General features: G+C 34.3%; 1 protein-coding gene across 1 annotated transcript; it reads left to right on the top strand.

Annotated features, from left to right (window-relative positions):
* Window positions 1-27,400: 27,400 nt before the first annotated feature.
* Window positions 27,401-53,945, top strand: LOC117793997 (cholecystokinin receptor-like). The gene is given in 5 exon segments (XM_034634461.1): window positions 27,401-27,433; window positions 29,688-30,164; window positions 30,167-30,227; window positions 52,881-53,081; window positions 53,569-53,945. Coding segments are annotated over 5 exon segments (1,149 nt in total).
* The last annotated feature ends 18,144 nt before the right edge of the window (window positions 53,946-72,089 follow it).

Here is a 72,089-nt window from a genome sequence, read left to right as displayed (position 1 = left end):
AGGGGAGGTGTAGTGTATATAGAGAGAGTTCTTTGTTTGAGCGAATTAGACGTGTTTTATTTTGCTCGTAAAGTTTTATCTGTTTCTGTGAATTATAACACATCGTTTTTAAATTTTTTGATCTATAATTGTGCATAAGTGAACAAGCTATCGACTTGCTGTGTAAGTTGTAATCATTTGTGCATTGTGGTCCTAATATATAGCATTTTATTTTGCTAAACTTAGTTTGCAGTTCTTTAAATAATTACATTCTTGTGCGTGTGTTTGTTTGTGTATTTCGGCTTTTGCTTTACACCTCGCTCACACAAGTTTGTTGTTATTGTAAGCACAGCGATTGATTTTGTTTGTGTTTACATCTCCTTATCTCAGTTTCGGCTCTTCGCACATCTTAATACATTTGTTTGTGCGTTTGTTCGCTGTTGCATTTTCGTTTTTGTTTAACAGCGTGCTCTCACAAGCAAATTGTTTTTGTGTTTTGCTCTCTTGTTTAGAGCTTCATTTGAGTGCCTCCCGCTCTATTTTATTTCTACCTATTCTGCCTATTGAGTATTTGTTTAACCCTGTTGAAATATGTCGTGCTGCAAGAAAACTGCATATCAAGTGTGCTGATGATTCTGAGCAACCGAGATTTATTTATTGTTGGTTGTGTGAGAATATCATGCATGCAAAGTGTGCTGGTCTTACAGGTCGAGAATGTGATAAGATCATTGCCTTCTAAAAAAGGAATGTGGTGCAGTGAAATGGTCTTGTCCAGTATGCATCGACATGCAAATTGATTTCTCAAGAATGTATAGTTCTGTGAGAAACCACCTCAAAGCTTAATAAAATGGCTAAGTCTTTCCAGTGATTTTGACTCTAGTCTGGAGTTGCTTAGCCAATATAAATTTAGCTCACTACCTGATTCTCAATTTTTTATCAGTTCCCCTAATATACCGGTTACTCAGCCTCCCGTGACTCCATTGGCATCTCGTCAATATCAAGACGCTTCGCCAACTTTGTCTTTAACGGCCTCTCCGGGTATTAATAACCTATTCAATTCTCCTACACCTTCTACAGGTGATTCTATCACTCAGTCAACTGAATCAGCCCAAGTCATCGTGTCTTCGGTGCGGGCTGGATCTGGTCGGAAGGGTAGACCTCCTCGTACTGCAGCGCCTAGCATTAGAACTGATAACGCAGTTGCCCCTTCATCTGAGGCCCCTATTTTAAATGTTGTTGCTCCTCGTAAGCAAGTATTTGTGTCTAGGTTATCCTCGGACACTACTTGTGAAAATGTGGATGCATACATTTCTAGCAAAAGTCTGCTAAGGTTTCCATCACCAAATTTAATTTTGCTACGGCCCGAAATAGCATCTTTTAAAATAAGTGTCCCCACGACTCATTTGCTGTCATTTGTGATCCAAAATTTTGGCCACCTCATATGATTGTTCATGAGTTTAAGCCCAAAAGGCGTAGTGAATCCTTGCCTGTATCGCTTAGCCGGCAGTTCCAACGTACTGGAGCCCGCTAGTGCGGCTTCAAAAAAACTAGACCCGGCCCGATTTTGCCTGTATTCATTATCAAAATGTTAGAGGCCTCCTTACTGCTTAAAAAATCTATATTTGAGTAGTATGTCCTTTGATTCTGATATAATTGCTTTGTCAGAAACTTGGTTAAATCCTACAGTATCTGATTCTGAAGTTATGTCAAATAATTATCTTTATATAGAAATGATCGACCGACTGAAGTGGTGGCGTACTTATTGCCACTAAATCGGCACTTCAGTCAGAACGCATTACTTTTAATGTGACTACTGATATTGAAATTGTTGCTGTCAAAGTAACTTTTTCAACTCGATCAATTTTCATCACCTGCTCTTATATCCCTCCAAAAGCTTCTCCTGCAGTTTACTTACAACATTTCACCTGTATTGAAGAAATTAACCATCAAGTCAAAGACAACGACTTATTTATTGTGCTGGGTGATTTTAATTTGCCTAAAATTTCTTGGTCATTTTTCAGTAGCACAAATTATCTTGTTCCCTTAAATCAAGATAATTTTTTAGACAACTTGCTTGATCTCTCATTGTTTCAAATGAATTCAATAAGAAATCACAATGATCGAATTCTTGATCTGGTTTTTATTAATGATTTCGCAAATACTGCCGTCTCTAGGGTATCCCCATTAAGTGTCCCTGAAGATTTACATCACCCTACTATAGAAATTTCTGTCTCAATCTCAAAACCTTTTAGTCCACCTCTATTATGTCAGCAATTACCTCGTCGTTGTTTTCGCAAGGGAAATTATTCATTGCTTAATGAACTTATCCTTGCTACCGACTGGTGCTTTTTAGAGAAAGCTACTGACATTGATATTGCCCTTAGTTCTTTTATGAGACCCTAAATGCACTCTTAGATGTGCATTCCAAATTATGTTCCACCGTCTGGTTCTATAAAGCCTCCTTGGTTTACACCTAGACTTTCTTATTTAAAAAATATTAAATCTAAATATTTTAAAAAAATATAAGAAGTCTGGTTCGAGTCTTGACTGGTCTAAGTACACAGTAGCCAAGTCGGACTTCGCCAATTTAAACTCGCTATGCTACGAGAATTATCTAATTCTGCAAAAGACAGTTTTCCGTGACCCTAAACAATTTTACAAATTTGTTAACTTGAAGCGTAAATCCCTCAGTTTACCTTCCTCTTTTTTTTATGGGATAGATAATGCCAGCAACGACTCTGCAGCCGCTGAACTATTTGCTAACTTTTTTCAATCCACCTATTCTCCAATCTCCACTTCCAACTCATCTTATCCTTATTCTATTTTTCAATCAAACACTATGTTTGTTCCCTCTATTTCTTTTAACACTATAATCTCTTCTATTAGCTCTTAAAATCTTCTTTCATTCCTGGGCCAGACAACATTCCTAGTTGTCTCCTTAAGGAATGTTGTTATTCTTTAGCTGCTCCGTTGCATGCTTTTAATCTATCCCTTGAATCTTCAATCTTTCCACATCTTTGAAAGAATCTTAAATCATCCCTCCACAAAAAGGTGGTAAGTCTGATATTTCGAACTACAGAGGCATTGCAAAGATATCAGCCATTCCTAAATTATTTGAAAATCCTTGTTTCTTCTTTGCAGCATCTCTGTAAATCGATCATTTCCCCTGCACAACACGGTTTTATTAAGGGTCGGTCCACTACGACCAACTTGCTCGAATTTGCCTCCTTGGTAAATGATGCATTTTTAGAGAAAAGCAAACTGATGTCATATACACTGACTTCAGTAAAGCCTTTGACTCTGTGAACCATGATCTCTTACTTTACAAACTTAATTGCATAGGCTTCCCTCCCGCCTTTGTACGTTGGGTTTCCACCTACTAAAAGGTAGGACCCAAAAGTGCTTCTTAGGTCAACCATTTGAGTTCGGTTCACGTTACTTCTGGTGTACCTCAAGGTAGTCACTTGGGGTCATTATTTTTCACTCTGTTCATTAATGATCTACCCACTATTCTGTCCCATTCATATATTTTAATGTATGCAGATGATGTAAAGCTTATCTTTTCATACACTGATCCCCTTCTTCATAATCGTCTGCAAGACGATTTGAACGCTATGCAACTTTGGTGCTCGGCCAATAAGTTGTATCTCAATTGTTCAAAGTGTATGTTCATGACATTTAGTCGAACTAGGCCCTATTTAGGTTCTTATACGATTGACAACCCCTTTTCAACGTAAAAACTGTAAAGGATCTTGAGTTTTATTTGATTGCAAATTATGCTTCAATTTGCACATCTCCACTATAGTTAATGACGCCAAAGGAGTACTTGGTTTTATTAAACGTTGGTCGAAAGAATTTAATGATCCTTTCACCACTAAACTCCTTTACGTTTCTTTAGTTCGTCCCATCCTGGAATACTGTTCATGCATATGGAGCCCACAGTATCAAATAAACCAGAATCGAATTGAATCAGTTCAAAAGCATTTTGCTTTTCGCCTTACGTGGTTTAAACTGGGATCCCAACCTTCGTTTACCACTGTACTCCCATAGGCTTCGCCTCTCAATCTTCCGTCTTTAATTAATCGTAGGAAAACTCTTGGTGTTGTTTTTCTTCACAAATTGATTATTGGCGAATAGATTCTAGTTCCCTTCTGGCCCACCTCACCTTTTCGGTCCCCCGCAGGTCTACTAGGAATTACAAGCCTTTATTTTTATCTACATGCACAACTGATTACGCTTCACACGATTCGTTTCGTGTTTTATGCACTACCTATAATAGCCTCTTTCACGTTTTCTCCTCAGAACTCTCTCTCCCTTCCCTAAAATCCGCAATTTTCCAATACCTATCGTTAAATCCCTGACCTTACTAATACTAATAACTTGTTATGCTACTTTTTACTAATCTAACATTCATACTATCTATTAACATATCTATCTATACTATTAACAATACTAATTGATCTGATTGGGTTTTTTCTGGTTTTCCCAATCCTAGCAACAAATGTTGGATCATTTACAATTTTGCTTACCCCAGATCTAACTATAATTTTTTTCTCGTTACAGTTCATAATTTATTTTTAATTATATTTGTATTTTTAATCTTTAACTTAATTTCTTATACTTGGTAATTTGTTTGGCAACTTAGCGTCATAAATAAATAACAATGTTATTTCATCATTTCAAAAAAGAAATGTGCCATATTCTACAGTATGCACGAAGTTAAGTATCAATTATCAATCACTAACCCAAATAGGTGGCATTAAGGCCTTTGTACACTATAGAGTTTTTTCAGTAGAGTGTATAGAGAAGAGACCTAGGTTTGACAGTTTAGTCAAGGCCAATGTGCAATTTAGCTATTATAAATTACACATTAAATAGCTAAACTACTGGTAAACTTGCACATTGGCAAGTTTAAGTTTAAAATTCTAGAAGAACTCCAAATAAATTTCCAAAAAAATTTTTTTTCTTTTTTTTTATTAACATAAACCTACTTATATAAATTACGCTTCGTGTAATGTTATAATCGCTAAAAATCTATGGAGATTCATCTAAGGTGTAAGCATATGAGCGAAAATGCCTAGCAAACCCGACTTCAAGTAAGGTTGATTTTCGACCGTTTGTTCCTTTGTGAATTTATTATTCTATGCACGACTTAAAGCAGTCATCAAAGAAAAAATTATGTTAAGAATTAAAATATAAAATTAATATTAAATATAAATTACGAACTGAAAAAAAGAAAAAAAAAATTAAAATTAGATCTGGGGTATGCAAAAATTATAAGTGCTCGCTACCCACATCTTCACGGCAGTTATATTTAATGACTATTAATTAAATAAATAAATACTTAAAAAACTTCAATTCGTATAGAGGCTGAATCCAATTGACTCTTTTAACTTTCAAAATGTTAAAATCAAGGCTGCAAACCGGCTCTGAACCGAGCCTCGCTAAACCGGTTCGGTTCGGGCTTTTGAGCAATCCGAACCGGATTATGAACCGATCTTTTAAAATTATCTACTCCGTGAACCCGAACCTGAACCGAACCAATTTCTTAAATAAAAGGTTCGGGTCGAAATAAAATAGTTACATACATACATACTTTTTGTTAGTGAAGTAAATATCCATCGTAATATCGACAACTTTACTTTCGCGAAAACGATTATCGAGTACTTCAACTCGTAATGTATCGCGTTGATTATATTGATTTCCGTGAAAACATCTAAAGCAAACTGGAGTTTGTGTTCATCGTAGTTTATTTGCAGAACTAAATGATCTACAAGCGAAACTTTTCTTGGAATTTAGTGCTTATCGAGAAGTGAAGCGAACTCAATCGCGCGGAAACAAAACAAGTTCACTTACATAAATCATTTAAACATAATAATAATAAAATAATGAGTCGTCTTAAAACACATTTAGACTTTTATTAAATAAGATTTTGATTTAAATTTACTTCGTTATTAAAATCAAGAAAAATTATATCAAAAACAATTTTTTTTTGCATTAAATTAAACAAAAGCTCGAACCCAAACCTTGGGTTTAGGAGGTATATAAGCCCAAGGTTTGTGAACCGAACCACAATCTTGCTCTATGGTTCGAACCATTGAACCGAACCCTTACAACATTTTTTGTGGTTTCCAGCCTTGGTTAAAATAAAAGAAAATTTAGCATACTAACAATCAAACATACAAAAATAGATGTAAATTTAACATTTGAAGCAAACATAACTTAATGAACAACTAAATTAACAGAAGAAATGTAGATTAACATAACATTCATATAACATGTCTACCATAAATTATTCTATGATTGATGCATCATTTATAACTTAAATTATAATATGTTATAATAAAATTGACATAACATGTGTACCTGCTGTTCTGCGTGCGCAACATAGCAGTATTGTCACCAAATTTGGTAGCTCTAGCTTTTATAGTCTCTAAAATCCAGGTGATTATATGTTCTCCATATATCATATTTTCTCAAATATTTTCTCTGTTTATTAACAGATCTCGATGATATTTTCAGCAGGCCTCGTCCCCCCATCCTGTGTGTCAAGCCTCAAGGTTGTAGCTTTAAAATTGCTCTTGTTATTAGATTTTATACAATTTACTTGGGCGGAATTGGACGTGGCCAGATTTTAAAAAAACTTGATATAGGTCAACATCGTCGGAATATTGTCCCTAAAATTTGGTTGCTCTAACTTTTATAGTCTCGAAGATAAAGGTGTTTAAAGTAGTGTACCACAATTGCCACGAATCTAATAGTACTCTAGTACCCATTTTTTTTGGTACTGAGCTAATAAACCGTACTTTATACTAACATATACATACATACGTCCACCAACACAATAAACATCGGGAAATTCCCAGTTTTCACATATCATTTGTTCTTTTCTTGAAATTTCGCTTGTTGTTCGTTGCTTTGTTTATTCTGCTTAAAGTAATGCCTGAAATCAATTAAACTTAATTGACCTTTGCCCTTTGGTTCAGTGAGCCTGACTGGAGCCGCCTGGGTGTGGTTTTTCTTGCGCTTGTTGGCAACTGGCGATGAATAATGCCAGCATAATTAATTGAACATTCAACCCTCGACCATCTGATGTAAGCTTCGCATTAAATTTTAAACCAAGGTCCTCAGTCCCATAAGTCGACAATGCCTGACCGTCAGCCTGATTTTTCACTTGCCAGTGCACTATGGGAAAAAAATCCGATATTCTTTTGACTTCAATTCAAATTTTTCGTAGTTAAGTATCTTGAAAATTGTTTGATATTATAAATCGAAATACTCAGGATAGAACAAAAATAATATTTCTCGGGACTACTCTTAATGTGTGAGGCTCGATCAAAGACAGCTGATTTACAGTTGAAATGGGAACTAAAAAAGGGAATCAAATTTCGTTTCTGCATACAGCGCGAATTGTGTTTGTTTTGTTGACATAGTAAACTAGGGAGCTCCGCCCCCAGCTTTCTTCGCTCGATAACACTTTTCATACTAAAACTTGATTTTCGACCGAATGTTTCTATGGGCGCTATATGACATAGTGGTCCGATCCAAAAAATGAAACAAACTTGATCTGTCTGCAATATAGAGGAATTTGCCTACTAAGTTTGGTATTACTAGCTTTTAAATTATTCTTATAATTTTGATATGAAATTTTGTTTTCGATTTGTGGGCGATAAAGAGGGCCTGGCCGAGTTTTGAAACAAACTTGATCTGCTTGCAATATAGACACCGTACTTAAAAAAAGTACAGGGGTCTTTTAAGTTTGTTATAAAAAAATTTGCGTAACAGGCTAAAGGAGGCGTGGCAGACCCTATAAAGTATGTATATTCTTGATCAGCATCAATAGCCGAGTCAATATAGCAATGTCCGTCTGGTCTTTCTGTTATGACGTCCTGCTGTCCTGACGACAGTATGAACACCTAGATCTCAGAGACTATAAGAGCTAGAGACACCAAACTTGGTATGTAGGTTCCTTTATACTGCAAGCAGATCAAGTTTGTTTCAGAATTCGGTCATGGCCCCTTTACCGCATAATTTTAAGAAAAATTTACAAGCTAGAGACACCAAACTTGGTATGTAGGTTCCTCTGTATTGCAGACAGATCAAGTTTGTTTCGTTTTTGGAGCTATATCATTTAGCTTCCATAGGACCGATCTGTCGAAAATCTAGCTTTAGTTTGCAAATTGTGTTTGTTTTTTGAGATATCTTACCCAAACTCATGGAATATGCATATTAATTAGTGCTATTAATACTGACAGTGGAAATTGTGAATTTCGGAAGCCATCCCTAGTGCTCTCATTAAGCACGTATTTGCTCGTGAGGACTTGAAGGAATTTCAATGGAAATTGTGGATTCCGAAAGCCATCCTGGCAGATTTTTTACTGGGAGTTTGTGTTAGGTTGTAACATGTGCAAAGAGACGCGGCACACCACCCAAATAACCACACCCTCAATGGAAAGAATGTGCTCACGGACCGGCCCATGCAGAAGCTCTATCTGGATATCAAAGCCCAGATCAACGACAGTAAAGTTTTTAAAGAATTAGAGATTCCCGCACTTTGGAGTACCGGACATGATACCTACAGACAACTGGAAACAATTCACGTCGCTGGAGTTCGGAGCATTAATCACGCGAATGCATCGAAACGTGTTAGTCAGTCCGTTTTGGCAGAAAAATGTACTGACAAAATTGGATATCAGAAACTTTGGGGCTTGTCACTAGACTTTTACCTCGAGTAGGGGTTTCTTTGTAGGTATTAATTTACACGTTAGATATAACTTATATTAATATAAAATTATATATTTCTTAATAATTTTGGTATTATTAGTTAATATTTTTGTCGCCTTTAATAATGTCTATTGATCCTGTACTTTAAATTCTTATAGAGCTCGACAATGTGTTTCAAATGCACTGTAAGCAGTGGTGACACAGAAAGCAAAACAGTCCGAAAATCTCCTAAAACTCCATTCATCTCCATCTGAACAAGCAAGCAGAAAAATCAAATGAACGAACTAAATTACTCATAATCACGGACTTACCTCTCTCGATCACTTCTGTCATTCGACAAATCGAACTTATTTCAAACCATTCAATACATCTCCATTATGGTGCACCATAATATTATAATAATGAACAATAAAGTTGGGTAGTTACCCAACTTTAATTGAATATAATTAATTTATTCATTTATATAACTTTTTTCCCTTGAGGGCGCCAGCGCACTTTTCTCACATTGTCGGCATTTCTCTACATTGTTGACATTGCTTACATTGTTGACACGTTTTTAATTTATAGTTGACACTCAATTGCTTACACGTAGACAACCGTGTAATCTACATGGTGTAGTCTACGTGGCACATCACTGGTTGAGAACTAAGAGCTAGAACCTTCTACGCCAAGCATGTAAGACAGTAATGTTATTCTTGGCCAGCTCAGTCGTTGCAGAAGACTCTTGATTTCAGAGTGTAGGCTGTGGCCTAAATTGGCGCCTGGGCCTCAGGACTTCGTCCTCCTCTATTACTAGTATTGTATGCGGGCCACATTTTTTGATTAAAACTCGTAAAAAAGTAAGCGAATAAAGGGTTTAATGTGTTTGGAATATGCTTTCGTCACAAGACTTTTTTCACGTGTAGAGATTTTTTGTGTGTTTACATTTGTACTTGTTACCAAGTATTACACTGCAAACGCGTTATATGCACATGCTGCAATTGAACTCTAAGTTTATAAGATTAAGTGGATTGGATTTCCTTTGAATAATTTACAATTGCTTTGTAATGAAAATATGTTTATGTTACGTTAATAGAGTTCAGTTACTCTTTTATCTTGTCATTTAGAGTCCCCCCATTCTCCTTACTCGTAGCCTGTGACGTAACTTTCGGGCGACGTCAACGGATACCGCTGATCGTTTAACTACCAAAATCTGCTGACTGTTTCAAGTCCTACACCAAAGCATTATTTAACATTTTGGGAAAGTGACCGCGCGCTCGTGCTGACATTCATCAAGTTGAATGCAATCAGACATTTTGCGTTGTAGGTGTATAATCCCCCAGCTTTGCTGAGTTAACTTACATAAATCATATTGAATGCAAAGATACTAAGCTGGTCAGTCGACCACGCCTCAAGGAGTAGGTACTTCAATAGTCCGATAGTGTCCTTCAACTCCTATAGGATGTTGTCCGAGGGATCATTTCGGAAGACATGCCTTGTTTATTAACAGCAAAAATATATGTCTCGCTTTTATGATTAGGCATGGGTCTTCTTCACTAGCAGCTGTCATGATCTGCTTCTCGTGATCTGATTATCCCTTATTATGTCTAGTAGAACTTATCACCTAAGATTGATTTCGAGCAGAGCACCAGACTGAATGCAAAATACTCAAGAAAGACATTTGAAAACAGTAATAGCTCTCCACACTTGCCTATTGACTATTTACTGCAATAGTCAAACAGATCCTTCTCAATGGAACTTTAGTATGGTGGCCTTCCATAATCAACGTCTATTGGTTTTAAGCTGGACAGTCAGCTAAAAAAATTAAAACATTTTATTTGTCTCGTATCGATGAAGACAGTCCAGTTAAAAAATGATTTAATAGGATGAAGATGATTGAACTGATTAAGTCGTTAGAGAAGCTCATGTAATCGAAGCACCTGGAGTACAATTCGAGTAATTTTTATGACCCGTGCCCATCAAAAGCGGGTAAAAAGATATATTGGTTTTGTTGAATGTATATAAAAAGCAGAAGGAGGCGTATATATTATTGATCAGTATCAACAGCCGAGTCGATTTAGCCGCGTCCGACTGTCGGTATAAACACAGTGCAGCAGGGTTTTAAAACTAGTAAGGTATAATTAACTGTGGACTAAGTAAATGCAACCTTAATCTTTTCTTTGAGTTAAATACTATTACTATTCTTCTTCTCAGACGAACATTTTCCTCCCCTTATTCCCGCGTCCGGCGAGAGTTACAAATTTCTTCTATGTGCCAGACAACGACAGACTAAGATCTTTACAGGAAACTTTCGTACATTTGATTATTTCTTATTCTGCAAGAAAGGCTTCGAAATTAAAAATTAATTTATTAAAATATTAATTTGGTTTTTCTCAAAGTCATTTTAGTATTTCGCCTGGGATCCGAAAAATGTTATATTCTTTACGTAATTATTTCAATCGCGGTGAGATCATCATTCGAAATATCGGTGTCATCCGCATATTCATTTATTATTGTCATTGGGGTTGATTTCGGCTGAACTAAATTGAAGCATATATCTGCGAGAATATTGGTTAATGGGGTTCGCATAAGGGCTCTTATGTATTTAGTTATTTGGGCTGGAATTATGGTAAGAGCAAAAGCATCGTCAATGTAACGCAAATTGGGCATGATACCAGGTACCAACTCGATAAGTTCCTCCAACTGGTCACGTAGAATGGTAAAGGAAGCAAAAAAGTCCTTCCGATCATCAAATATGTAACTTTCGATTCGATATCGTGGCATGGTCGTAGGTGAAAATCCGGGTAAGTGATATTCAGGCCGAACAAAAAGTTTGATGTCCAGAAGCTCGAATAGACGAAAGAGAATTATCAGATCCTTCATATGGGGAATGGGGTACGAATTGATTCTCCTGATAAGAGTACCAACACTGTAGTACGCCTGCTTCGCACTTATATTTCGCAATTTCCTTAGAAGTAGCAAGCGTGCTTGTCTCGAGAAAATCACTGGTACCAACAATGGGCCTATCAGTTGCTGAAACTCCAAGGAACGCGCTTCCAAGATAGTTCGTGAGTTATCAAAAAGTGACATTGATATATCAGATGACACATGGATTAATCCTTCCGAATTACGTAATGGGTGCGGCTCTATTAATACTTTAAAGCCATCGTTCAACTGCTGCGGACCATTAGATTTTTGGGTGTCCTTCATAGATCTTAAATGACGCATCGAATTGACGTCTGCACAACCAATCAACTCACATCCGCGTTGCTTCTGCTTTGGTTTTTCGGCGAATGCTTTGCTTAACAATTTTGATGTCCAGGTACGTTCTCTATTAATAACCCTATTTTGATTATGGTCCAAACGGGTATATGCGTTTTGATTATTGCGTCTCCTTTGGACATCTGTTATGGGCACTTTGGGTGACGGATTTGTTCCTTTGGCAGTTATATTGTCATTACGCATAGACTTTTTTTGTTCCCAGCTATTTTTAGGTGACTGTGAAATATTTCGATTTGTCGGTGTCTTCCGCTGTCGTTGCTTAACCTCAGTGAGATTTCCATTACGAAAAAAAAAATCCGTTACGGAACAATTGGAATAATACATTGTACTGGATAAAACCTTTTTCAGATTCAACTTTGGAACAGAGCCTAGTTTTAGTTGCTGCGGTTCATTGACACGACCACGTATTTTTGGCTGATTGCTGACTTTTAATTTATGGGCAGCACTTGTAACCTTCCTAGTTTGCTCGATATTCAGGGGTAAATATTGGAGGGTTAACATATTACCCCTATATTGGATGGACATGGATGTGCTGGAATTTTTCTTCAACACTTTGAAAATCACCTTCTTTATTGGAGCATTCATAAAAGCATCGTCAAGATCAAGGCAGCCCGAACAGAAGATCAACGAATAATTTGTTGGGTTTTGATGTCGCACGATAAGATCCCGCTCATTTTCGGTTAGGCTTGTTACTCCAAGATGTCGTTGATCATTTATTGCAAAAGCGTGTATATTAAATTTGTCGTTTATATTGGAAGGATGTGCGATTGGAGTAATTAAAAGTAGAATATTTGTCAAATCACTGATACCGAACAGTTTTTGTATAATGCGATCCGTGTTGAATTGAATTTTGTAGTTACTAGTTATTTGGGGTTTTACAAAGCGTTTCGAAACCACGAGAGGACTAACATACTTCACTCTGGTAATGTAACGGCCAGAAAATACATGGTCGTTTCCAATTTTTGAATTCGTATCCTTTGATTTGTCCGACTTCAACAATTCTGGAAGACGAGTGTGCATCTCCGCAGGCTGCTCATTGTCAATAGCTTCTATTATATTCCCACGAGGAAGATCGTCATTTGGAATACCGCCATTTAGTGGCTCTGCTTGATCACCTGCGTCACACATTTTTTCCGATTTGTTTAGAATAATTTTAAAATATAATATGTGAACTTATACTTTTTAAAACCAGAATGTTTTCCGAATGGTAAAAACTAATGTTCGATGTTAGTAACCGGCTAAGACTGAACTATTAAATTTTATAAAGATTGTACAGCTACCTTAAAATTGATGTCGCATACCCTGGCTACTATTTTTTTGAAAAGTCGGAATCCTCTCAAAAACAATTCGGGCGAAAAAGGCAACAGAAAGTTCAAAGTCAAACCACAAAGTCTTCAAAACCGTATTAAGTTTTTTTTTTTTTTGCGTTGCTGTAATAAATTTTATTTTGTGTCTCTGTAAAAGAATGGCATCAGGGATAGTGACAAGTCCCGCGAATAAAGACCGCATTAACGTCATGACGCTTGCACAACACCACCACCCCGCAACAGTTTATCTTTTTTTAATGGAGATTTCATTTTTATTTCTCGTAGATGAAATACATTCTTATCGAATGTTGGCATTAGTGCGAGTGATAATTTAATGCGTTTAATAAGGTGTAGATTGCGGTTTACGTCTTCTGGAAAACTTGGCCTGTGTGCACCCACTGCCTCGCCTTAAACTTGGCTATTAAGATCGGTTTTACTCTCCACCAGGCGCCCATACTGCACTATGGAAACACAGCCCGATATTTTGGCATAAACTCTAAATGTAATTCTAGAGACTTGAAATTTGGCATGGATGTACAACAACAAGAAGACTCTTTTGATGCATTGTGATGTAAAAAGGAATACTTAACAGAACATAAACAAATTTATTAGTTTTGAACTAAAACTACACTTGAACAACACAGTGCAGATTTGCACAACTAAACACAAATACTACAATTTTTTCTAACAACTTATTAATGATACCTTGATTAACATTTTAAAAATTTTTCTAACAACTTATTAAGTATATCTTGATCAAACGTTTTTTTATTCACACATTTTTTGACCACGTACTTAAAAAAAGTACAGGGTTCTTTTAAGTTTGTTTTAAAGAATATGTGCGTAACAGGCAGAAGGAGCCGTGGCAGACCCCATAAAGTATATATATTCTTGATCAGCATATAGCCGAGTCGATATAGAAATGTCCGTCTATCTGTATGAACACATAGATCTTAGAGACAATAAGAGCTAGAGACACCAAACTTGGTAAGTAGGCTCCTCTGTAAGCAGATCAAGCTTGGCTCAAAAAAAAAAAAAGTATCCAAATTATAAGAACAATTGAAATTCTTGTGACACAAATTTTAGAATGTAGATTCCTCTATATTGCAGACAGATAAAGTTTGTTTCTTTTTTCAATCGGACCACTATATCATAAAGCGCCCATAGGAACAATCAGTCCAAAATCAAGTTTAAGTATGAAAACCTTTTTTGTTTTATAAGATATCTTGACCAGACTGATACAAAATGCATATAGCTCGGTTTTATATATACTGTCCAAAGTTGGTTCAAATCGGACCAATATATCATATAGCTGTGAGAGGACCGATCGGGCGAAAACCAAGTCTTAGTATGAAAAACTTTTTAGTTTTATGAGATATAACCAAACTGATAGAATATATATTTAAGTTAGTCTTATACATCCTTACCGAAGTTGGCATAAATTGGTCAACTATATCATATAGCGTCCATAGAAACAATCGGACGAAAATCAAGTTTTAGTATGAAAAACTTTTTTGTTTTATAAGACATCTCCACCAAACTGATACAAAATGCATATAACTCGGTCTTATATATCCTGACCGAAGTTGGTTCAAATCGGACCACTATATTATACAGCTGTCATAGGACTAATCGGGCGAAAATCAAGTCTTAGTATGAACAATTTTTTTGTTATAAGAGATATCATTGATACCTCGATCACCCGAATCCGATAACTGGCTCAAAAGATATATAAATATTAAATTTTTAGTGGACTTCTCAAAACGAAATGAAAAGTCAGTTTGTTTGAGTGTTTGTTTGTATCAAAGCGCTAAAAAAGCTTAGTTTTTATGATGCGGATTTATTCCTCTTCAAAAATTTAGAAATGTTTGTTCTACGACTTTTTGAAAAAAAAAACGCACGGAGAGTCATATTTGACAGCCACAGTGGCACGGTGCAATGGGAACACAAATGCTGTGACATAAAATTCAAGTGGCACAAAAAGTAAGTAACTTTCAATGTGAACACTGGTGCCATTCCGTGCCTCACTTTTTTTTTTGACGGGCATTTGACAGAAAATAGTTTGACGGCTGTTTCAGCGGAACCAGCTCAAATGAACGCTTTTTTCCCGTGCCAAGCATATCGAACAAGTTGGTTTTTTTGGACACTGTGGCACGACTAATTATGCTTTTTTGCAATTCTTGTGTTTTGAAATGGATTTGATGTACATTTTATAGTTTTTAAACTAACGTATCTTGAAACTTATTCCCAAAAGAAGCAAAAGTTATGTTGGTATTTAGGTGCAAACAGATAAAGTTTGTTTTAGAATTTGGCCACGCCCCCTTTACCGCCTTAAAATCGACTTAGAAAATTCACATCCAAATTATAAGAACAATCTAAAAACTGGAGATTCCAGATGTTGGTTAGACGAAGCGGGAAGTGTCATAGATGTTTGCTGAAAATTTCCGATCGGACAGTAAATAGGGAAGGTATTCAAATAATAAATTTTACTGTTTGATTTGATAAGGGAGCGTTGGCAAGTAATTAAATCTTGAATATCTTGATAACATGAAAATTGAGTTAACATATTATGTAACAAAATGGCGTCCGATCAGTGATGGGCTTCTGTGGCGTAGTGTGCTAAGAAGCGGAAAATCAGACAATGTTCGTCGGTTCGAGTCCCGCCGTGGGTGAAAGACATACAATTTTAATCTTTTTCATTTAAAATTCAGTGTTTATTTTTAAATGTATTATTAAGATGATTAAAGGCTAAAATACAATGTTTTAGTTTTGAAATTAAGTAATAAAAGAAGTAATATGGCAATTTGGGAGGCTAAACCGATATGTGCAAGTGTGGCTCAATGTGTTAAGCCTCTGTCATTTAATATTTTTTGGAGTTTTGTTGCGGGTTCGATTTTTTATTTATTATTTAATTTCAAAATTTTTTTTAATTTATTATTTATGAATGTTATATTGACATATTATGTTGAATATATGTTTAATAATTTTATTTAAATTATTTTATGTTGACATTCATATAAATGTTATGTTTAAATTCTATGTAAATTGATAGAACTGATAGAATATATATTTAAGTTAGTCTTATACATCCTTACCGAAGTTGGCATAAATTGGTCAACTATATCATATAGCGTCCATAGGAACAATCGGGTTTAATTTAACCTTTAGTATGAAAAACTTTTATGTTTCTTAAAATATCTCATCCAAACTCACAGTTAGTGTTTTTCGGACTGCCTGTTACACATTGACCAATTTTGGGCATGACTATATCCAGTGTTTGAAAAGCTGACAGTCACAGTCACAGCAGCAGCAGTCGTAAAATTTTGTCTGTGCTGGGCTTCTGCAGCCAACAGTTTTTGCAGGTCTGTTATTGCTAGAACTGTTGCTGCGAGCATTTTCGACAGTCGCAGTCGCAGCGAAAGCAAAAACATTTTTTTTATCAGCAGCGCAGCGCTTCGAACTGCGTGAACTGGCGACAGTTGCAGTCGCAGCAAAATCAAAAACTGTCGACTTAATAAACAATGTGATGTTTGGAAGTATTTTGATACCAATGAGGAAGGGGACTTTGCTACATGTAAAACATGCAAAAGCAAACTAAAAACCAATCGAATTTCAAATTTAAAAGCTCATATTGTCAAAGTACATCATTTGAGAACGACACCTCCATCCGAACTGTCGGAAAACTCTTCTAGTTGTTCGTCGTCTAAAATTATACGAAAAAAAAAAATTAAAATTGAAATGAACAAAAAGCAACTAATACGGTCATACATTGGGCTCGTTATAGAGGACTCCATACCGTTCAATGTGTTAAATTCGAATAATATGCGAAATATTTTAAAACCAATTTGTGACGGCTTCAAGGCAACCGACGGAAAATCATTTTGTTTAAATGCATCAAATTGCAAGAAAACTTTAGAGATTGTTGCTAATAATTTACGCAAAGACATGAAAGATGAATTGAAAAACAAATTACTTTCACTTAAAATTGACAGTGCTTCGCGGCTATGCCGAAACATTTTTGGAATCAGTGCGCAATTTATTAGCGAACTGGAAATAAAATCCCGTATTTTAGGGATGGTCGAACTAAAAGGTGTCGGATGTAGCACAAGCAAAAGCCTCGCTATGGAAATTATTAAAATATTAACAAAATATGAAGTAAATCTAAAGCAGATAGTATCAGTTACGTCCGATAATGGCGCGAATATGCTTAAAGCAACGAAAATATTGTCTGTTGTGTCCGAAGAAGAAATCGGAGAAAATGAAGTTGACAGTAATAATGAATACTTAAAAAAAATCGATCTCATAGAAGAAATGCCAGAGATGACATTGGGCAATATTCAAGTTTGTCGCTGTCGCTGCGCTCATACTGCGCAGCTTTGCGCTCTAGATGTGACTAAATTTTCAGCCATCACAAAATATCTATTCACTTGTCGTAATTTGACGAAATATATTCGCAAACCATCTAACGGATTTCGTGAAAATTTTGAATTTAAAAAACTGAAGATGCCCCAACTGGACTGTTCAACTAAATGGGGTTTAACGTACACAATGATTGAAAATTTAAAAGCAGCAAAGGACGTGCTAATAAAAATTGAATCAATTAAAAATAAGTCCGTGGACGAGAATTTCGAAATTGACGACTCCTTTTGGGAGTTTATTGATAGTTACACTCTCATCTTTAATCCGCTACAAAAAACTATTAAAATATTTCAAGAGGAGCAATTACATTATGGTAATTTTTATGCGCAGTGGCTAAAGTGCAAAATATGCACTCAAAAAATTATAAAAGATGCGACCCAGCCACTTACGAAACAAATTGGTGAAAAAATATTGGAATTTTTTTAGTAAACGTACAAATACTTTATTCTTGGATCCTCGGTTCCATCATACCATTTCAGCAATAGAAAGAAATGAAGCTGTAAAATATTTGAAATCTTTATGGGATCGGATAACTGAGGTCAATCAAGGCGTCGTTGCGGGCTTTACAACTAATTCAACTTCCTATCAGTCCAACGTTGAGTTTTATGACATTGAAGATGAATTGTTAAATGAATATTTAACAAAGGATATTGAAGTCAAGGCTAGTAGCACAACCGATGTACACGCGAAAATTGAAAATTTGCAGCTTTCCTTTGTCAGAAGTGATGCAGACATTTTACAATTTTGGAAGGAGAAGCAGCTTACTGATCCCGAGCTATATGCATTCAGCAAAGTTTGTTTTGCAATACCACCCACTCAGGTGTGTACTTGTCTAACAATTTTACTTTTTAATGTTTACTTATTAGTAATTTATTATTCATAGGTGACTATTGAACGTGTATTTTCCACACTTAAACTGGTTTTAACCGATTATCGCAATCGTTTAAGTGCAGAGTCGCTGGAAAATATATTGCTTGTGAAGCTTAATCCTAGCTTCTTGGAAACAGCAATTGATAACCTGCCGCTCTTCCAAGAAGATGACGAATAAATAAATAAAGAATCACTTTTATAAATGAATAAATAAAATGTTATTAATTTTCATTCATTTCGTTCATGATGCACAAAGCAAAGCAAAAAGTGTCCAAGCTGTCTGCTGTGCTGTGCTGTGCTATGCTGTTCGGCAGTCGACAGTTTTTGATTTTGCTGCGACTGCAACTGTCGCCAGTTCACGCAGTTCGAAGCGCTGCGCTGCTGATCAAGAACAGTTTTTGCTTTTGCTGCGACTGCGACTGTCGAAAATTCTCGCAGCAACAGCTCTAGCAATAACAGAACTGCAAAAACTGTTGGCAGTTTTTTAAACACTGACTTTATCATATAGCTGGCATAAAAACATAATATAATATTTTTTTAACTTTGTTTAGATGTGTGTATAAGAAATAAAAGATTGTTTCGTGCACTTAATTCCTATTTAAAATACTTCAATGGTTCCATTTGTTTCATTAATACTTTCCGAAAATAGCTTGCCAAACGTTTGAATAATACAATTGCGCGGTTCTTGTATTCTGAGAACTATGGCTTCGTTCTTGGCTTCGTTCATTTCATTCGCTCCGAATTCACTGACCGTTTGTTTGTTTTTGTTCAATCACGAGTATTGATCGAACCGGCAGGCTGACTTGATTTGATGCTTACTCATTTTGTTCACACGAACAGGTATGGGTATGGGTATGAGCATGGGTATCGGTTTTGGGTATCTAAATGGGTATGGGTATGAGTATTGCTGGTTGCCTGCGTTTGGTTATGCAGGCTTGCAAGCGTATACATACGCTTATGCTTTTTTTGTACTCTTGTTAGTAAGTTTGTATTAGAATTATTATTGAATGGCAAAATAAATTGTATGACAATGGAATAATAATTTAAAACATATGAATTATTTTATTTTGAAAATATTAAAAAATAAAACGTGTTATTAATAATATACATTATTTTTGCGTTTTAAAAATGAACTTATGCTTTAAACAATTTACTGACTGCGTTTTCTAAGTTAATTAAACGAAAGAAACTAATTATTGTTAACTTATTTCTAAAAGTTTATTTAAAGGTTTATTTAAAATTATTGACGAAATTATAGTTATAGTTGCGTTCGAGCCGAGCGCACAGTTCGAACGGTCCGCTCCTGTCGCTCAACCAAAGCGAAAAAATCATAACGAGTTCGAGTCAATGTTCGAGTATGATCGAACGTTTCATACCCGTTGCAGTTCTCTGTTATTTTCCAAATAAATTTGCACAATTTGCAAGCGTTGTTCTTTTGTCAACCTGTTCATGATAAAATGGGGCAAACCAAACCGAATACAAGTAACATTAGAGTTGCCAGATTTAACAAAAAAATGTCAGCTTTATCTCTACTCGAAGAACCAACCTCTAAGAAAAACACCCTTTATGTATATACATATGTATGTTCTTAAGTATACGCAGCTCGTAATAAATTTTACAATAAACGTTTTAAGCATAAATACTATTGCATTTATATACATAGTTACACACATCAATACATATCATTGTAAGCGCAAACGCTGCCACTTACGCGCTCTGCCTCGCACATTTTGTGAACGAGTCAACTCGAGTATGACTCGGTGATCGATCCGATCGTTTGAACAAAACGGGTATGCAAACTCAAATCAGCTAGCTAGTTCGATCAAGACTCATGACTCAATCTAAATCATTTCGATCATTGCTATTCGAACCAGTGTTACCAACTCTACGGGTCCTAAAAAAGCTAAACTAGCCTATGAAAAAAGCAACAAATAGCCACAAAAGTTTATTGGTAGCTAAAAAAACCGCTAGAGTAGTGAAACGATGTTTAGACCCCGTACTTAAAAAAAAGTACAGGGGTTTATGGGTTTGTTTTAACGAATATGTGCGTAACAGGCAGAAGGAGGCTTGGCAGACCCTATAAAGTATATATATTCTTGATCAGCATCAATAGCCAAGTCGATATAGCAATGTCCGTCTGTCTGTCTGTCCGTCCGTCTGTATGAACACCTAGATTTCAGAGACTATAAGAGCTGGAGACACCAAACTTGATAAGTAGGTTCCTCTATTTTGCAAGCAGATCAAGTTTATTTCAAAATTTGGCCACGCCCCTTTATTGCCCACAAATCGAAAAAAAAAATTTCATATCCAAATTATAAGAACAATTTAAAAACTAGTGACACCAAATTTGGTATGTAGATTCCTCAATGTTGCAGGCAGATCAAGTTTGTTTCTTTTTTTAATCGGACCACTATATAATATAGCGCCCATAGCAACAGTCGGTCGAAAATCAAGTTTTAGTATGAAAAACTTTTTTGTTTAATGAGATATTGCCAATTTTTGTGACTTATTTTTTTAATATATATTTTTATTTAAAAGTTTAATTGGATATCAGAAATTTTGGGGTTGGAATATGCTTTCGTCACCAGACTTTTACCTCGTGTAGAGGTTTTTTTTTGTGTGATATCAGAAATTTTTGAAATTGCTTTTGCTATACACATTGTAACTATTTTATTAATGCAGGCAGATAGAAAAATATGTAAAAAATGTAAATTTATTTGTTGAATTTATTTCATACATAAGCTAAATGGTCTGGTACCACTGGATATTTCAGCAACGCAAAACAAAACGAAACTGTCTGGCAACACTGGTAATATGTGCAACGCAAAGCTGTCAGCTACAGTCTCAAGCTCTGGCCACGACGCGTCGCGACGCCTGCCTTGGTGCTGCTGTCCTCTCTTAAAACTTTTTAAAATATATATAATCAGTAAATAGGCTATATCTTCTGAGCCCCTTAGCCAAAAGTTATGTTCCAAATATCAAAAAACGCAAAATTTTACGTTTTACAATATGATGCAATTTAACAAAAACGCCATTAGAGCCGTTTGTCATAAATCGCCAAAAATGTAAGCTAAAATGCTACCTGAGTACTTTAGATAAAAAGTTTAAAGGTACGCCTAAAAGCCCTCAAAACTACCTATCCAACGATATATAGGACATATCGGTAGCTTCTATGATTTGGAATCTGATTCAATTTTTGCATGAAATAGTGTTTTCCCTCTAAACTAGCGGTTTTTTCAATTAGTGGTAGAACAAACATTTCTAGGTTTGTAGAAAAGGAATAAATCTTCATCATAACATCTAAAGAATTTTGGCGCTTTGATACAAACAAACAAGCTGACTTTTCATTTCATTTTAAGAAGTCCATAAAACTTACAAAATGGCATACCAAAACTTTTTCTAACTCACCTGGGTCTAGAGGTACGGGGGTGTAAGTGGGAGGGGCAAAATTTTAATGATTGCAGCTAATGGGGTCTTTGCGGCCTACTGGTAAAATTTTTTATTTTTTAAAAATTCTAATTAAAAATACGCTTCGATTGATATCTCGATCATCCCAATCCGTCAACTAGTTCAAAAGTTAAATAAATTTACAATTTTCAGTGGACTTCTCAAAATGAAATGAAAAGTCAGTTTGTTTGTCTGTTTGCATCAAAGCGCTTAAATACCTTAGATGTAAGGATGGGGATTTATTCCTTTTCGAAAATCCAGAAATTTTTGTTCTACCACTTCAAAAAAAACCGCTAGTTAAGCGGGAAAACGCTGTTTTCTGGACAGTTTCCAAGCCATAGAAGCTACAGATATGTCCTATATATCGCTGCAAAGGTAATTTTAAGGACTTTTAGGCGTTCCTTTTAGCTTACATTTTGGCGATTTCTAACTTAACGGCTCTAACGATTTTTATTTATTTTCAATATGTTTTAATACGTAGAGTTTCGTGTTTTTTGGTATATGATACATATAATTTGGCTGAGGGGTTTGGAAGATATTACCTGTTAACTGAATATTTTTCGTTCGGTAAAAAATCACGTTTTAGTACGAATAACTATTTTTTTTTTTTGAGATATCTAAACTAATCAAACAGATAATGCATTTAAGTCAGACTTCTACGCCCTGACCAAAATTTTTTCAAATCGGTCCACTATATCATATAGCTGCCATAAGAACGATCGGTCAAAAATAACGTTTTAGTACGAAAAACTTTTTTTTTTGGGATATCTCAATCGGACAGAATATTCATTGAAGTAGGTCTTTCACACTCCTATCAAATTTTATTTAAGTCGGCTGACTATATTATATAGCTTGAAACATCCAGTCAAGAATTTAACGCCTCAAATCTTCGGCGAGCCGAACGGCTTCAAACTGCCTGAGCACAGGGTATCCTGCTTTGATTTAAATGTGAATTGATATTTTGGTAAATATCTATAATACGGTTCTTATCTCAAAAAAAAAAACAAAAAAAAAAACACAAATAGGGGGTGATTTATGATGAATTTATCATTAACTAGTCGGCCGGTGCTACAGTCGAGCATACTCGACTGTCGGAGACCCCGTACTTACTATCCAAAATCAGTCAAAGATCTGTTAAGTGCACACATACATACATATTTTTTTTGGCACGCGCCAAAACAAAAGAAGTTTCTAGCTAAGCATTCATATATATAAACATGCGTTTATGCATATTTGGCTATGTTAAGCATAAGTGAAACCTTAACAGAGAATAAATAAAACAAGGGGGCTCCGCCCCCTGCTCGCTTCGCTCGCGGTGAGGTGCGGCTACAGTCGAGCACGCTCGACAGTAGGATACCCTGAGCCCATGTACTCTTTTATAAAAGTTGATTGTTGCCCATTTTCAATGGGCTCAGGGTATCAAAAATTACACACGCAAAACTATGAACAACTTTCGGTTTTCTGAAGTCACTGTGCTTATCACTGCAGTCTACGTTATTAATGCCTCACTGAACTAATACATCACTCGATTACGATTTACCAATTTATCAATTTCTAATTAATTTTAAATAAGTTTAATATAATAAACTTTAATATAATAAACTTTAATATAATAAACTTGTTTAAAATTAATTAGAAATTGATAAATTGGTAAATCGCAAGTCGTAATCGTAATCGCTTGCAATCGATGTAGCGTGTGACAAGAGTAGCCACAAACTACAACTTTGCTCAGCCTGCAATCTGGCAGCACCCATTTTCCTCTCTCACTCTCCCACTTACGCAACAAATTCAAGCCTGCCAAAGGCTGCTGCAGTGCGCGAAATTTGAAATAAAGGCAATGTCTAATTTTATGAGATTCTTAAAGCGGAAAATGCTAAGTTTTTTTTACAACGATAATAAGCAGATACTTATTATATATATGTGTAAGGAATCGAAAATATTAATAATTAAAATTATTGTTTTGCAGCTTTCAGTGCTCGGCAAAGATGCAAGAGTAGTGCTGCAAAATGATCGCTATTTCTCTCATGCAATTTCATACATACATAGCTATCAGCTTCTGCTGATTTTTGCCATGCAAAAATACATATTTATATATTAACACAATTATATTTTAATCAAATTGTATATTTGTATATACATAAATTATACATTAACATTTTCATTACATGATATCGATAATATTTTTGCTTATCGCTTAATTCTTATTTGGTACCAAAAAAAAATGGGTACTTATTCGTTCTGTCTTTGTGCGCCTTGCATACAAACGTGAACATGCTGTCTCGCTCGCACGTTTGATTTGCCATCCAAATGTAATTATTCAACTAAATCTAAATTCCGAAATAACTTCTTTATTTATGGGTCAATCGCTTTGAAATTTTCAGGGTCGTTTAATACGCATACTTCTCAACTGATTGTTCAGTTAGGAGTGCTATGTCAAAAATTGCGCCTGTAAATCGTTATTTTCAATTTGTGGGCGAAGGGGCGTGGCATCAAAATTGGAAACAAACTTGACCTGCGTATGGTATTCACAAACCTGCATTCCAAATTTGAAGTCTCTAGGTCATATAGTACTTGAAATCGAAGCCCAAATGAAAATTGGTACTATTTCTTACTGTGTTTGTGCGCGCCTTGCATACAAACGTGAGCATGCTGTCTCGCTCGCACGTTTGATTTGCCATCCAAATGTAATTATTCAACTAAATCTAAATTCCGAAATAACTTCTTTATTTATGGGTCAATCGCTTTGAAATTTTCAGGGTCGTTTAATACGCATACTTCTCAACTGATTGTTCAGTTAGGGAGTGCTATGTCTAAAATTGCGCCTGTAAATCGTTATTTTTCAATTTGTGGGCGAAGGGGGCGTGGCATCAAAAATTGGAAACAAACTTGACCTGCGTATGGTATTCACAAACCTGCATTCCAAATTTGAAGTCTCTAGCACTTACAGTCTCTGAGATCGACGCGTTCAAACAGACGGACAGACAGACGGACAGACAGACGGACAGGGCTAGATCGACTCGGCTGTTGATCCTGATCAAGAATATATATACTTTATGGGGTCTGCCACCCCTCCTTCTGCCTGTTACATACATTCTGCCAAACACATTATACCCTTTTTTGCCCATTTTCAATGGGCTCAGGGTATAAAAACTGCATGTTAAACATGCTAAATGTTAAATCAAATAGTAAAATAATTGAAAACCAAAAAAAGACAAATTTACTAAAAACATAAATTTACACAGTAAATTTATAATAAACATGAAATTAACATAGAATTTTAACTTAACGTTTATATAAATACCAATGTAAAATTATTTAAATGAAATTTTTAAACATGTATTCAATATTAAATGTCAGTATAACATTCATAAATAACAATTTCAATAAATTGTAAAAATTAAAAAAAAAAAAGCTTAAATTCAGCTGGAAAAAAAGTTGTTCCCGCCGGGAATCGAACCCGCGACAAAATTGCAAAAATTTTCAAAAGACAAAGGCTCAAAGTGTTGAGCCACTCTCGCACTATGTATTTATCCTCCTAAATGGCCATATTGCTTGTTTTAGTGCTCAATTAAAAAGTAAAAGAAATAATTTATATTTTAACATTTAATGTTAATATTACATTTTAAATAAGCACTGAGTTTGTTTTAATATAAAATGAAATTGAATTCGAACATAAATAAATTAAAAATCTTTCGCCCACGGCAGGACTCGAACCCACGAGCACTGTCCGACTCCGCGACTCAGTACACTGCGCCACCGAAGCTCACGTCTGAATGCACGCCAATTTGTTATATAATATGTTAATATAAATTTTTTGTTTTATTATTCAAGATATTCAAGTTTAAATTACTGCCAACGCCCATTAACGAATTTAACAGCAAAATTTATTATTTGAATATCTTCGCTATTTACAGTGCGATCAGAATGAAATTTTCAGCAAAAATTTAGGACAATTATATCTTCATCTGTGCAAATTCTGGCTTTCAAAATGCTCTTATAATTTGGATATGAAATTTTCAATGTCGATTTGCAGGCGGTTAAGGGGGCGTGGCTGATTTTTGAAACAAACTTGATCTGCCTGCAGTATAGAGGAACCTACATACCAAGTTTGGTGTCTCTAGCTCTTATAGTCTCCGAGATCTAGGTGTTCATACAGACAGACAGACAGACAGACGGACAGACAGACAGACAGACAGACGGACATTGCTATATCGACTCGACTATTGATGCTGATCAAGAATATATATACTTTATAGGGTCTGCCACGCCTCCTTCTACCTGTTACGCACATATTCGGTAAAACAAACCCAATAGACCCCTGTTCTTTTTTTAAGTACGGGGTCTAAAAATTAGATTGGGGACTCACTTGGTTTATTTATAAAAAATCTTTGAAATTTTCATACAAAATTAAATTTTGCATGGTTGTATTGTGCAATTTGTCACTACTTTGTCCGTTTACCAACACTACTTTTGTAAGCTAATATGGGTAAGTACCTAATTTTGACGCGCCCGCGTTATATAAAGGAATCGTGCAGAAAGCTATAATTTTGTTAAAATGTTGTGCACAGGATGTAATGTTACTGCGAGAGAGTTTCTTAGACTCAGTGAAAGTGAGTTGTTTGACTTCTTGCGGAGTCACAGCATGCGGGAAGCAACAAGAAAAAGCTTAAAGTTCAGTGAAATTTTAAGAAAACTGTGCGTGCTAACACTTTCTTCGCGAGATCGAAGATGAGCATCGATGATATCTGCTCCTTCATTGTTTGGGACACTGTTCGCACGAAAAGTGAAACAGAATTCTTGGAAACAGAAATGCGATGGAGCAGTCAGTCTGTTATAGAATTCAGGAGCTTGATGAGAGAAGTTTCATCGATTGGAGCATTTCTAATAGTCGTCCTACTATCGGTGGCCCGGGAAAAATAGTAGAGATAGACGAGGCAAAAGTGGGCAAAAGAAAGTATAACTGTGGACGACTGGTTGAAGGACAGTGGGTGTTTGGAGGAATCGAGAGAGGAACTCGCGATTTCTTTATCCTTCCAGTTGAGAGTCGTGACAAGGAGACATTGCTCAACATAATAAAGGAGCACATTGCCGATGGGACTACCATCATATCCGACTTCTGGAAAGCATACAACTGTTTGGAAGATGAAGGATATAAACACCAAGGAGTTAACCACTCCAAGAATTTTGTGGACCCAGGAACCGGAGCTCATTCAAAAAACATCCAGCGACTGTGGCGAGACATGCGAGGCGACATCCCCCGCTATGGACGGAAAAAGATCCACTATCTCGGATACCTGGCCAATTTTAAGTTCCAGAAGAAATTTAAAAATGTCACGGATAGGATCCATGAGGTGTTTATGGCCATTGGAAGGCTATACAACCCCTTCAAAGAGATGGTAATAAATGAAGATGTCCATTTTGATGAGGTGAGTTGTTTTGATGTGAACAAATTTTTGCTAACGGCCCATATATTTCATTTCCTCATAGGAAGTCGATGGTCGATGGGAAGTCTCTTCCATTTACACATTTACATGACACGTTACGTTACATGACGTACGTTACATAATTTTTTTTTTTCACTTTATAGCGAATTAATGAATGTCTTAATTAATATATATTACCTTTTTAGTAATTAACAAACTGTTAATTCATAATTAAAGTGTTTTCTTTGAATGTTGATTAGTTTTTTGATGATGAAAAATGACGTGACGTTACACACTTTTGAAATTAAATAAAAAATTAATTATCTATTTTATGATCCAAAAGTTTATTATATTTACTTTGTCGTACTAAACTCTGTTTAAGTTTGAGATTTCACGCACTTGAGATCATGACCGAAGATGTAAAGAGATAAAAAGCTTTTTCGATGACGTGACGTAACATAAAAATATAAAATGTTTACCAATGATTGATATTTCATTTCCTCTTTAGAATTTTTTTGTCGTTAGTTCCTGCATCAATGAAATTGTTTGAGATAAGAGTTAGAAATGAACAACGCTGAACAAAACACGTGCTTTAACTTTAGAGCTTGAATTCTCGTCAATGCATCTAGAAAACGACGTGTACTCCTTAATATAATAAAATTTAAATACTTCTATATAATACATATAGCTTAAAAAAATGTTTGGATGACTTTTATTTCTTTGGTCCTGGTGGATCTTTCTGTCGAAATGCCCATATTTTAGCCCCAAAATTTCTGATATCCAATTTTGTGACGAACAAAATTAAGTTTAATATAAGAATTTTAAATGAAAATTTAAATTATTAAAAAAAAACACACATATGTTGGCATTCGGTACTACGCAAAAATTAATTTTTAGAATATGCTTTCGACACTAGACTTTTACCTCGTGTAGAGGTTTTTTTTGTGTGATTTCTTATGCTTCTAACATTAAAACTTTGAAAGAAGGATATTAATATGCTTACTCTAAATTTAACAAGTGGAAAAGGCTATAGTTGAGATCAGGATTGCAGGATAACCGTCACTTATTTTAAAACATATATATAAAAGTACTTTAAAGCAATGACTTGTATTACTTTGAAAACATTAATTCTCCATAACTGCCGTTCTATAATATTATAATTCCCTAAAACAATTTTTTAATTTCCAAAAAAATTATTTTCGACGCTATTAAAAATGGGTTTTCATTGGCATTACTTATTGCCAACAAAAAATTTTTAATTTAATGCCAATTAAAAAATTTTTCCCTAGAACTCATTTTTTCAATGCTAGTGAAATGACGTTTTCACTAGCACTACTTTTTTCAATGCTATTGAAATGAATGCTAGAGAAATAAAATTTCGTTAGCACTACTTTTTTTAATGCTAATTAAAAAGTAATGATAATGCTTATGGACCCAACTCTGGGGCCTAAAAGCATTATAGAACATATCTGTAGCTTATATGGTTTGGAAACTGTTGTGGTTTAAATTTTAGCGGCATCTAGCGTTTTCCCGCTAAACTAGCGGTTTTTTTCAAAAAGTCGTAGAACAAACATTTCTATATTTTCGAATAGGTATAAATCCCCATCATCCAATCTAAGCTTTTTTAGTGCTTTGATGCAAAGAGACAAACAAACAAACAAACACACAAACAAACTGGTTTTTCATTTCATTCATTTCACTAAAAATTTGAATTTAATTATATTTTGAATTAGCTGTCGGATTTGGGTGAACAAGACATCAATCGACGCGTACTTTTGATACAAATTTTACCAAAATGCCCCAACGGCCCCATTAGCTGTATAGCTTGGTTTTTTTTGGGGAATTTTATTTCCGTTGTCGGGATTTTTGATGTGGAAAAAATTAAAAATATCGTATTTATTTATGTTAAAGTTATATTTGCTAAACGGTCACATAACGCTTGTAATGGCTTAAACAAATGTTGCCAGCAAAAGCAACAAGCTCTTAGGCAGCATGTTGCGAACAGAGTCCTGATGCCGAAGCTGTGGTGAGTTTCACAAATGTTGCCGACTGGTGGCCACTAAAGAACGCCAATAATCACTGGCTGCATTCAGTGCTCGACGGTGACTACAAGACCTCGGTACAAGACGCGGCTGATTACCCAGTGTGCTGGTGTTATTGTGGTGTTTTTTTTCGAGTTTCCGCGAGTGTCAGTTAGTGTGACCCGTTCAAGTGGTGATCAAGAGACGGCTTCACAATTAGCGCCATTTACTACCAGCTTCTGTCCGTGCTAGTGCCTCTGGCAACGAATGCTGCCCTGCAGCTCAATTCCAGCTATGTTGCCGGGGAGGTTTTTGAAAGTATCGAAACCATCAACGGCAGCGATTTATACATTTATAACGGCAAGGAACTGGACTTGGAATCATCTCCAACGTCGGTGACACCCACAACAATGCGTGGTACGATTGATAGCAATGAGGAAACGGTCTCAACCGTAATACGATCGGCTGGAGCTGCAACGACTCCGATGACACTATCGAAAAGAAACGTATCGCGCATAATTGCAGATGTACCCATTTGGGTGATACCCTGCTATAGTATCATTCTACTCTGCGCTGTGATTGGCAATTTGCTGGTGGTGCTCACTCTGGTTCAGAATCGCCGCATGCGTACCATTACCAATGTCTTTCTACTCAATCTGGCCATCTCTGATATACTGTTGGGTGTGCTCTGCATGCCCGTGACTCTAACTAACTAACTCTCCTACGCAACTTCATCTTCGGTGAATTCCTCTGTAAACTCATTCAATTCGCTCAAGGTAAGTCAAATCGTCATTCGGCTGCTGGTCTCTTATGTGGGTCAGACACTCTGGATAAATGAAAGTTAGTTACTCATAAATATTTATAGTATTATTATTTATTTAATTATAACATTTGATTGTAAGCTGAAAGTGTTGCAGTCAACTCACATGTATGTACAATGTACATTTGTTGCAATCCAACGGCTATCTACTTGCCTTGAGGCTAAACTTTAAACGGATCGGTACACGTAACCCGGGTCCTCTAAAAGCAAATATTTTTATCTCGAATTCTATTCCCAGTTGATTGGTACACGTTTATACATATCGTACATATTATATGTAACAGTCTGTCACAGTTTGTGCAATAACATTATTAATGGTTGGTCACAACTTGGCAACTCAGACTAGGTAACGAGCACTGGCAACTACAGTTGACTACGATTTGGCTAAATGGGCTGACCCGCATCTGCTCTTAATTAAAGTGTGCGTGAGTGTGGGTGTGTTAGGGGGGATTATTTGTGTGTGTTAGCTATTCTCAATGCGTGGCAACCACAATCTGGGAATGCCATGACCTCATGTCACTGCAACTGAGCTGGGTTCAAATATTTGTTTAATACTTACATACCTATGTACATATAAATGTGATTGCCATTATTGATATCAAATAAATATATTTAAATTCGTGGGTTCATTTTATTAACAGCATTCATATATTTAGCTCAATAAATGCAATGTGGATTTTTACACATTCTTAAATTGCTTATTTAAATTGTTATTGTGCTTACTTAGTGACTTGTTTTTATTATAGTAATTTACACCAAGATTATTTTGGGTCAATGTAACTCTCCACGCCCCTTTCCAGTTCCGCAAATCATAAATATCTAAAAATCCCCACAGTTTTCAAGCTAGCACTTCTTTCTTAGTGATCATTTACCGTCCTACTCAATCGCATCAGGACCGGATAATTTTAGCGAGACATTAAAGCAGCCGTCAGACGAGGGTTTTTTCACCGACACTTTTTGGTAAAAAACCGTCGGTGTCGTGTGAACACACCAATTTTTTAAGTCGCACACTGGGGACGCAGGACAAAAAGCGTGGCACGAATCATTTTTTTGAGGATAGCGTTCGTAAAAAGTAATATAGAGAAGTCTTTAAGGATTACGAATCTAAACAAGGGTGCTCTGCCCCCTGCTAGCTTCGTTCGCGGTGAGGTAAGCACGCTCGACAGTAGGAGACCCTGAGCCTCACTCTTTTATAAAAGTTGATTTTCGACCAATTGTTCATATGGCAATTATATGATATATGGAACCAAATCAAACCAAATTTGGTCAGAATTTAAAAAACCAAGTTAAATGCATATTCTATAAGTTTGGTTAAGATATCTCATACTGACTTCATTTTTGATTGAGCGTCTCTATTGCAGCTATATGATACAGTGGACCGATTTTTAACAAACTTGGTTAGGATGTATAATATCAGCCCAGATGAATATTCTATTAGTTTGGTTCTGATATCTTAACAAATAAAAAACTTTTCTGTACTAAAACTTAATTTTTGATGCAAAGCTCCTATGGCAGCTATATAATATAGTGGACCGATTTTTACCAAATTTGGTTAGGATGTATAATACCAGCCCAGATGCATATTCTATCAGTTTGGTTCTGATGTCTCAACAAACAAAAAACTTTTTCATACTAAAAACTTCATTTTAGATGTATCGTTTCTATGGCAGCTATATAATATAGTGGTCCGATCCAAAAATTAACAATATACCCTTTATTGTGCACATTTTTAATGGGCACAGGGTCTAGAAACAAACTTGATCTGCCTATGGTATCCAAGAACCTACATACCAAGTTTGAAGTCTCTAGCTCTTATGGTCTTTGAAATCGACGCGTTCAAACAGGCGGACAGACAGACGGACATGACTCAATCGATTTGGCTGTTGAACCTGATAAAGAATATACACACTTTGGGGGGTGTACCACGCCCCTTTCTGCCTGTTACATACATGCTGCCAAACACATTATACCCTTTTTTGACCATTTTTAATGGGCTCAGGGTATAACAATTATTGAAATCGGGTAAGAATTGTGGGCGTGGCAGCCTTTTAAAGTTGACCCATTTTTCAGTGCGCGCACAAATGTGCAAATCTTACCAAAAAAAGTGAATTGTAGACAAGTTCTACGACTGATCTTTATGTTTTTGATTTCATTTGATAGCTTCGTTCATTTCTAATAAAATGCCGTTGATAGTTGTTTCTTCACTTGTTGACTTTTTATCCCAGCTATGTAAAAAAAATGCACTGAAATTAGGCTATTATTTTACTTTGATGGAATAGATCTTCTAATGGACTTTTTTGGACTCCATCCCACTACTTCAGGAGTCTTCAGTAATCAATTCTCTAACTAAATAACCTCGGTCTTTCTTGCGTCCAGCTGTGTCTAAGGAAGTTATAGATCAAAAACTGATTCAACCTCGCAATAAAATGGTGATAGAAGTGGAAGGGCGCAGTACAATTTCATTCCTTTCGCTAAGCCAGGCATCAATAAAGATTAAAAAAAAAATTTTATTTTTTTTATTAGCTTAACAAAACTATTTTAAATACAAGTTAATGTTGTTAAAATTATGAAAAAAGATTAAAATGTGTATTTTGGGGAAAAAAAATTGATTTGTTTTAAATTTTACATGTAAAATATGCACCAAAAATATTTTTCAACTTTGACCAGCAAACCTGAGTCGCCCTGTGGACCAATCACCTTGCGCAAGCTGTCATTTGAAAGCCTATGAAGTTTTCTATTAAATGCTTTTTAAATTTTCTTCACTGGTTCAAAAAACACGATTTTTGCAACCCAAAATGAGAAATGGCCCCTCTGTCCTTTTTTACAGACGCTCACAAATGGAATAGGACGTGTTCTATCATATCTTTTTATCTATCATATTTTATCAACTCAAGACACTGAAATGCATACAGAAATAATAGAGTATTGCCAGACCTTATGAGAAATTAACCGATGGTATCTCTGTGTAAAAACTGATAAGAATACTGTCATTGGCAAAATCTACCGCCTTAGATATTTATAGACTCTTACCTCGTGTATTACATTTCAAATGTTTAATTACAGTGTTGGGAATAGATGTATTTGTTTTTTTTTATTTCATTTCTAGTGTCTTATAGCCTATTTGCACGACAGCACATTAAAGTATATACTTATATTCTTGATCAAAATAATTGCTAGAGATTTTCTAATATGTTATGTTATGTAGGTTCCTGAATACTATTCGCAAGTCAAGCTTATTATACCCTTTGCCGTTTAAAAATGGGAAAAAAAGATACAATGGTTTTGTGTAAAAGTATGTATGTAACAGGCAGAAGGAGAAGGACTCCTTATAGAATATATTTTCTTCATCAGTGAAAACAGCCGATTCAAATTAGTCCTGTCCGTCTGTCTTTTCGTCTGTTCGGTTGCTAAAGACTTCAAACTTGGTATGAGGTTTCTGGGTACCGTACGCAGGTCAAGGTTGTTTTTTTCATTTTTGGATCGGCCCACTATATAATTAAGCTGCAATAGGAACGATAAGTCGAAAATCATGTCAAATATTCGGTGTGCAGAGCTGCGTCTAAGTGGCTCGGCTCAGGGTATTTTACAATCAAGTACACTCGGGTCCGCCTTGTTATTTCTTGCTCTGCTGAAATCTGCTCTTCTTTGACTTTTACATTTTGTTGCAGCTTAAGGTGCAAGTGCATTGTTTTCTGTTGCGTGTAAAGCACATTTTCCGTTACCCATGTATGTAGTACTGTATGCCAACAAGCATTGTTTGTGTTGTCGGAACACTCTTTTTGCCTTGGGAATTCTTCCAGCATTCCCATTAAGAATTTTGGCATCGACTTGAAAATACCCTTTGATAATATGTTATGTTTTTAAACAAGTGTCAGGCAATTCAAACGAAATATTTAAAAATTAATGCACCCATCACTATAGTTATATTCAGTAAAGCTTCACTTCAAGTATCTTTCTATTCAAGATCGTTCAAAAAGTCTCCGGACTGACACATAGTGTACGCCAGAAAATTTTGAAATACAAATTTTTTTTACAGTCTAATTCATTTCTAAGCTGCTGTAAAAATTTGAGCGCAGTCGGAAGCTTCGCTATCAAGTTAGAATTTTTATTGTGGTGCAACTTTTTGATTTTTTTGAAAAATGGCAAAAGCTAAATTTCGTGTTTTGATTAAACACTGTTTTTTTATGGGAAAAAATACCGTTGAAGCGAAGATATGGCTTGATATGCATTACGGGGTCTCTTCTCCAGGTAAATCAACCATTTAAACGCGGTCGTACGAGCACCGAAGACTCGAAACGTTGGGGAAGACCAAAAGAGGTGTTTATCCCAGAGATCATCAGACAAGTCCGTCAAATCGTGTTGACTGATCGATAAGTCAAAGTGCGTGAAATTGCTGAGACTGTGGGCATATCGACTGGGTCGGCGGTTTCGATTTTACATGACCATTTGCATATGAAAAAGCTCAATGTAAAATGGGTGCCGCATTTTCCAGATATTAAACCATGGATGAGACTTGGATCCATCACTACATTCCGAAGTCCAATCGGTCTGAGTGGCGAGAGGCCAGTGAAAGCCGTTTAAAGCGTGTGACGGCAAGTCGATGGGGTGGTAAGGTTTTTGCCAGTGTATTTTGGGATGGACATGGTATAATACACATCGACTATCTTAGTAAGGGTGAAAAATGCAACAAAGAATATTACTCAGCATTGCTTGATCGTGTGAATGACGAAATCAAGACAATGCACCATCTCACAAAACCTCTTTAAAGAGAGAAAAAATAAATTAATTGAGCTGGGAATTGCTTCCTCATCCTCCGTATCCCCCAGATCTGGCCCCTAGTGAATACTACCTGTTTTCAAACTTAAATATATTGCTTCAGGGAAAAAAACATTACTCCAATGATAATGTTGAATGGGAAACTGAAGCCCATTTTGAGGAACTTTCTTCCGACAATTGCAAAAATGCCATCGAAATGTAACAAGAACGTTGGACTAAGTGTATTAAGCTAGACGGAGACTACATTGAATAAATATATAATTTTTGAAAAAAAAAGAATTATTTTCATTGTTAGTCGGGGGACTTTTTGAACGATCTAGTGTACTCAAGTGCGTACATATGTATGTAAAGTGTACCTGAGGGACTAGACCGTGGTACATCGTAGTCGAGAGCCGTACAACTTTTATATATATTTATGAGTCAATATTGTACATATGCGCAATTTTCCACAGAAATGTCAACCGCAGACAAAAACTTCAAATTAATCAAATATTCACCTCTTGGGAAATTTTAGTCCAGACTAATTTTCAAGTTACTTATTTAAACATTTACTAGTATAAACATACCTATTTTCCTATATTTTGCGTGTTCTTTTAAAAAGTGACTTTTAAAAAGGAGATTGACGAAATCTCCCTTCCAGCATTAAAAAGTTTATGAAAATGCAAAAATATAAAAAGCATCAGTAAGATGCCTCAATGCATTACATTTTTAAATTGGTCGCATTAACCCGAATCGTCCTAAGCAACTTTTTTTTTCGAGTTTCTTCATGAAACTTTCAGGACTGATAAATTTGAAGTCCCTAAATCCGAAAAAGACATTCTTTTTGTTTGTCCTTGTGAGGATAATCGCTGGGAATAACAGGGTACAGGTTTTTTTTAATACTACAAAATATGAATATTTGTGAAGAAGTCCAACAAACACAGCTTTATCCAACAGGAAGGCTCCTCCTTGCTATATATGACCAAATTTGGTTCAAATCGGTGCACTATATCATATAGCTGACATAGGAACAATCGGGATCAAATTAACCTTCAGTACGGAAAACTTTTTTGTTTTCTGAGATATCTCAACCAAACTCACAAAATATGCATGTAAGTTGGTTTTATACATCCAGAGCAAATTTAGTTCAAATCGGTTCACTATATCATATAGCTGCCATATGAACAATTAATTTTATGAACAAAACAGTACCGAAACGAGATTTAAATGTGTAGAAAAAACCTGTACCCCAATACTTTCCAGCGTTGCCATATGGTAACGCTAAAATAAAAAGCGTAAACTTACCGAAAAAAAGTTTTTTTTATAGATTTTTTTTTATAATTAAAAAGAGCATTCTTTTACCTTTTTAATGATGCGTGCATTGCATATAGTTCAGTACTTAACGATTAAACGATTTAAACTTACTTGCGACGAATTACCAAATGCCGTTTTTTTGCACTGCCGTTTTATCGGTTAGAGACAACAAATTACTTTTAGATAATCAGATTAAAGTTAATCTAATGTTAATATGTTGTCTAAATATGATGTTTTAGTGAATGCCTATTGCTTGTTAGTACCATATGGTAACGCTGGAAATATTCGGGTTACATTTTATCCATAAGTTTCGCCCTTTGTTAAAATAACAAAATAAGTTGACATACTACTGTGAGCGAAAAGTACCGGGAAATTTTAATTAAACAATTTTTGGGATTCCGATTGAAACAGATGTTTGAACTTTTAGGTTGGCACTACTGTCATTAACATCTGTGCAAAATTATACGTTTAAATATTCATTAGTGTTAAAGTTACGATTAGTTTTGTACGACGCTAAGTGTGAATTTAGCAGAGCTCCCAAAATATGCTCAACCAAATTTTTCTTTGCTGTCTGTTCACCAAAAAGACAGAAAAAAACCTAACGGACGCGCTAACTCTCTGAGCGAAACCCTTTTTTCTCTTGTGTTTTCTGTTTTATGCTGTTCGGCGAGAGAGACACACGATGCCCTTTTCGAAAACATTTTGAGAAGAACACTGTCGTTTGACGCTCAGCAACTGAGCATTAGCCACTGAGCAAAACGAACAAAGTGGAAGTCTGAAGTGTGTTTTTTTTTTGTGTTGCGTTAGGCTTTTGTTGTTTCTATTTCTCATCGCGGGCAAATTGTTAAAGAGGAAGGGAGAAAACAAACAACTGAGGCACGCGCGCAACACAAATACAAGCGCAAAAGAAACTTAGGGCAAATTCTGCTCAACGAAGTGTCTCATGTGAATGAAATCACAAAGAGATCGAAAAAATCTCTCGTTGAGCTAAGAGCACGTTGAGAAAAAACGAGCTTAAAGTGTCTTTTCGATTCTCTTTTCAATCGTGTCTGCGAACGATAGTTCTTTTGCTGACCGCTTGAGAAAAAAGACCACTTCTTGCGAGCTCTGGAATTTAGCGAATTTGGTGCCAAAAACGATAAATTTCTTGGAAAAACAGCGCCACGTGGATAAGATAAAACGCATTACTACGGGCGATGAGACTTGGATCAAAGCTTACGTTATGGGAACTACCGATCAATCGAGCAAATATCGAGCTAAAAGTGAGCCGAGACCCAAAAAATAGCGTCAAAGTCGCTCGAAAATCAAGGTCATGTTGACAGTTTTTTGCGATTATCGTGGTGTAGTTCATTATGAATTCCTTCCAACCGGCCAAACTGTCGACAAGGAATATTATTTGAACGTTATGCGTCGTTGGCGCGAAGCTATTCGTAAAAAAGGCCATTACTATGGGCTGAAAACTCATGGTTCTTGGACACCATTTGCCAAAAACTCGGCCCACATTGTCCCGCGGCCAGCTAATTCACCTGATTTATTTTCTAAGCTCAAGATTCAACGTGAATCGGCACGTGTTCTGAAGGCCATTCCTGGAAGTGACTTTTTGGCATGCATCGAGGATTGGAAAAACCGTTGGCATAAGTGCATAATATAGGGAGGGAATTAAATTGATGGGGATGAAATTATTTTTGGAAAATTAAAGAAACTTTTTGATTTATAAACAAATTTCCGGTAATTTTAGCCCACAGTAGTATTCTTTTTTGCGTTGAATGCGTACGAAAGTCAAGTTCGGTATTAGATAATTGCTCATATGTATATTCATTAGTATATGTATATACTGCAAATATTCACATACAAGTAAATTGACCATCATACTTGAGGATTGCAGAAACAATCAATGTTGTCAGACAGTTGGTTTTTGACAATGCTGGCCTTAGTTAGTTCAAATCAATTAAACTGTTAGAGTCTTCATGCATTTGATTTTATTTTATTTAGATTTTACTTTAAAATTTGATGTGGTCGTATATTTATTATTTATATATTTATTAATGTATGTACTAAGAATCTTTAGCAAATGTCAAATAAAATAAATATAATAAATATATATATAAAATAGTATAATATATATATATAAAATAATATAATATATATATAAAATAATGGAATATATATATATGTATATTTAATTAGGTGACAAGGATATTTCATTTAATTTATGAACTATTCCAAAATCAACTAATAGGAAAGTCCACATTCTAGCCATCTCGACTATGAGACCCTTTAGTTATTGCTTAAAGAGCAAATTATGGTTAAAATGTTAAACACGCAGTACAATGTTCTTATGTTACGCTTTGTTCCTTTACAAAACGCTACGGTACACAAACGTTAATGCACATGTGCATTCGTACGTAAATATGCTACATACGTATATCCATACATAACAACATACAAACAAACATGCCGCAAGTTTTGTACGTTACAGTGTTGTTGTTCTCTGTTTCTTCTTCATCCAAGTGCGACCTTGAATCTTGTATGTTATTTCGCTTAACTATCGTACTAACTCTTTAAGGACGTGCATTGCTAACAATTTGCGATTAAAATAAGCCGAAACGAATGACTGTTATCTTTTAGCTCTCCGTTTTTTTTTTAAACAACATAAGTAAATATTGATTAAATTGCATAAAACAAGAAGTGGCATAAACTGGCAGCTTATCCTACACACTTATATTCACAAGGATTCAATCAACTTATTATCCATTGAAAAATAAGATACAAAACAATGAAACAAACACTTACATATCATTTACTTTCTGAATAAACAACTTCAAGCCCGAATATTACGATAATAAAATGTATGTGTCAAATGTATGGAAACTTTAAAAGCTCTAAGATAATTAATAAATAATTGCTCAAAAAACATTTATAAAATATCGTATTTAGTTAAAAAAAACTTAAATTTGATTTAATTCGCGATAAATTTAAAAAAATTACTGTGACAGGCAGAGAAATATAATTAAAGGAATAAATCGCCATAAATTTCCATATTTTTCACTTGAAACTGTTGTTGTGTTGCCAATGGTCTATTTGAATTGATATGCGATGCGACCTTATTACCTGAAGCTAACGATTTAGCTAACTACTAGTCATGTATTTATTACAGGACGAGCATAGTGTATACTGTGACCTCAATCGCACTTCAGGAGCATGCATCAAATAGCATACATTATGGAGAATTTTCTTTAGCTTTCTGGGAATAACACAAGGTGTTTGCCGTTTGCCTTTAGAGACTGACAGCCGTCATAAGCCGTCAAGATGAAGGATTTTATTTTTGTTTTTTTTTTTTTTTCTTTTTGTATTGGGATTCGGGGATTGACGAGCATAAATTGAAAATGGCCGAGTAAATTGAATTTGTATTCGATGGATGGCATTAACCGGATTTTGAAAGATGCGAATATAAATCAGAAGGCAAAAGAGAACTTAGACAAGGACTTGGGTTTGGATTTGAGCTAGGGGTTAGGTTCAAGGTTGCGTGCAACGAGTGATGCACTGTGCCATAATGATGATCATAAATTCGAGTGAAAATTAGTATGACAGGCCATTTAGCGGCAGACGTTGACATTTATTAATTTACGAGTCACAATTTGCAATTCGATGGCATACCACAGATGTGGACCAAGTCGGACTGAAGGTCCCATGCCTTGATGGCGGATACGATGTAGATGGCAAATGGGGAAGACGGCAGAAGTATTTTTATTACAAATTGCCATGTGGCTTCGTCTTAACATGTGGATTGTAGGGATTTGCAAGCCTGGGAAATGGGTAAGAGCTCGTGTGTGAGATTGAATGGTTGGATAGAGGGAAAAGTTGTTTGCTTGCCATTGTTATTATGCTGTTAATAAGTTGGTCATGGGGGCGTCGAAGCGAGAGATGAATGTCTGGGTTGAGAATGCACGTAACAACAATTTTGTCAAACATTCAGCGCAAGACAAACTTGAAGCAGCAAAGTAAACAGCGATTTAAACATCATCCGGAATAGCAACCCCGGAAACGGAAATAGGTCGTAAAAGTGCCTAAGCAAGCAATGGGGAATCAACAGCAACGTAGAGAATTTAGAAAATCGATATGTCTAAAATACAAAAAATTTAACTCTTTGCAGTTTAAAGCTCTAATCGAGAATACTCAACCTGTGTCCAGGCCCTTAAATGTCCTTACACCTAATCGTACATCGTACATATAATACTATATAATCTCATGGTAATTTGTGCACACCCTTTTTAAGGACGTCAATCTTTTGGTATTTTTTTTTGTGTTTGTGCCGTTATTGGGAGATGCACAGACGTAGCTAAAGTTTGTTTCAATTTGAGGAGTCTAACATAAAGAAAACTTCATAATTAAGACGCACGCTCTGTGTGTGTACACAGATGAGCAAACTTGTCGCAAAACTATGCACTATAAGAGTTTTTTCTTTATTGCCTTGAAAAGAGTATTATAATTTTTTCTCGACATGTGCAACGCATTAACGGATTCGTGACGGAATCAGCTTTATTTCTAAATGTCGACCCCTTTTTGCAAAAGTGTCGTATGTTACAAAAAGTTAATTGTTCAGGAGACGTTTTTTTTAGTTTTGTTGGGACAGGGTAAATAACATACATCGCTTCCAAATTTTAACTGCAGATAAATGTTGAAGTTTTTTAACTCTTATCAAAAAAAAAAAATCATGTAAAAAATTTATAGTTTTGATATAATAAATGATTTTCTACACCTACGAAACTTGTGTGCTCAAAGTTTTGATAGCTTTGTCACAAAATGTATTACATACGATAAGTTTTATAAAAATGGAACTAGTATGAAGAAAATTTATATAACTTTTAAAATTAACAAAATTAAACATTTATTTCAAGTATATTTTTAGCTCTGTACCAAAATTAGTAGTGGGTACTAGAGCCTATTAGATTCGTGACAATTATGGTACACTACTTTGAACACCTTTATCTCCGAGACTATAAAAGTAAGAGCAACCAAATTTGGTGACAATCAGGGCTGGGAATACTGATTCAATTTTTTTTCGATAAAATATTTTTACTTAGTTGAATGTTCACAGCGAAAAATAAATATTTTATAATTTTAGTTGAGTATTCAAGTCAACAACTTTTTGTATCAATTGTGCTTATAGTTGAAATTTTCCAGTTGACATTTAAAATGCTTGAAAATTCATGCTTACAGAAAATTATGACTGGCGCTGGTTAATGTTCCAGCGCCGGCAAATATTTATTTATTTATTTCCCTACCAGTACAATTTTAGTTGACATTTTATCAAAGCATTTAAAATTTGCTTGGTATTTTTCTTACCAGCATACTTTTAATTGTGAGCAAAAAGACTGAGCTTCTTTGTACATACAAATTACTTTTTGCGCAGTGCCAAATGCCAATTTTCGCTTTTTTTTTATTAATTTATATTTTTATTTAAAATTTTAAGATTAAACTGAATTTTGTTCGTCACAAAAATGGATATCAGAAATTTGGGTCTAGAAATTGCTTTCGTCACTAGTCTTTTACCTCGTGTAGAGGTTTTTTTTGTGGGATATCAGAAATTTTTGCAATTGCTTTTGACATTGTAACTTTATCATTATTGCAGGCAGATAGTAAAATATATAAATTTAGTTATTGAACGTATTTCATATTTAAAAAAATTTTCTTCTTTAATTATAAAGAAAATCTACGGGGCTCCGCCCCCTGCTCGCTTCGCTTGCATTGCTTCAGCCGAGCATACTCTACTGTCGGAGACCCCGTACTTACTATGAAAAAAAAAGTTTTTCATACTAAGACTTGGATTTCGCCCAATCGGTTCTATGACAGCTATATGATATAGTGGTTCGATTAGAACCAAATTTGGTCATGATATATAAGTCTAACTTAAATGCATATTCTATTAGTTTAATTACGATATCTCGTAAAACAAAAAAGTTTTTCATACTAAGACTTAATATTGGACCGATCGGATATATAAAACCAAGTTAAATGTATATAATATTGTATTGGTTTGGTTAAGATTTCTCATAAGACAAAAAAGTTTTTCACAGTAGAACTTGATTTTCGCCCGATTGGTCCTATGACAGCTATATGATATAGTGGTCCGATAAGAACTAACTTCGGTCAGGATTTTTAAAACTAACCTTAATGCATATGCTATCAATTTGAATTTAAAATATCTCACTTAACTAAAAAGTTTTTCATACTAAAACCTTATTTTGACCCGATCAGTCCTATGACAGCTATATGATATTGTGGTCCGATTTTATTCAACTTTAGTCAGGATATATAAAATCAAGTTAAATGCATATTGTATCAGTTTGGTTGAGATATCTCATAAAACCAAAAAGTTTTTCGTACTAAAACGTGATTTTCGACCGATAGAAAAATTTATTTATTCACTTAACAGGTAATATCTTCCAAACCCCTTAACCAATTTATGTTTCATATACCAAAAAAACGTGAAATTGTACGTATTACGACATATTAAAATTTTACAGAAATCGTTAGAGCCGTTTTGTCAGAAATCTCCAAAATGTAAGCTAAAAAAACTTTATTTCACCTGTAAAATGTTACCTGAATACTTTAGAAAAAAAGTTTAGAGGTACGCATAAAAGCCCTCAAACACACCTTTCCAATGATAAATAGAACATATATGTAGCTTCTTCGGTTTGGGAACTGTAATTTTTACCGGGATTTAGCGTTTTCCCGCTAAACAAGCGGTTTTTTCAAAAATACGTAGAACAAACATTTCCAGATTTTCGAAAAGGAATCAATCCCCATCATTACATTTAAGCTTCTTTAGCGCTTTGATGCAAACAGACAAACAAACAAAAAAAAAAAAAAAAAATATAATAAATTGTCATTTCATTTCGTTTTGAGAAGTCCACTAAATATTAAAATTCATTTATCTTTTGAACCAGCTATCGGATTTGGGTGAGCGAGGTATTGATCGACGCGTATTTTTAATTTTTAAAAAATAAAAATATTTACCAAAAGGCCCCAACAGCCCCATTAGCTGCAATCATTTAAATTTTGTCAGAAAAAGTTTTAGTATGCCATTTTGTAAATTAGGACTAAACCTTTCGATCGGTATATAACTCGATCTGATCGGACAGTCGTAGCAAATATTCCAACTTAACTGTATATATTGTTAGTCGCCTTTCGCACATTTCGTGATGCTTTATATATTTTTATATATATTTATATTTTATATATTTTTAGTTAGTGCTGTAATATGGTAAAAATCTCTATTGATCATTACTTTGTCTTAGGGACATTAATGACAAAGAAAGTCCGTGACAACCAAAATATATTGTTAGTCGCCTTTCGCACATTTCGTGATGCTTTATATATTTTTATATATATTTATATTTTATATATTTTTAATTAGTGCTGTAATATGGTAAAAATCTCTATTGATCATTACTTTGTCTTAGGGACAATAATGACAAAGAAAGTCCGTCACAACCAAAATATACCGTTTCCTTTTAAGAACTGGAACCGGGTTCGTAACCGAAATACATTTTTTTATAAGAACCGAATATCGAAATATTTGTACCGGTATGCTTTTGCTACACGTTTTCAAAAAGTATTTGTTGTTTTCTGTATGTATATCATTTTACTTACTTTGCTTTATATTCAAAAATAACTTTTTATTTAAGTTAGGTCTGTCTCGCAAAAATACAAACATATCGTACGTATGTATGTACAAATTTATTAATATATTTAGCTCGGTACCCAAAAAAAAATGGGTACTAGAGCCTATTAGATTCGTGACAATTATGGGACACTACTTTGAACACCTTTATCTCCGAAACTATAAAAGTTAGAGCAACCATTTTTGGTGACAAAACTCCGAGGATGTTGACCTATATTTAGTTTTTTTTTTTTTTAATTTGGCCACGCCCACTTCCACCCACGCAAATGATATAAAATCTAATAACAAGAGCAATTTTAAAGCTACAGTCTTGAGACAGGATGGGGGGACAAGTCCTGGGGTGTGCTGAAAATTTCATCGAGATCGGTAAATAAACAAAGGAGATATTTGAGGAAATATGATATATGGAGGACATATAATTACCTGGACCTCAGAGACTATAAGGACTAGAGCTACCGTGACAATACTGCTATGTTGCTCACTCAGGTCAAGTTTGCTTTATAATTTTGCCACGCCTCCCAATTTTCCTGTAATCGACAAAAGCTAAAATATCCAATTACAAGGCCAATTTAGTAGGCAGAGATTTCAAAATCAGCACATCAGCACAGATTGCAATCTTTATGATGTATGCTAAAAATTTCATTGCGATCGGATTATAAACAACGAATTTATTAAGCAAATAAGCTTTGGTTTGCCTGCCATGGTACGCATAGTCTGGAGGGGTGGAGGTAACAGCAGGTCCGCATGTTATGTTCATGTTATAATAATAGAATATAATTTTAGTTATACATGTTACATCAATGTTATATTAACATAGTAAAATTTATGTTAGACATGTTATACGAATGTTATGTTTATTATTTTTTGTTAGTATACATTTCTTCTGACAATTCAATTGTTCATTAAATTATGTTAATCTATAAATGTTTATTTTGCATATATTTATTTACGTTTGAAGGTTGCTATGTTAAATTTTCTCTTATTTTAACATTTTTAATGCTAAAAGTGTCAACTAAATGAAGCCTCTGTACGAATTGAAGTTTTTTTAAGTATTTATTTATTTAATGGTCATTAAATGTAACTGCCGCAAAGATGTGGGTAGCGAGCATATATCTGTCGAGTGAGCTCCACTGTAGTTCTTTCATAAATCACCGCGAGCGTAGCGAGCAGGGGGCGGAGCACAGCATGCTCAAAATATTCTTCAATTTATTTGGTGGGGCTTAATAGAAAAATATTTTTCACATATTTATAACGGTATAATTTAATTCAATGCATTCGTTACCGCGATGAAAAAAGGAATAGAATTGATTGCAAATTAAAGAAAGATGTTAGAAAAAATGCGCCGAAAAAGTTCACATTTATCGCTGGTCTTTGAAATAAATTTTTTGTAAATTTTGTATGGAGCATGCGATAATTTTCTACTTATTCGAAGAATCACGATAAAATTGACAGTGAGATTTTGTCTTAATTATCGCGCTTTCGGTTATAATATTTTACAAGGCGATGTGCTTGGAGCTTTAGAACAAAATTGCATCAAAAAGTTAATTTTAGAAAAAGTGTAACATACTATACATTTCGATTTGTCTAAAACTCAATCAAGTGCAGTGAAATTGACAAAATTCGTATACAGTATGGCGCAAATTAACAAACAATGAGTTACAAATGAGCACTCTTCTCCTAATCCCCAGTCCCCTGTGGTTTTCTTGGTAACCGCTGTCAAGGGCTGCTGTCAAATGTTGTGTTACAATATGCCTAATATCTTCAATTTGAATATGAGGTCACACACATAGCCAATCAAATTGAGCCTTAGGCAAATGAAGCGACAGTTGGTGACCTTTGCCTATTTGAGCAATAACTGCCATTTCAATAAAAACAATAGGAACAAATTTCAAATTCAATATAATTTCACAATTTAGGGACTGAATCTTGAGCACAGCCCGGCAAGAAAAGTTAACCAAACAAAGGTATACTCTTTAAAAAAGCTTTAATAACTATGTTAAACAAGTGGATGAAGTCTGCGAATGTATTTATAAAATGTATAAAATTATCTACTGTGCTAAGTTTACTTACGGACTTGCAATACGAGACTTCCTTATTCTTAGTTGTACACAGGGCAGTTTGAATTCGAGCCATCTCGACTGCTGAACACTAAATTCTTGAGAAAAAAGTTTGTGCGTTGCCATTTTTTATTGTTATCTCAAACTTGAAATGATTGTTATTGATATTAGGTTCACACATACACTTGTGCCCACTTATCTTTTGCACAAGCAAAAGACGAATACCAAATGAGTTTTAGTGGACCAGGACCTAGATTAAGTGTGTTGAACTCTACAGTGCACACTGGGTCATATCACTAAATATTTGGAATAAAGTCGAAAATTTTATGGAAATAAAACAAAACTTTAGTATAACATAATCAAACTAAATACTTAGCTCTGAATAATTGATAATTATTTTCGCTATTACTGCAACCGTGCAAATTTGATCGGACTTTAAAGTCAGGTGTTTAGTCAGCTGTGTGCATTGATAAAAATTGGTGGGATATTTTTATTGACTTTGCGCGCTTGTCATTTGCACACTTTTGGAGCAAAACTTTTTGTTAATATTCGATATTGAAGGTCAGGGAATGTAGAATGGATAAACCAAAAAATATGTTGTTACCAATTGCTATTTGTCATTTGTGAGTATTGTTTTTTGTTTGTTCAAAATCGAAGAAAATTTAAGAAAAATGCTCGTCTTCTGTGGAGTAAAAACTAACTTTATGCGGGATTCTGCGATCTGTAATGTATGTTAAAATAAAGTAGAAGGGTCTATTAATTAATGCTTTTTGTGTCATTTTCGGAGCTTATAATTTGCAGATAAGCTTGAGTTCTCTCATGGAACGATTCTGAACGTTTGATCGACAATATTCGAATATATATGTAGTTTTGATTTTCTTTTTACATTAAGATTACGTATCCGCAATGTGGTCTTATAGGTCAGGGTAGGAGTGTGTGTGAGCTTACACATTAGTAGGCTCCTAGTGCACATTGACAAATTACACAAACAATTTTTGACTTTTCTCTTTTCGTTCCTTTTGATCCTTTTAAATCAAAAACAATTTTACACATTCGCTCTCTTTCTTTTAATTTTCTGACATGTCGCCAAGCTCAGCAACAACAATTTCATAGACTTTGTTGTTGTATGAGTGACTCGTCGCTTATCCGAATGTAATTTATTGTTGCCTTATTGTTTCGTATACACTGAAAACATAAACTATACTTTGTTGTGAATCGTCTTACGCATCTGTTCTATTCGCATTTTTTCTTTTGTTATTTAATTTTTTCACTTGAAGAAACATGTTACTATTTTTTTCTAGTGTACACATTGAAACAAAAAAAATGTAAGTTACATGTGTGCGTGCGATTTATTTTATTTGTATTGGTGCGAGCACATCAATAAGGCAGCTTTGATCACCCCTGGTTTAAATGAACTCAAAATTTTCATTACATATTTAGCTTGTTGTATTTATTAAAGCGAGCGTCAGACGAGGATTTTTCACCGACACTTTTTGCTGAAAAGCTGTCAGTTGTCACAAAACTTTAAAGCGTCGGTCAAATACCGACGCTGACCGATGGAAATAGAACACGCTTTATTGGTGGCGGTCAAATGCCTACTATGTTAAAGCATTTATGTATGAAATTGTTCAAAGTGTGACCAGACTCTGTGAAAACAAAAACCGTTGGGATTTTAGTTTGACATCCGATGTGAGTTGTATAAATGGCACAATTTACCGTCGGTAAAAAATTGTCGGTTAAAAAGTCCCCGTCTGACGCGCGCTTTAATATGGGAAGTTTCAACTCGAAATCTGTATTTTTCGATTTTATGCCAAATATTTCGCGATTTGGCCCAGTGTGCAGTGGTTGCTTCAATAGGAAACAAAGTTTTATTTATTTAATTTAAGAGACAGTTAAATGTAAAGTATTGTATATATTTTGTACACTCGTATGTGCTATTAACTAAACTAAGATTTTTCTCAAACAATTTTTTAAGAGTTGAGTGCTTCTAGATTGGTAGAAAAGTTTTTCCGAACCTAACCACACCCACCTTTATGCCGAAAAAAAAATACTATAGCAGTGCGGATGGCTTTCTAAGACTTTTGGTAACTCACTTGGTTCATGCGATAAAGTGTTGTAAGTGGGAGGGACAAAAGTAAAATCATTACACTGGGTGCTTTTTTTGAGCATTTTGGTTGAATTTTTATTTTAATATTTAAAATTTCTTATCCAAAATGGTACTTCGATCATCCCGGTCCGAAAACTGGTTTAAAAGATAATTAAATTTAAACTTTTTAGTAGCTCTCCCAAAATAATATGAAAAGTAAGTTTGTCTGTTTGCATCAAAGCGTCGAAAAAGCTTCGATTAATGATAAGGAAATATTCCATTTCGGAAATCTAGAAATGTTCGTTCTACCACTGTGAACTTGAGCCCAAACATGAGACTAAGTTCATAAAAACGCAGGCATTTTTATTAGACAAGGGGTTTGGGTGAACAAACAAAATTATCGGCAATAAATCAAAAACCACGATAAGAGCTCCCCAACAATTGCCAATATGGGGACATAAACAAAATAAGCAAACTTTGCCAACTGTTGTGCGACTGTCGATGGATGTTCAATTTAAAAGTTCCTTATTGGCTGAAAATGATTTACGATTTTTTAAGACTTAGCTGTCTTGAGTAATAGAACATATATCATTTGAGCTGTCCATAATTATTACAATTATGAAAAGACTCTAGATGCATATTTGAACTATTAAGACATAATTCTTATGGTTACACTAGGTATATCTGGCGTTCCTTGGCTTTACATTTTGTTCATAAAAGTTTTAAATACATAAACTTTTACAATGCAACTAAACACATATTTCATATATCAAGTATTACCAATGAGATACATTTCTGACAGCCACCTGGTGAACGTGTTGATGTAATTTTTGCGAATCATTTTAATATTGATTTATTGTAATGTCACACATAATTAAGTCAATATTTTTTATTAAAAAGTTTAAAGCACTTTTTGAAGCCATTTCCCATTGTCCTTTTTATATCCTCCAGAGCCTTTTATGATTTTTTCTTTCCATACGAAACCAGTTAAGTTGTGTTAAACCATGAGACGTGCTAATCACATTTTTTATGCTAAATTAAAGTGCCTTACAACTGTAATCCAAAAGCCTATTTACCAAAATCTAAAGTGAATTATATTCACTGTGGTTTCCTCTTTGTGTTAATAAATTGTGCGTGCTTATTCGGCCATTCGACCCTGGACCACGCGACAGTTCACGCACAGATATTAGGTTGAGCAGGCGGCAGGGATATAAATGTAGTTACATTCGTCCAAGTGCTCTGCTAGGTACGAGTATCATTGTCATTAACGCTGTCCTGGCCGAAATGGGGCCACATTTTTTATGCCCACGGCCCACAAAGGAATCTCAAAGCGAAAGAGAAACTGAGACCGGTATAAATTAACATTTTAATGATACGCCCCATGAATTGAGCAGCTTTCTTTAGGGCTCGACACAGTCCGCGTATGCAACCCGTGAAGCTTAAGTTCATTTTTTAATTTAAGAAGTACGCTCCAACAGTCATGCGTTCTTTGTCCACAGCAAATGGTATTGACTACCTTTTCAAAATGTACAAGTTACAAAAACTAAATTGTACAGGAGACACATTTAATTATACTTCTAGGACTAGCATGATAACATCGCTTTCAAATTGGAATCAACATTACTATTGAAAGCGTTTAATTATACACTGCACGTTTAATTATAAAACTCAAAGGTTTCCCGTATTTGGCGTTCTAGGAATCGAGCCGCATAACTTTTTTTTACTTATTTGAGTTATCAAGATGACTTCACACAAGATTTTTAAATCTACCTTTTAGTTTTTTAGGGTATAAGACAGTTCTCTACGGTCTTGGTCTTGGAGGTGTTGGATGCTAGAAGTAAAAATAACAATTTTATAAACAAAAATCAACTTGGAGTGTGTACTTACATACAAGAATACAAACATATAAAACACATTAAATTTTCCTCCTTGTTTTATGTTTTGTATTGTAAATTTGGTAGAAACAAGTGACATAAAATAAAAAAAAGTACTAAAAACGCTAAAATCGATATAAGTATATTATAAAGAAAATATTATTTTGAGACTACAACCTTCGCCGACCGCATCGCATGCGCCTGCTCTATTTACCAAGCTACCAAGTATACAAAACTGTTATAAGTCTTCTCAATATATTTTTTAAAGTTGTTTTGTACTTGTCAAAAGCATGAGGCCCAGTTACCTTCAGAACATTGGAGATTATCAAAAAAAAATTACTCATTTAAAATAAGTTTCGAAAAACCAATTTTGCTATCAGCACAACTTCACTCAAATTTATTCAAACTGAATTCGTTCTCTCTTACGTATTTAATTAAGAGCATTTAATTAAACTCACTTAAACTCAGTATTCGAGTTGCTCTATGATAATATTAATGGAAAGTTTCAAGTTTCAATTTTGGAAGACAATTTTAAGAAAACGGTGAAAAATAAACATAAACTAAATTTTTTATATAAATTTATATAACTTACGTGTATAACTAAGAAACTTGAATATTTTTCTAAAAACAAATTTTGCAAGATTCGAATTTTTTTATCAATTTTTAGATTTTTTGCCTCGATGGACTTTTCTATGAAAATTTCCAAATAAAAAAAAAAAATAGACATGACGTGACGTTACACACATTTGAAAGTAAATATATCATAGATTATCCATTTTATGACCTAATAGCTTCTTATATTTACTTTGTCGTACTAAACTCTGTGTAAGTTTGAGACTTCACGCACTTGCGATCATCAGCGAAGATATAAAGAGATTAATAGCTTTTTAAATGACGTGACGTTACATAGAAATATCATTAAAAACAAATAAAAATTTTACCGTAGATTGATATTTCTATTCCCCCTTAGCATTTTTTGATAAGATTCCACCTACATTATTATTCTTAGAAAATGTAACTTTAAAGAAAAGATGCATCTGAGAATCTAATAAAATTTGAAGAAATCTATGTAATACACAAAGTTTAAAAACATTTTTGGATGACATTTAATTTATCGGTCCTGGTGGACCTCTCTGTGGAAATGCCCATATAAAAAATTAAAAAAAAAAAAAACGATAAAAAAAAAACAAGGAGGCTCCGCCCCCTGCTCGCTTTTCTCGCCTACTCTCGGGTACAGTCGAGCACGCTCGACAGTAGGATACCCTGAGCCCAGGTACTCTTTTATAAAAGTTTTCGACCAATTGTATACCATATATTTTATATATGAAACCGATTCGAACAAAACTGGTTAGAATGTGCAAAACCAACATTAACGCATATTCTATCAGTTTGGTAAGGATGTCTTAAAAAAAAACTTTTTCATACTACAACTTGATTTTCTTCCGATCGGTCCTATGACAGCCATAAGTATGATATAGTCGACCGATTTAAGCGATCTTCGGTCAGGATGGGCAAAACCAAGTTGAATGCATATTCTATCAATTTGGTTAAGACCTTATTTGAACCAAATTTGGTAAGGATGTAGATTAGTTCTGATATCTCAACAAACAAAAAACTATTTCATACTTAAACTTCATTTTCGATGTATCGTTCCTATGGCAACTATATGATATAGTGGTCCGATCCAAAAATAAAAACAAGTTTATCTGCCTATGGTATCCAGGAACCTACATACCAAGTTATAAGTCTCTAGCTATTATGGTCCCTGAGATCGAAGCGTTGAAACATACGGACGGACGGCCAGGCAGACGGACATGGCTCAATCGACTCGGCTGTTGATCCTGATCAAGAATATGTATACTTTGGGGGGTCTGCCACGCCCCCTTTTGCCTGTTTCATACATTCTGCCAAACACATTATACCTTTTTTTTGCCCATTTTCAATGGGCTCAGGGTATAACAATTTACGGGTGCAACAAAAACCGAAACCAACCGAAAATCTCCCAAAAATGTATAGAGATTAAGATAAATTTTTAAAATCCTCCTAATTTTTTTTATTGACATTAATTTTAAGAACATTTATTCTTGTAATAAGAACTTATTTTAAATGTTTTAAAAACTAAGCGGTGTTTTCTCACTTTAAGAATTTTATGTTTTTGATTCATTTTTTTTTTATTCATTGAAAATGGGCAAAAAGGGGCCTTTGGCAGGCTCGAATCTGTTGCGAAGGAGGGAGAGAGTGAGAGTGGAAAATGGGTGTTACCAGAATGCAGGCTGAGCAAAGTTGTAGTTTGTGGCTACTCTTGACACACTCTACATCGATTGCAAGCGATTTCGATTACGACTTGCGATTTACCAATTTATCAATTTCTAAAAAATTTTAAATACGTATAATATAATACCGAGTGATGTATTAGTTCAGTGGGGCATTAATAACGTAGTCTGCAGTGATAAACTCAGTGATTTAAGAAAGCCGAAAGTTGTTCATAGTTTCGCGTGTGTAATTTTTATACCCTGAGTCCATTGCAAATGGGCCACAATCAACTTTTATAAAAGAGTACATGGGCTCAGGGTATCCTACTGTCGAGCGTGCTCCACTGTAGCCGCACCTCACCGCGAGCGAAGCCAGCAGGGGGCAGAGCCCCCTTGTTTAGACTAAAATTCTTAGTTTTGAATTCAAAATATTGATTTTAGAAATTTTTTTTATCAGTGTTTGTAGAGTTAATACCAAAATATTTACAATGCCTTTCAAAATTGTGTCGAAATTATGATAAACTGAACTCAAGCTTTAAATGAAGGGATCAGAATACAACTTTATTTGCCTTTTCAATCTGCAGCCGCATCGGTAGCTGTCTCCTCATGGACTCTGGTAGCTATATCCTGCGAACGCTACTATGCTATCTGTCATCCACTAAGATCTCGCACATGGCAGACCATTAATCATGCTAACAAGATTATTGCATTCATATGGTTGGGAAGTCTCCTATGCATGACACCAATTGCGGTTTTCAGCCAGCTTATGCCAACAAGTCGTCAAGGTAAGTTGATTCAAATTAAATTCAGATCAAGGCTGCAAACCACCAAAATTTTGGTAAAGGCTCGCTTCGATGGTTCGAACCCTAGAGCACGACTTAGATTCGGTTCGCAAATTGATTTATTTACCTCCTAAACCCAAGGTTTGGGTTCAAACCTTGGTTTAATTATGTGCAGAAAAAAAATATTTTTTTAATATAATTTTTCTTGATATATATAATAGTCCAAATTAGTTTTAAGATGACCTATTATTTTATGAATTTTTATGTTATAATATAATTTAAGTGAACTTGTTTTGTTTCCGCGCGATTGAATTCACTTCACTTCTCGATAAGCACTAAATTCCCAGAACAGTTTCGATTGAAGATCATTTAGTTTATAATCCGGTTCGGATTGCTAAGAAACCCGAACCGAACCGGTTCAGCGTGGTTGGGTTCAGAACCGGCTTGCAGCCTTGATTCAGATCCATGTACAGCTTTGATTTATTTTCAGGACTTCGCAAGTGCCGAGAGCAGTGGCCAGCCGGTTTCATTGGCTACGAGCTATGGTATAACATCTTCTTGGTCTTAGCCCTGCTCGTTCTGCCACTGCTGGCGTTAATTTTAGCTTATCTCTTTATCACACGAACTCTTTACGTGAGCATGCGCAACGAGCGGGCCATGAATTTTGGCAACAGCAGCCCCGACGTCGGCCTATCCAGTGGCAGCAGCAATAATAAAAGCTTCAATGCTCCACGTAGACCCTATGGCAATTCAAATCAAGTGCAGCGTGGTTCAGAGCCCATGGAAATTGATAGTGCAGCCCAATTGGATTTCCTCCAACAGCAACAGTTTGGAGCACCCCAATACTATTATGGTAAGTTTATGTGACATACCAGATCCCTCATATTTCTTCTTTGTTAGATTATGTAATTTTCCGGATGGCTACTTAGTTCACTTACATATATACCAGATATAATTTATGGTTCATTTATCACATCCTCTGTCTCCCGTACTGAGAGCGTGGTTATTACGAGGGTGGTTTGAAAAGTCAGTGACTAATTGTTTAAATAATAATTATTTCATTTTTACATACAAGTGTTTTATTCATTAACATAGTAGTCTCACATTAGCTAGATATATTTTGTCCAATATTTATTTTTTTAATTTTTCGTACTCAATTCGAATGGTGGGTTTTTTCTAATTGGGCGTTTGTTTTAGTGAATCTCTCTTTTCATTCAACCGAAATCTCTTACCGCCATTTTATAAGCTTTGGAAAAGTTGTGCTAAAGAAAATGTCATTTTATTAGCATTGAAAAAAGTATTGCTATTAAAATTTCTATATCACTATACCCAAAAAAAACAGTAAAAATAAACACAACTGCATTTGACTTTTAATGTTAGACTTTAACAGAAAACGTACTAAAATTAAATATAATACACTTTAACTTTACTTAAAAAAATACTTACGTTTCAAAGTAAATATAAATCCCACAAAAAAAACCTCTAAACGAGGTAAAAGTCTAGTGACGAAAGCAATTTCTAGACCCAAAATTTCTGATATCCAATTTTGTGACGAACAAAATTCAGTTTAATCTAAAAATGTTAAATAAAAATATAAATTAATATAAAAAAACGAAAATTGGCATTGTGCACTGTGAGTAAAAAGGGTGATCTTCTTTGTACATAAAATAACTTTTGCGCAGTGCCGAATGCCAATTTTCGTATTAATTTATATTTTATTAAAATTTTAGATTAAACTAATTTTGTTCGTCACAAATGATATCAGAAATTTAGAAATTACTTTCGTCACTACCTCGTTTAAGGTTTTGAGGATATCAGAAATTTTTGCAATTGCTTTTGCTTTTGACATTGTAACTTTATCATTAATGCAAGCAAATAGTAAAATATAAAAATTTAGTTGTTGAACGTATTTCATATTTAAAAAATTTTTTTTCTTTAATTATAAAGAAAAACTAGCGGGCTCCGCCCCCTGCTCGCTTTGCTCGCGTTGCTACAGCCGAGCATACTCTACTGTCGGAGACCCCGAATTTACTATGAAAAAAAAAAAGTTTTTCATACTAAGACTTGGATTTCAACCGATCGGTCCTATGACAGCTATATGATATAGTGGTTCCGATTAGAACCAACTTTGTTCAGGATATATAAGTCTTAAATAAATGCATATTCTATTAGTTTGGTTACGATATCTAGTAAAACAAAAAAGTTTTTCATACTAAGACTTAATATTGGACCGATCGGTCATATGACAGCTATATGATATAGTGGTCCGATTTGAACCAACTTTGGTCAGAATATATAAAACCAAGTTAAATGCATATTGTATCATTTTGGTTGAGATATCTCATAAAACCAAAAAGTTTTTCGTACTAAAACGTGATTTTTGACCGATAGAAAAATGTATTTATTCACTTAACAGGTAATATCTTCCGAACCCCTCAACCAAAATTTATGTTTCATATACCAAAAAACGCGAAATTGTACGTATTACAACATATTAAAATTTAACAAAAATCGTTAGAGCCGTTTTGTCAGAAATCGCCAAAATGTAAGCTAAAAAACTTTATTTCACCTGTAAAATGTTACCTGAGTACTTTAGAAAAAGTTTAAAGGTACGCCTAAAAGCCCTCAAACACACCTTTCTAATGATATATAGAACATATCTGTAGCTTCTATGGTTTGGAAACTGTTGAGGTTTCAATTTTGGCGGGATTTAGCATTTTCCCGCTAAACTAGCGGGAAATTGAAAAAGTCGTAGAACAAACATTTCTAGATTTTTGAAAAGGAATCAATCCCCATCATTACATTTAAGCTTCTTTAGCGCTTTGATGCAAACAGACAAACAGACAAACAGACAAACAAACTGACTTTTCATTTCATTTTGAGAAGTCCACTAAAATTTTCATATTCATTTATCTTTTGAACCAGTTATCGGATTTGGGTGATTGAGGTATCAATCGACGCGTATTTTTAATTAGAATTTTTAAAAAATAAAAAATTTTACCAAAAAACCCCAACGGCCCCATAAGCTGCAATTATCAAAATTTTTCCCCTCCCACTTATACCCCCGTATCTCATGACCCAGGTTGGTTAGAAAAAGTTTTAGTACGCCATTTTGTAAGTTAGAACTAAACCTGTCGATCGGTATATAACTCGATCTGATCGGACAGTCGTAGCAAATTTTCCAACTTAGCTGTATATATAGTTAGTCGCCTTTCGCACCCTTCGTGCTGCTTTCGTCACTAACGCGAACTGCCGTCCGCAGTGAAGTTAGTCGCCTTTCGCACCCTTCGTGCTGCTTTCGTCACTAACGCGAACTGCCGTCCGCAGTGATTTAGTAAAAAGAAAGAGTTTGTGTAGCTTATTTTAATATTTCGTGAAAAGGTTTAAGTTAAACATTGTTCATATTTATTTTAAGATTTTTGCATTACAAATTTGGAGCCAATTATTGTTAGACAATAAATAGGAAAACAATTGCTTAAAGTGACCTGGCTCTCTGGTTAGAGTCGCCAGCCTGCTACAAATATAACTTTTTCAGTTTAAAAACCTGAGTTCTAGTCCCACTAAAGAAGAACAATCATGAATAAAATTAAATATACACCCTTCGTCAATGTATCAGAAATGTAGTTTCAATTCACAAAAATACAAAAATACAAAATTAAAAAAATAAACAAAATAAAAATAAAACAATATATTTGAAATAATTTTTTTTTCTTGAACGCAGGTACAAAAATAGTATTAATAAACTATGTTTGCTTTAATTTAAATCTACAAAAATTTAAATTGAATATATTAAATTCACATTTAATTTTTATTAAGTGCCTTCACATTAAATCTACTAAATTCATATTTAGAGTTAAATTATTAAGCAAAATAGTTAAACCAATGTGTTTTAATATTAAAATTTCAGAGAATTTTTCCCTGGATGTATTTATTTTAAATAATGTGAATGCAAATATTGAGTTGATTGTGCTCGAATTGACGCTGTGGTAGTTAGATTAAATCCAACATGCTGCATTAATCAGCTTATTTTTGGGAATGTTAACAGAGTCAACAATAGGAACTACCTTTTGGCTCAGACAGGCAATAGAACTCTTTTCATTTTGGGTTGCTGTCGCCCTTTCTTTTCTCTCACACTCCCTCTCTCAATTTTATTTTCTCTCTCTCGCTCACACACAGTTTTACTCATTTGCATAAAAACGCCTTAATCAACCAAACAGAAATTGCATATTAGCATAAACATTTTCTTATTTCTAGGGCTGTAAAATGCAAAAGCCAACACGGATATAAAATTATACTACGTAACAGTCAAAATCTAACTGTTACCAAACTCATTATTTTAGACCTCTTAACTTTGTGTTATTGTATGTATGAAGTCTCAAACGAAAAAATAACACTTTATAGATTTATCTACTGAAAGACTTATTTCTTTTTTTTTTTTTTTGAAATCTTTTGTTCAGAGGAAAGCTTAATTTTTGATCATTACTTGAAAATTTCACACACGATTTTAATAAGCCGACCACTAAAAGTATTTGAAAAATATTTTTATTAACTTAAGAAAAATTTAACGCTTTTATAATTACACTCAGAAAATTATTCAATCCCTAAGTTAGGTACAACCGTACTTGAATCTATATCTCTTGGCTCTTCTAATTTTAAAATTTCTGTGTAATAAAAAATTTAAATGAAGTATGAATCGATCTGAAATTTAAAACTCTGACTGACCATTCCTATAGCAACTATCAGAATAATGTTACAATTTTAGACAATCTTAGTCAGACTACATATCACAGTGGTCGCTCCCCTACGACAAAAATAAAAAAACCGAAATCAAAATTTGATTTCTGAAGTATGTCGACCATATCATAAATAAATTATCTATTTGAAACCAATGTTTTTTTTTTTTGTGTGACCGTTCGCTTTTTGTAAAATAAAATATACCAAAATCCAATTGAAAATGGGCAAAAAAGGGTAAAATGTGTTTGGCAGAATGTATGTAACAGGCAGAAGGGGGCGTGGCAGACCCCTCAAAGTATATATATTTTGGATCAGGATCAACAGTTGAGTCGATTGAACCATGTCCGTCTCTCTGTCCGTCCGTCCGGTTGTTTAAACGCGTCGATTGCAGAGACAAAAAAAAAACCAAAAACTTTTTCATACTAAGACTCAACTTTTGATTGAGCGTCTCTATTGCAGCTATATGATATAGTGGCTCGATTTTAACCAAATTTATTCACCAAACTTATATAATACCAGCCCAGGTGCATATTCTATCAGTTTGGATCTGATTACTCAACAAACAAAAAACTTTTTCATACTAAAACTTCATTTTCGATGTATCGTTCCTCAGGCAGCTTTATTTTTAAAGGGCTCAGGCTATAAAAATGATACACGTGAAACTATGAACAACTTTCGGCTTTCTTAAATCAATGTGTTTATCACTGCAGACTACGTTATTAATGCACCACTGAACTAATATATTACTCGGTATTATAAAAACGTATTTAAAATTAATTGGAAATTGATAAATCGCAAATCGTAATCGTAATCGCTTGCAATCGATGTAGAGTGTGTCAAGAGTAGCCACAAACTACAACTTTGCTCAGCCTGCATTCTGGCAACACCCATTTTCCTCTCTCACTCTCTCCCTCTCGCGCAACAAATTCGAGCCTGCCAAAGGCTGCTGCAGTGCGCGCGAAATTTGAAATAAAAGACAATGTATAATTTTATGAGATTCTTAATGCGGAAAATGCTAAGTTTTTTTTTACAACGATAATAAGCAGATACTTATTATATATATGTGTGAGGAATCGAAAATGTTAATAACTAAAATTATTATTTTGCAGCTTTCAGTGCTTGGCAAAGATGCAAAAGTAGTGCTGCAAAATTATCGCTTTTCGCCTCATGCAATTTCATTCATAGCAATCAGCTTCTGCCCGATTATATTGAAAATTGTGACGTCATAAGGAATTTCGCCATGCAAAAAAATTCATATTTATATATTTTTCTGGGTTTTCCCCAATCCTAGTAACAAATGCTGGATCATTTATAATTTTTGCTTACCCCAGATCTAACTTTAATTTTTTTTCTTTACTTTTCATAATTTATTTTTAATTGTATTTGTATTTTTAATCTTTAACTGAATTCTTACACTTGGTTAATTTTTCTTTGCCGACTGCTTTTAGTCGTGCATAAATAAATAAATAAATAAAAAAAATAAATAACACAATTATATTTTAATCTAATTGTATATTTGTATTTACATAAATTAAAAAATCAACAATTTCATTACATGATATCGATTATACTTTTGCTTATCGCTCGATTCTTTCTCAATACCCAAAAAAAATGGTTACTATTTCGTACTGTCTTTGTACGCGCCTTGCATACAAACGTATACATGCTGTCTCGCTCCCACGTTCAATTCAATGTAATTATTGAATTAAATGTAATTCCGAAATATCATCTCTATTTATGGGTCAATCGCTTTGAAACACACAGTGCACTGTGAGTAAAAAGGGTGAGCTTCTTTGTACATAAAAATTACTTTTTGCGCAGTGCCGAATGCCAATTTTAGCTTTTTTTTATTAATTTTTATTTTTATGTAACATTTTTAGATTAAACTGAATTTTATTCGTCACAAAATTGGATATCAGAAATTTTGGGGCTAGAAATTGCTTTCGTCACTAGTCTTTTACCTCGTGTAGAGGTTTTTTTTGTGGGATATGTTATCTCAAGAAACAACAGAGCTATTTATACTAAACTAGTTTACTAGTAGTACTAGGTGGGATGAAAAGTAACCTTCTTGACCGCATTATTGCGTCCCTCCCTCCCTCCAATGCGGTTACACAGGTCGATTAAAAAAAACGTGAAATGGTGTTGGATGACCAGAAAGTGAAGATGCATGAAGCAGATTCTACAAGGATTAGTATTGAGCGCAGCCGCCATATCCTAGACGAGGTTCTGCATTCGAAAAAGTTATTTTGCCGATGGGTGCCGCGTTTGCTGACTCCGGACCACGAACACAAACATCAAAACCATGGCTAAAAGTCAAAGATTTCAGATTCAATTGCCTCGGCATCAACTTGGTTCTTCCGATTTGACTTATTATCACTTCCCTAACCACAAAATATGATTCATCAATTAAAAATTCAAATCGCACGAGGAGATTATAGACGTCAAAAAGTAGTATTTTGTAGATCTTCCAGAAAATTGCTTTTCGGGCGGGTCCAAAAATTTTGAAAATCAGTGGAATAAGGGTATCACTCTAGAAGAGGCCTATATTGAATAACATACAAAAAAATTTCGAAAAAAAAATATTTTTCATTCCCAAGAAGCTGTCTTTTCACCCCACATAAAGGGTTTTTCAATAGGTGCGCTTCAACTTTTTTTTTGAATAAAACACAAACGGTTTGACTTTTTTAACTAATTTTTTTTTTATTATCGAGTTTGAACATATACATTTAAGTATGAAATTCGATTTTTTTTGCATGACCACCGCGTGCACGTTTTACGAAGTCCAATCGTTGAACCCAATTTTTTTTTGCATAAATCGGCCGAAATTCCAGCAAATTCTTCAGTGATGAAGCTCACTTTTGGCTCAATGGCTTTGGCAATGGCCTCTAGACTATATTCTTTGGGGTTATGTGAAGTCATTGGTCTACAGTAACAAGCCGGCGACGATTGGTGAGCTCAGAGCCAATATTGAACGCGAAATTGCTGGAATTTCGGCCGATTTATGCAAAAGAGTGGACGAAAATTGGGTTCAACGATTGGACTTCGTAAAACGTGCACGCGGTGGTCATGCAAAAGAAATCGAATTTCATAGTTAAATGTATATGTTCAAACTCGATAATAAAAAAAAAATTAGTTAAAAAAGTCAAACCGTTTGTGTTTTATTCAAAAAAAAAGTTGAAGCGCTCTTATTGAAAAACGCTTTAGTATAGTAATTTTCAAGATTGAAAAAAACTTAAAAAGAAGAATCTTAGGTACTAAAAACAAATTCGTAAAAATTCTCTAAGTCTGATGTTTTTCAACCGATCTTAACAGTTTTAACAGGCCAACAAAGAAAAATGATCAGTGTGTTTTTTAACTATTATCTTTTGGGGTTAAATCACAGCTATGTCGCCTTTTTTAAGTTTTTTGACTGATTTCTCAAAATAGATCGTCGATGCCACACTTCGGGATGACATCCAAGCAAATTGATTTTTTGCACAGATTTTGCTTTTGTATCGAATTATACAGGATTTTCGAAAAAGAAGAAAGAAAAAACACATTAAGGTGGTCAGAAACAGTAAAAAAATATGCGTTTCAAAAAATGACACACTCACTTGCACTCTTGTTTGGATTTTATTCAGTTTAATTTAAATGTTGTTTGGTGTCGCTTAAATGCGGAATATACTGTTACATCGCCAACAATTTTCAATTTAATTCGGCTTATACATAATGCCCCTATCCATTTCGCAATGCCAAACAAACCGAAAGGGTCAAATTAAATAATGTAAATTATGCAAGGGTCAAGCATTTAAATGTTCGTTTAAGGCGGTTATCTTGTTTATCGTCCAGCAGGACACACTTGCATAAGGTAGTGAGGTCTGTGTTAATGATAGCACATTTCCATAAAACTAACTGTCTGTTAGACAGACTCGTGCTGCCATAAAAAATATATAAATTAAACAAGGAGCTCTGACCTCTGTTTGCTTTGCTCGCCTACCCACAGACTCATCGCTCGCTTTGGGGAGCGGCTATATTCAAGCGTACTCGACAGTGGGATATCCTGTGCGCAGGCACTTGGATGCCGTTCGGCACGCCAAAAATTTGATGCTTAGCAAAGCGCTGTAATAAATTTTCGACTGGTTGTTTCAATGACATCTATATGATATAGAAAACCGATTTAATCCAAATTCGGCCAGGATGAGAAAGACAACAGAAAATTAATAATTTACGAGTTTGATTAAGACCCACAAAAAAAAACCCTTAACGAGGTAAGAGTCTAGTGACGAAAGCAATTTCTAACCCCAAAATTTCTGATATCCAATTTTGTGACGAACGAAATTAAGTTTAACATAAAAATTTTAAATAAAAATAAAAATTGATATAAAAAAAAAACGAAAATTTGTGTAGTGCACTGTGCGCAAAAAGGGTGAGCTTTTTTGTACATAAAAATTTATTTTTTGCGCAGTGTCGAATGCCAATTTTCGTTTTTTTTTATTAATTTTTATTTTTATTTAAAATTTTTATGTTAAACTGAATTTTGTTCGTCATAAAATTGGATATCAGAAATTTTGGGGCAAGAAATTGCTTTCGTCACTAGACTTTTACCTCGTGTAGGGTTTTTTTTTGTGGAATAAAAGAAATTTTTGCAATTGCTTTTGCTATTGACATTGTAACTTTATCATTAATGCAGGCAGATAGTAAAATATAAAAATTTAGTTGTTGAATTTCTATCATATTTAAAAAAAATTATTTGTTTTTCATTATAAAGAAAAATAGTGGGCTCCGTTCCCTGCTCGCTTCGCTCGTGTTGCTACAGCGATCATACTCTTCTTTCGGAGATCCCGTACTTACTATGAAAAAAAATGTTTTTCATACTAAGACTTGGAATTCGCGCGATCGGTCCTATGACAGCTATATGATATAGTGGTTCGATTAGAACCAACTTTAGTCAGGATCTATAAGTCTAACTTTAATGCTTATTCTATTAGTTTGGTTACGATATCTCGTAAACCAAATAAGTTTTTCATACTAATACTTAACATTGGACCAATCGGTTTTATGACAGCTATATGATATAGTGGTCCGACTTCAACCAACTTTGGTTAGGATATATAAAACTAACTTAAATACATATTCTATCAATTTGGTTAAAATATTTCATTAAACAAAAAAGTTTTTCATACTAAAACCTTATTTTGACCCGATCGGTCATATGACAGCTATATGATTTAGTTGTCGGATTTGAACCAATTTCGGTCAGGATATATAAAACCAATTTAAATGCATATTGTATTAGTTTGGTTGAGATATCTCATAAAACCAAAATGTTTTTCGTACTAAAACGTGGTATTCGACCGATAGAAAAATGTATATATTCAGTTAACAGGTAATATCTTCCAAGCCTCCAGCCAAAGTTTATTTTTCATATACCAAAAAACGCAAAATTTTACGTACTACGACATACTCATAATTTAATAAAAATCGTTAGAGCCGTTTTGTCAGAAATCTCAAATATTAAAGCTAAAAAACTTTATTTCACCTGTAAAATGTTACCTGAGTATTTGAGCAAAAAGGTACTCCTAAAAGCCCTCAAACACACCTTTCCAATGATATATAGAACATAACTGTACCTTCTATGGTTTGGTTGAGGTTTCAATTTTAGCGGGATTTAGCGTTTTCCCGCTAAACTAGCGGTTTTAAAAAAAAAATCGTTGAACATTCATTTCTAGATTTTCGAAATGGAATAGATTCCCATCATTACATCTAAGCTTTTTTAGAGCTTTGATGCAACAGACAAACACACAAACAAACAAACGGACATTTCATCTCATTTTGAGAAGTTGAGACTAGTTGTCGGATTTGGGTGATCGAGGTATCAATCGACGCGTATTTTTTAACAATACAAATTTTTACCAAAAGGCCCAAACAGCCCCATTAGCAGCAATCACTGACATTATTCCTCTCCCACTTACACCCCCGTATCTCATGATGCCACTTTGTAAGTTAGGACTAAACCTTTCGATCGAGATAAAACTCTATATGATCAGACAGTCATAGCAAATTTTCCAAATTAGCTGTATATATTGCTAGTCGCCTTTCATGCTGCTTTTGTCACTAGCGCGAACTGCCGTCCGCAGTGATATCTTCAGTAACAACAAAAAACTGCATACTAATCGTTAATTACACTGGGCAAAAGCCCAAAAATTTAACGAACGAAACCCACTTTTTTGGGGCCACAAACGAAATTTTTTTTTTTTCTATGGCAGAGGTTTTTTAAAAATCTGGCTTTTTTTTCTTTCTTTTTTTAACAGTAGCGCCCACTTTTGTCATCATTACTTGTGAATGCCAAAACCGATTTTCAAACATATCTCAAAAAAGAAAAAAGTTTTTCATACTAAAGGCTGATTCTGAATCGATCCGTCCTATGGCAGCTATGTAATATAGTAATCTGATTAAAGCCAAATATGGTCATAATGTGAAAGACAACAACAAATTGATATTCTGTGAGATTGGTTAAGGTATTTAAAAAATTTCTTACTAAAGGTCATGCTGCTCCACAAGAAAGTCATAAAAATCTAAACAAAAACATCGATACAGATAAAACAATTTATATCGCCGTTTCGCCATATATTTATATATGAATCATATCTTAAACGACGCGTAGCTTGTGCAGCTAAGTGAATAAAATAGAAAAAAATTCAATTAATTTTTTCGAGTTTTCCTTGCATTTTAAAGTATAAAGACTGAAAAAAGCTAATCAAAATATCATAATTTTCTTAATTCAAGAATATATAGCTCTAAGACTACTGGTTTAAATTTAAGACTGTGTATGAATGAAATATAAATATATTCATTAGCTTTTAGAAAAAGTAAAGCTTTTGAAAATCAGATTTGGCATTCACAAGTAATGATGACAAATGTGGGCGCACCTCTAACAAAAAAGGAAAAAAATAGGCAGATTTTTAAAAAAATTAAAAAAAAAAGTCTGCTATAGAAAAAAAAAAAAATTATTTTTCGTCGTTTGTGGCCCCAAATCTATCCAAAAAAGTGGGTTTCGTTCGTTTAATAGCCAAACGTTCAAATTTGTTTCCTAGTGGTTTAGACTAGTTCTTCCTATCCTATACTGAATAGAACGAAATGTGATCAGAATGTATAAGGCTAACTTAAATGCATGTAAGATTGGTAAGTATATCTGAAAGACCAAAAACTGTTTCGCACTAATACTTAATTTTCGACCAAGCGTTCCTTTGGCAATTACATGAGTCGGTGGACGGATTTTAATCAAATTTTGGACAGGATTTCAGAGCTCGTAATAATTGTTCCCTCACGTTGTTGTGATGTATTGTCGATGTGTATTTTAGTTTAATACTAATAGCTGTGTTCATGTTCTGTGGTGTATTACTTTTATACAGAAAAAGATATAGTTAAAGTTGAGCTAAAAAGCTATTAACAAAAACATGTAAATGTTGCATGTTGCAAATGTGCAATTATCCCAAAAAAAAAAAAAAGGTGAGGGCATGGTCAAACTAAAAAAATAAATTGAAATTCTATCTTAGTCTAAATAACGTTGATACAAAATTTTAAGTCTCTATCTTTTAAATTAGAGTTAATGCCGCATGCATAAATTTGATTTAGAAGAGATAGAGGACCCCGTCTGAAATGATTGAGCTATTTGTTTTTCATTTTTAAATTAAATTTACAATTCTGCCCGTGTGGGTATTCGAACTCCCATTTTTTTAGACTGTAGCGTTACCTCTAGCCCCTCCGCCACGGACCATCATTAAAATATAACTTGATAAAACTGAGATAAAATACGCCAAGTAAAACGTGCAAAAAACAAGCGGACAAACCAGAGAAAAAAAAACAGATTTGAAATCACTCTTCATTTTTGCTCGTTGTCTTTGTGTATCTTTTGCTTGGACTGTTTTTTGCTTATTTGCCTCGCCCCTTCTGCATTACTCAAAACTAACGACTTAGCTAACTACAAGTGATGCACTCCGGGGATAAAATTTCCCTAGCACCTCTGCATTACTTGAACCTAAAGACTTCGTTAGCTATTAGTGACGCACCACGGGGCTAGCACTGGGTGATGCCTCAACACCAGCCGAACAGCAGGGTAGCGAAAGGTAAGTTAGAGACCGACTCGTTTTTTACACTTAACCCGAAACCTGACAGCTGTAACGCGAACAAGTCAAAAAAAAAGTTGCTGTTCAGACCCTGAGCGATTCTATCTGTTTTTTTTCGGTCTTTTGAGTGAGCAGACCGAGCACAAAAATTCGGTGGAGCATATTTGGCGAGCTCTGCAGGACTTAGCCCATTTGCATATTCTGTCAGATTTGATATTCAACAGAGCAGAGTATATGACATTGTAGTCTGATCCAAAAATTAAAAAAAAAAACTTGACCTGCGTACGGTATTCAGGAATTAACATACCAAATTTGAAGTCTATATTCCTATTTAGTCAATGAGATCAATGCTTTCAAACAGACGGACAGAAGTTAATCGACTCGCCTGTTTATACTGTTCAACAATCAGTCACATTAAAACTAATTAAAATGCAATTCAATTTGTTTAAAGAAGCCTTAACTTGTCAACAATTCGGTAGGAGCGTCTACGCTGTCGTCAAACACCAAGGGAAGTAAAGTTTGTTCTGAAATTGATTCCTATGGGAAAAATCAAGGCTTCGCGCTGTAAGTTCACTTGCGTAGGATTATGCGCGTGTTGGCCTTTTGGGAAATTTTGAACTTAAATATTTAAAAAATAAAATTTTTTTTTATTATATTTGAACAATTCTTGAAAATGAACTTTAAAGCTATCACCTAATATTGTTTTTGTGAAATAAATAGTCAAGTCAAGCCACTCACAGAGCAGTCCCGCAAAGGAAATGCTACAAAATGTTTTATTACACGCCGTTCTCGCAAGAAATTTGCATACCCGAGTTCCCATTAATTTAACTAGAGCCTTCCATCATCATTAATTTAGAGTACACGTTTTATATATTAATGGAAAATATCACATTATTATTTATATTTAATCAAATAATCGTTCTTGTCAACTTAAAGAACGCATTGTAATTGAAACGCCTCATAAATTGTGAAATAAAGACAAGACGACGCGTCGCTACGCTATGAATTTCTATCGCAATAAAGAACTTGTTTCTTCTTTTATATTTGGCAAAACGATTTTTTAAATAATTAAACAAAACAACGACAACTGTTTTTAAAACATCATTTGAGGTCGATTGATTCTAAAAATGGGGTTTAAAACGTACCAGTTTTTGGTATGTTTTCGATATCATCTTCGGCCTCATATTCAAATTGTTTTCACACCTTTTGTTTCGGATTAATTTAATTTCAGGCTCAAAGCCCTTACTTTTTGGCAAGTTCAAACTCTTTTTTTTTTTCAATATTTCAAACTTTTAATTTCTAATATTGGTCATGTTTTCGGCGTCCAGGGTGGTTGTAAAAAGATTGTTAAAGATTTAATATTCTATATAATATTTGTGCCTTAAAGCAATAACATTAAATTTTATACTGAAATTTTATATCATATGAAATGACCAACGCATTACAAAATTAATTAATTAGTCACAACACTGGCGTATGTTCTTTATTGCAGCAAAAGTGTTGTATGTTTTTCTGTTTATCGATATTCAGCACTGTAGGAAACAGCTGATATTTCTCTGTCAACCGAAAAAATAAAATGGACAGCCATTAGATATATATTAGCTGTTTGTTGTGGACGCACAACCCAATTAAAAGAGGACGTTTGGACTTCTTAACAAGGGAGGAGAAGATAAATTTGATAAAAAGAAGAGGAGTGACTTAAATGAAAATAGCATTTCGATTAAATTTTTATAGATTGAATCAATATGCGCGAAGCCTGTGTTCCTCCTCCTTTGCCTCAGCATAAGGTATATAACAATCCCGTCTCCATATCTTAAAAATTTTCCATTTTATTTAATTTTCAAGTTTGGACCAACGTGGTGTGTGGTTACTTTTTGGTGTTACGTTGGTCCCACTAATTTTCGTTGCTGAGCAAAATTTTTAGTGAGTACCTACCTTTAAGCTATAGATATTTAGAGCTGTACATTTTAGTGTTATCGATATTTAGAGTTGTACATTTTTGTGTTTTCGATATAATTAATATTATCAATATCTTTTTGGATAAATAAGTTCTTAGTTCCTTCCATATATATTGGGAGGTCTAGTTGATCTACCAGATCTCGATACTTTCCTGTTATCTGACTTATTTTCTAATTCTTCACCTGAACTGAAACTGTTCGGGGTGTCATATTCATCAGACAGATAGGGTTATGTGCATTTACAATTGTATCATCAGTTTCATTTTCAAAAGTATTTTGATCGAAAATAACATTTTTAGTTTGACTTCAATTAACAATTTCAATTTTACTTAAATTTACATTATCAGTATGATCTAAAATTTAATTTTCAGTTTCATCTATTATAATATTCTCTCTTTCAGGTGAAATTTTGAGCTCATTACTTTTATTATCATTGCTTATAGGAAAATTTTCCTTAATATAGTCTCTACTATCACTATTGTTGCTTTCAGTCTTAGTCATAAGTCTTCTATTCCTTCTAAAAAAGCTATTGAGATCGTCCTTTATAATATACGATCTTTTTTTAACTCTTTTATCAACAAACTTATGTGCCATTCATTGGCTTTTTTATCTAAATAAGTTTTTATCACCCTTGTTAAATGGACGTAAAGTTTTTGAATGCGTGTTAAAATAATATTTTTGTGTAGACTTATTATCAACCCACAAAAAAAAACTCTACACGAGGTAAATGTCTAGTGACGAAAGCAATTTCTAGCCCCAAAATTTCTGATATCTAATTTTGTGACGAACAAAATTCAGTTTAATTTTAAAATTTTAAATAAAAATATAAATTTAAAAAAAAAAACGAAAATTGGCATTGTGCACTGTGAGCAAAAAGGGTGAGCTTCTTTGTACATAAAAATTACTTTTTGCGCAGTGCCGAATGCCAATTTTCGCATTTTTTTTATATTAATTTATTTAGTATGCCATTTTGTAAGTTAGGACAAAACCTTTAGATCGGTATATAACTCGATCTGATCGGACAGTCGTAGCAAAGTTTCCAACTTAGCTGTATATATTGTTAGTCGCCTTACGCACCCTTCGTGCTGCTTTCGTCACTAGCGCGAAGTGATCGATATCAAAAGTTTCCAACTTAGCTGTATATATTGTTAGTCGCCTTACGCACCCTTCGTGCTGCTTTCGTCACTAGCGCGAAGTGATCGATATCAAAAGTTGTATATTTTGTTGTTTTCGAAATAATTAAAATTAGTTGGATTCCTGAAACAGATTCGGATTTGATTTCGATTTGGTTTAAGCAAATCTGACAAATGGAAGTGTGAAATCTGTATTTCTAAGACTTTTAATTAATAGTTTGGTTGTAAAATAGTATAATTAGAATAATACTATTTGTTTATAATGCTTAAGCTGCAATTTTACACATTAACAGCTCCTTTATTAGCTGCGTCTTTTCAAGCAATTTTCGGGAATTAGCTTCCATTCTCACAGCCCTTTCTTAGCTGCCATCTTCATCTGGGACATCTTTGGTAATAATTCTGCATTAAATATATAGTTATTAAATTATAATTTCTTAAAATTCAAGAAGCTTTAAACATTTTCCAAATTAAAATCATCACAAAATGTAAACAAACACCAAGTGTGGCCAAATAATGTTATCGAAATGCGCGGTTTCACATGTTATTGAAATTAAATCAAAACGAAATCAGCCTCAGACCTGATTTTGTGAAATCACTTAGGGTTACCACACTTTCCGTATAATTTTTTTAATTTGGCAGTCCTACACATTTTGTGTGGAGCAGCTGTGAACAGCTGATCGGCGAAATCAAATCCGTAACGAATCTAAATCAGAATTGCTTTCAGGAAAACCAACATTATTTATCACTGCGTACGGCAGTCCGCAATGTATTCAGCTATGGAAAATTTGCTACGACTGTCCGATCAAAAGGTTTAGTCCTAACTAAAGGTGGGAACGGGCCGTGCCGAAATCTTTGGGTTTTTGTTCGACTGTTCAGTTTAAATATTGTTAAAATATTATTTTTGAAAAAGAAATTGAAATAATTACATAAATACATATTAATTTTAATGTAAATTTTTACATCTGGAATGTTTTAAGCGAAAGCAGATGGAAATTGTTAAGATCTAACATTGATAAAATTTTATTTTTGAATACAAATTTTAAATTTGAAAAGGCCCGCGCCCACCTAAAGTCCTAACTAACAAAACGGCATACCAAAACTTTTGCTAACTCACTTGGCTCATGTGATAAGGGGGTGTATGTGGGAGGGGTGAAACTTAAATGATTGCAGCTAAGGGCCGTTTCACAGTGGTCGATTCTGAGTTATCTAGCAGGCTATAATACAAAATAAAATATTTGAATTTAGTTGATATTAATTTTATTTTTGCAAACTAACACTCCGCCAAAATTTAATCCACGGTTGAAATATTTTTCCTATGGATAGTCAAGCAGTCGTGAGAGTTCAAAGCTTACGATAGTTTTCTGTCCATACCTAAATTCATTTTCGCGCCTCTTTAACGTGTTTTGCTTTGCGATGTGAAAAAATATGTTTTCATAATTTTATTGAAAAAATTGTTGAACTTGGACGAAGTTGGTATGTATTCAATAAAAAAAATATTTGTGTACATGTATGTATTTGTGGTAAATTTATGTGGAACTTAACATTTCATTTAGAGTATTGTGACTAACATATCCGAAACTTTCGCGGAAGAGAATTAGTGATATTCGGCTGTATAAGGTTTAAGTCCTTATGTGTTTCTAAGTATTGTCCTTTGTGCATCGCTTAGTGTCAAATGATCTGCTTTATCTGCTTATCTTTAAGTTATTCCAATTTAAAAAGCACGCATTTTACATTAATAAGATGAAAATGTCAAGAAACTGAAAATATCGCCGAACAATTATTGTTAAATACCTTTTTTCTTCTTCATATTGTTTTTTACTTTAAATAATTTAATATACAATTCTAAAGTATTAAAAAAAACAAAACCTATTACATTTTTTTGAAAATAATTTTTTATTTTTAATAATAAAAAAATTGTGGTATGATTGGCTTGAATAATTAACAAATTTATGAAAATATTATAAAAAAAATATTATATATTTAGTTTGCAAGTTATTTATTATTGCTTGCCAGATTGACAGAATCGACCACTGTGCGTTGTTGCCCTTTGTTGCATTTTTTTTAAATTATAATCAAAAATACGCGTAGATGATACCTCTATAACTCAAATCCGACAACTAGTTCAAAAGATAATTTAATTTGAAATTTTTAGTGGACTTCTCAAAATTAAATGAAAAGTCAGTTTGTTTGTCTGTTTGCATCAAAGCGCTAAATACCCTTAGATATAATGATGGGCATTTATTCCTTTTCGAATATCTAAAAAATTTTGTTTAACAACTTTTTTAAAATACAGCCAGTTTAGCGTTAGATCCCGCTAAAATTTATATATATCATTGGAAAGGTGAGTCTGAGGGCTTTTAGCCGTAACTCTAAACTTTTTTTCTAAAGTACTCAGGTAACATCTTACAGGTGAAGTAAGGTGTTTAGCTTACATTTGCGATGTTTGAAAAATTGACACATGACATATTTATCAATGTGTTATAGTCAATAAAATTCCGCTTTTTTTTGTATATCACACTTATCTGTAAAAATTCGTTTTGGCAAGATATTAGCGATTAAGTGTATATATACATATAGCTATAAGTTCAAACATGACAGCAGCAATAAAGTGCCGTATCAGCAAACCTATGTAGCAGACAGCTTTTGAGCGACAAAAATAACCAGTGCTGCCAGAAAATGTTGTTTTGTATTGCAGAAACAGCCAGTGTTGTCAGATAGTTTAGTTCTGTTTTTTGACAATTCGGGCATAAAACTAGTTTAATTGACCTGTCTTTCTGCAACGCATTTGAAATTTTTCAATTCTTTTTATACCCTAAGCCCATGAAAATGGGCGAAAAAGGGTATAATGTGTTTGGAAGAATGTAAGTAACAGGCAGAAAGGGGCGTGGCAGACCCCCCAAAGTGAATATATTCTTGATCAGGATCAACAGCCGAGTCGATTGAGCCATGGCCGTCCGTCTGTCCGTCCGTCCATCTGTTTGAGCGCGTCGATTTCAGAGACCATAAGAGCTAGAGACTTCAAACTTGGTATGTAGGTTCCTGGATACCATAGGCAGTTTTGTTGTTATTTTTGGATCGGAC

The sequence above is a fragment of the Drosophila innubila genome, chromosome X (genome assembly GCF_004354385.1).
Source record: "Drosophila innubila isolate TH190305 chromosome X, UK_Dinn_1.0, whole genome shotgun sequence".
NCBI lineage: Eukaryota > Metazoa > Arthropoda > Insecta > Diptera > Drosophilidae > Drosophila > Drosophila innubila.
This window is presented reverse-complemented; position numbering and strand designations above follow the sequence as displayed.